Source organism: Camellia sinensis, chromosome 9, assembly GCF_055761805.1.
Source record: "Camellia sinensis isolate YWXY chromosome 9, ASM5576180v1, whole genome shotgun sequence".
Lineage (NCBI taxonomy): Eukaryota > Viridiplantae > Streptophyta > Magnoliopsida > Ericales > Theaceae > Camellia > Camellia sinensis.
Window position 1 is genome coordinate 121786070 of NC_138969.1, and position 72089 is coordinate 121858158.

Here is a 72089-nt window from a genome sequence, read left to right on the forward strand (position 1 = left end):
GCAAAATTAGGCACATGAAATGGCTTACAGCTATACAAAGCATGCATAATATGGACATGGAGCATGAAGACAGAAGCAAGGCAGCCCTGAGATAAGCCTTTTTACAGTTTATGGCATGGCCAAACAGCAAGCAAAGATGGGGCTAAAATGGCATACAAAAACGGCCCTAAACATGCGATTATGAAGCAACTCACAGCTGCTAACTCCAAATAGGTTAGGGCCCTTCAACAACATTGAAGAGGGACCCAAAATATGCACATTTACAGTTCATGGAAGCCCTGAAATCAGTATACAAACATGCTAGAAATGCAATGCAAAATGAGGCTCAAAGGTGGCTATAACATGAGGTATACAAAACATTCACCAAACAAGAAAATACCCTTAATAAAACATGTTCAGGAGGTCAAAATAAAGCCACGTTTAGTTCGGACCAAGGTCCAAAAACAGCAACATCAGGGGCTGCCAAGACATACAGAAATGGGACCAAAAAGAGGATATAAAGGGAAGTACAACATGGAAGTCCCAAACAGTGTTGAGCCCTTCTTCAATGTTGAAGAGGGGCTCAAAATAAGCCTATTTTCAGTTTACATCAGGCTCTAAAACAGATCACACGCAAGCCAAAAATTCTATGCAAGATTATGGCATTCAAGGAGGATATTGAAGCAAGTGCAAGCTACTGTCCTCAAACAGCAAGAGGTCCTCAATCAAACATGAAGAGGACCTCAAAATATGATGATTTGAAGTTTAGGTCGGAGCCCAAAGATGCAAGCAACTATGGCTTAGATATGATGCAAGAATAGGCTAGAAAAGTGAAGAAGAGGACTCACCTTTGTAGACCAATGAACCAGCACCTCTTGGACCAAGTTTAGGTGCTTCTAAGCTCTGGAGAACAGCCTCAAGCTGCTGGAATAGGCGTTGGATGCCTTGTGCTATGAGTTGATGAAGAAATGGCCCAAGAACAAGGGTGTTTGATCACTCTAACACACCCAAATGTAGAGAGAGAGGGAGATATAGAGAGAGAGGGTGATAGATATGTTATATGTATGTATTAGGTCTGGTTTTTGCTCCAAATCTCTAACCTAAACAAAGGAGGAGGAGAGGTGCTTATATAAGCAATGCTAAGCTTCTAAGACAAGTTTCAAAGGGGCCAAGGGGTTCAAGGGGGGTGCAAGGCTTCTAGAGGAAGCTAAAACAGCTGAAGCTTGGCCAAAAGGTTCAAGCTTCTAGAAGGTTAAGGGGTTCAAAGGCTCACAAGGTGCAAAACAAACACACATGCACGTGGGGGATCAATTCTGTGCATTCCAGCTGGCACAGCTGGAATCCACTCAATCTGCAGAATGCTCCGGAAGGTCGTCGGCTAGCAAAAATTGCCGGTCAGCAAAATAAAGTGCCGGTCGGCACAATAAATTGCCGGCCGGATAAATATAGTGCCGGTGGATGGCCGGTAAGGTCAAAAAATGGCCGGTTGGTGTCCAAATTGAAGCCCCGGAAGTTAGCTTTCCAGTGGCGCAAACCTTGCATTAAAATTCCTCCTGTGGAAAAAGTTATGCCCTTTTTCGTGAAGCCGCGCAGACTCGATCCAACCGGGATGATCCCCAACTTCAGCTGATCATATCTCCCCCACCCGGACTTGGCTTTAAGAGATTCTTGAGTGAAAAATGAAGCCCCGGAAGTAAGCTTTCCAACGGTGGTGGCTCCATAGCTAAAATCCAAGTGTACAGACAGATAAGCCCGATTCAGCGAGGGCTGCTCGACTCGCTTCTATCCGGATTCATGCCGAACTTCTCCGAAACTAGTTTTCTCCTCTCCTTTCCTCTTTTCTTCAACTCCAAAACCCTAAACAAAGTGTTTTGAAAGATTTGCCTCTCTTCTAGCCGAAGAAACTGATTCTTTGCCCTGCACATCTCTCAACACCGAGCAAACCATCAGTAGTGCCCAAGTCTTAAGGACGGTCAAAAATGGGGTGTCTACAGGTTATTTCACCAAAAACTTTATACACATTACATATTTGATTAATTGATTCAAAGAATTAATTTTCTCAACACAAACAGTCCTTGATTTGTGAGGTGGTGATGTGGTAAATGGTATGAAAGATAAGGGAGCAATAAGGAAATAATGGCTGGCTATTGTATTATATGTAAAAAGAAAGAAAATACAGTAAGGGGATGGAAACAAAGAAAGAGTAAAATTTGTATTTATACAACATTAACATCTGACATCAACACACACACACACACACACACACACAAAAAAAAAAAAAAAAAAAAAAAAAAAAAAAAAAAAATTGCTGGTTGACTTAACGGTCAACAAACATAGGGGGTAATTTGTAATGTGACTTTAAACCTCAAGGAGGGATTGTAATTTTCAAAATGTGATGAGAAAATCTGTATTAAGTATAAACCTTAAGGGTGTCAATGTAATTTACCCATAATTATATTATAATATTCTATGTTCTTATTTTATAGTATTTTGGGGTCATCCTTGTTAGGGCATTTCCAATGGTTTATCAGAAATTTCATCAAATCTGAGTAAAAAAAAAGACGAATTTCTCAATTTGATATCAGCTACTTCAATGGTGAATATTGTAACTTTCATCAAAACATACTGGATGTCCGAGAGGACGATTGGTTGGTTGACCGGAAAGAGGAAAATGAATTTCTTTTGCTGATCCATTTGCTTTACTCTTCATTATAGAGCTATTGTCATTGACTACCAAAGCTTCACTAAACTCATGCCCCTACTATGAGAGAGAGAGAGAGAGAGAGAGAGAGAGAGAGAAAAAAAAAAAAAAAAAAAGAGGGGGTTTGAAGAAGACTACCCACAAAATCAAAATCAACAATGGACACAACAATCTCTCCTTCATGAATCCCTCTGCTTTTGTTTGCCAGAGTCTCAAGTCTCATTGTTGCAATTCTTGTCCTCATTTGGGCTCTTGCCTTCAAGACTAGTTTCCTCTCTCACTCTCACTCCTAAGAAGACCCCATCTATGTTGTACCCTTCTTCTCTCTCCTTCTCTAAATACATGCATTTGTATTTGAGCAAAAGATTGTGGCATTATGTGTTGTTTTTATTTTCAACAAGTGCTTCATCCCTTGCTAATGGCGATTGGGTTCATACTCATCAATGGAGAAGGTAGTGAAGCAGAGTTTTTTTTTCTTGGTTTTTCAAGAATGGGTTGTTTTTATTGGAACAAGAAAGTGTTTTTGAGAAATAATTTTTGAATTTTTTTTTTCTTTGTTTTTGTTTTTACAGCAATTTTGGTGCACAGATGGTTACCAGGTTCAAGAAATTTGAAAAAATAAATGCATTTGTACCTGCAAGGAGTGGCTTTGGCCTGTGGGAATCTTGGGATCTGGACAAAGTTTCATGGACAAGATGGGATTGTGGCTTCAGTTTGCTCTTCATTTTGTCTGTTAGCCGGACGACCAGGGGACAATCGGTTGGATGTCTAGCCAGTCGTCTGATGGGTCCCACCCTCAATGTACATACACAGTAAATTATTGAAATCTAGTCCAGGTTCTCAATTTGGTGAAAATTTGGAGACATTCTCAGTTTGATACCGTTTTGATAAAATTGTTGAAGACAAAACAACAACAACAACAAAAAATTCATTTTCCACCAAATTCAAATGTAGTGACGAATTTGGTTAAACAATGGAGATGGCCTTACTCTCACTCAAAGATCACAGCTTTTACAACCTCAAGCAAGCAAAGCAAAATAGATCTACCTTCAATGCTACTCAGAAACTCATCAACGCCACTTGTTCAATCCCTCTTCTTAGACACTCCCACCACCACCACCACCATACTTTCCTCTGTCTACAGCGGACCTCATCATCCCCACCACATCTATCTCACCTCATTGTCTTGAAATTCATCACCAATCTATTCTGGTTCCTCAAATTTCAATCGAAAAACAAACAAACTTACCCACAAAGCTTTTCGAAGAGCTTGATCCGATGGTAATTTAGAAGGGCTAGCCTCAACTTCTTTTGGTCTACACGAGTTGTGTAATTCGAATAAGTCTTCAAAGTTGCAAGCTCCATCGTTCTCTATTTATGCTTCGAATGATGGGTCTAATGAAGAAAATGGTGATAAAGAAAGGTTAGAGATGAGTGAAGTGCTGGGTAGTAGTGAATGTTAAGGAAAATAGATGATTTCCCAACCAGTAAATCCATCAATGGGAATAAAAACTAATGCGAAAAAACTAAATCAATAACGCCACAAGAATTTTACGTGGTTCCTTCAATGTGAGGTACGTCCACGGAATCGAAATTCGATTCTACCATCAACCAAAAACTTTCCAAACGATTACAAACGAGGCACGAATAGTCTCACAAAATCACTTTTAGGTGAAATCCAAATAATCACAAATAAACAAGATGACAGACCTTACCAAATAGATGAACAAAACTCTTCGAAACAGAGTTGAAGAAAACCCAAATCAAACTTCACAATGCTTGCCAAAATACTCATCAAACAAACGAAGCCCTTGAATACCCAAGAATCACACAGCAAGCTTGATATTGGATTACCCAGGAAGCACTACCTCATGAAATAAATATGAATCAATACTTGGCAGCCAAAAACCCACCAAAACTCTGTCTCTCGTAGCCGCTATGCCTCATATCAATTAAATAATATTTCTTGGGCTTTTAATCCAAGCCCTACTTGTTACCACCCAGATTATTAAATATCTATTGGGCCTCCAAAAGTTAGGTATAATATATTAAAAATATATTATAACCAACACCAAACCAAATTAAATTCTTTTAATAAACCAATTGGGTCCCATATTCTAATAAGGAAGTATACCTAACAATTCTCCCCCTACCGACTTAGGTGGAGACATCAACTATACTCGCCAAAGTTTGACACTTCAAATGTTTGTCCCTCAACAAAGTATTAGTCAACATATCCAAAATATTATCATCTGTGTGAACCTTTTCGAGTTGCAACAATTTCAAATCTAACACATTATGAATCCAATGGTATCTCACATCAATGTATTTTGATCTCAAATAAAAAGTAGAATTTTTACTCAAATGAATAGCACTTTAACAATCACAATAAAGCACACACCTTTCTTGCTTCATACCCAACTCTTGCAAAAATTTCTTCAACCATAACTCTTCCTTGCAAGTTTTTGTAATGGCAATAAATTCAGTTTCGATAGTTGAGAGAGCAATACATTTTTGTAATTTAGATTTTCATGCCACAACTCCCACTGTAAATGTCATCACATATCCCGAGGTAGATTTCCTAGAATCAACATCACCGACCATGTCAGAATCCGTGAACCCATCAAGTATCGCCTTATCATATCCAAAACACAAACACACCTTCGAAATCCCTCGAAGATATCTTAAAATCCACTTCACCGCTGCCTAATGTTCTTTACTCAGATTAGAGAGAAATCGACTCACCACACCAACAGCGTAAGCAATATCCGGCATTGTACAAACCATAGTGTATATCAAAGAACCAACTGCTGAAGCATAAGGAATTTTAAGCATCTCTTCCTTGTCTTTCTCATTTGTAGGACATTGATTCGAACTAAGCTTGAAGTGACCCGCAAGTGAACAACCAGCCGACTTTGCTTTATCCATGTTGAACCTCTCAAGAACTTTTTCAATATAGCTTTCTTGAGACAACCAAATCGGTCCCTTTTTGCAATCACGAACAATTTTTATACCAAGTATTTGCTTTGCCGACCCCAAATCTTTCATAGAAAAAGACTTCCTCAACTCTAACTTCACTTGCTAATCATGGTAGAATCTTGACCCACAATTAACATGTTATCAACATAAAGCAAAAGAATAATAAATTTGCCATCTGAAATTTTTTTCACAAGCACACAATGGTCCGAAATGATTTTAAAAAAATCATTATTCATCATGAAAGAGTCAAATTTTTTATACCATTGTCGCGGGGCTTGCTTGAGGCCATACAAATTTTTCTTCAATTTATAAACAAATTTCTCTTTCCCTTTCTGTACAAAACCTTTCGGTTGCTCCATGTAAATTTCTTCTTCAAGGTTGCCATGAAGAAATGCGGTCTTCACATCAAGTTGCTGAACTTTAAGGTTCATACTTGCGGCCATGCCAAGTACAACCCGAATAGAATACATCTTCATAACTAGTGAGAAAATCTCATCAAAGTCAATGCCTTTCTTTTGCCCAAAGCCTTTCACAAGAAGACGTGTTTCGTACCTTAGATTCTTGCCATCATTCTTCAATTTGAAAACCTACTTATTTTTTAGAATTTTCCTCTCCTTAGGCAACTTCACTAAATCATAAGTGTGGTTTTTAAGCAAGGAATTCATCTCATCTTCCATGGCCTATTTCCAATCATCTTTCTTTGTATGATCAATTGCTTCATGGTAGCTCTCGGGCTCCCCTTTATCTGAAATCAACACAAATTCATTGGGAGGATACTTTCTCAAAGGTTGTCAGTCCCTTGTAGATTTCCTAAACTCAAGTTGTGGTGGCGGTTCTTGAGTTGGATGCTTCTCCTCAATTTCTGGCTTAACTTTATTTGGAGTAGCATCATCATCTTCATCTTCATGAGGTGGTTGCACATCTCCTCAATTTTCATCATCAACTGATGATGAAAGACATAGATCTATGTCAATGAGATCACTAGTTTTTGGCTCTGGTTAATTACCTTTGCCCAAGTCTTCAATTGTTTGGTCTTCAAGAAACACAACATCACCGCTTCGAATAACTTTCTCGTCGACCGGATCCCACAATCTACAACTAAATTCATCATGCCCATAGCAAAGAAAAATGCATTGTCTTGACTTGCTAACAAGCTTGGACCTCTCATCCTTTGGAATGTGAACAAAGGCTCAGAAACAAAACACTTTCAAGTGCTCATAAGACACATCTTTACCGATCCAAACTCTTTCAGGAACATCACCATTCAAAGGATAGGAAGGAGACAAATTGATCACATCAACCGCAATTCTTATTACCTTACCCCAGAAGGATCTTGACAATTTAGCATATGAAAGCAAATACCTTGTTCTTTCCACAATGGTACGGTTCATCCTCTCGGCAACGCCATTTTGTTGAGGGGTCTTCTTAACTGTCTTTTGATGTCGAATACCTTGGCTGCAACAATACTCATCAAATGGCCTAATGTATTCACTACCATTGTCTGTTCGGATGCACTTCAATTTATGCCCTGTTTCTCTTTCAACCATGGCCTGAAAATGCTTAAATACATCTAGAACTTAATCTTTAGTTTTTAGTATAAAAGTCTAAACTTTCCTTGAATAATCATCAATGAAAGTAACAAAAATTAAAGTGCACCACTATGTGTCCTAACTTTTAAAGCACCACAAACATCCGAATGAATCAACTCCAAAACATTTTCTTTTCTAGAAGCAACATTTTTATGAAAAGAAACTATGTTGTTTACCCGCCAAACAATGAACACAAATTTTAAGATGTGTACCTTTCAAACTAAGTAGAAGCTCTTTTTTGAACAAGACTTATGGCCCTTTTTCACTCATGTGCCTAAGCCATTTGTGCCACAATTCGGTAGAAGTATCGTCTTCAAGTGCATTGACAACACCTTTACAAATTTTTCCTTGTATCGAATAAAATGTGTGGGTCTTCTTGCACTTAGCCACCACCAAAGAACCCTTTGTGAGCTTCCATATTCCATCACCAAATTTGTTGTTGTAGCCTTCATCATCTAGCTTCCCAGTAGAGATCAAATTGAGGCGGATGTCAAGAACATGCCTGACATCTTTAAGTAACAACTTGTAGCCCAAATTTGTTTCCAAACAAACACTACCCATGCCAATAATCTTGGACAAACCTTCACCGCCCATTCAAACACAACCATAATCTCTTTTGGTGTAGGTAGTGAAGAAATCAACTCAAGAAGTCACATGAAAAGAAGCACCAAAATCAATCACCCAATTGTTGTCTTCGCCCACAAAATTGCTACAATCATCTTCACAAACAACCATGAGATCATCGATAGTAACTGCCATTGTGTCTTCCTACTTCTTATCCACACTTTCGCCATGCCTTTTCTCCTTGTTCTTGAGCTTTCGGCATTCCCGCTTCATATGCCCTTTCTCATGACAATAATGGCACTCAATGTCTTTCTTTGAAAAAGAACCATCTCTTGATTTGTCGCGGCTTTGATCACAACCATAAGGAGTCTTACTCCTCGCCCTTGTTTTGTTTCGGCCTCTCACAACAAATGCTTCCGAATGAGAGGAACCCGCTGATTTTCTTCTAATTTCTTCATTCAACAAGCTACTAGTGACTTTGTTTATTGTGACAATTCCATCGGCGCCAAATTACTAACTGTCACAACCAAAGTCTCCCAACTTTCAGGGCAAAGAACTAAGTAGCATCAAAGCCTGCAACTCATCATCAAAAATAATTTTCATAAAAGTAAGTTGGTTAACAATACTCTTTATTTCATTCAAATGTTCTAGAATAGGGCTGTCATCTTTATATTTTAAATTAACTAACTTTCGAAACAGAAAGACTTTATTTGTGGTTGATTTTCTATCATAAAGACCTAATTTTTTTTCCATAAATCATGTGCCGAAGTTTCATTAACAACATGATGAAACACACTGTCATCAATCCATTGACGGATAATACCAACGGCTTTTCGATAACGGCTTTTCCATTCATCATCTTTCATACCTTTGGGTTTGCCATTATCACCCTCAATGGGTCTATACAAATCTTTACAAAATAATAGGTCATCTATTTTAGTTTTCCAAGTTACCCAATTGCTTCCATTGAAGCTAGATATACAACCCACATTCCCCTTCATTGATTTAAACTAATAAATAAATCCAAATAAACCGTAAGCTCTGATACCAGTTGTTAGAAAAAATTAATGATTTCTCACCAGTAAATCAATCAATGGGAATAAAAACTAATGCGGAAAAACTAAATCAATAACACCACAAGAATTTTTACGTGGTTCCCTCAATGTGAGGTATATGTTCACGGGATCAAAATCTTATTCCACTATTAACCAAAAAGTTTCCAAACAATTACAAACGAGGCACGAATGGTCTTACAAAACCACCCTTAGGTAAATTTCAAATAATCACAAACAAATAAGAGTAAAGACCTCACCAAATAGATGAACAAAATTCATTGCAACAGAGTTGAAGAAAACTCAAATCAAACTTCACAATGTCTATCAAAATACTCAGCAAACAAACGAAGCCCTTGAATGCCCAAGAATCACACAAGAAGTTTGATATTGGATTACCTAGGAAGCACCATCTCATGAAGTAAATATGAATCACTACTTGGCAGCCAAAAACCCACCGAAACTCTGTCTCTCGTAGCCACTATACCTCATACCAATTAAAAAATATTTCTTGGGCTTTTAATCCAAGCCCTACTTGTTGCCATACAGATTATTAAATATCCATTAGGCCTCCAAAAGTTAAATATAATATTAAAAATATATTATAACCAACACCAAACCAAATTAAATTCTTTTAATAAACTAATTGGGTCCCATACTCCAATAAGGAGGTATACCCAACAGTGAATTCAGTTTTGGGAAAAAGGGTATGGGTTTGATTAAGGAGAATGACTATAGTGATCCCGATTTTCTTTTTTTTTTTGTTTAACAGTATCCCGGACTCAGTTTTGTAGTTGATGGTTGTTGTCCGTGTTGCATTTCCATCCTTCAACTCTTGATATTTGAGTTTAGAAATGTTTTGGTCGTGTTTTGAACAGGTTGGTTGAGCTTTGGTCTCAAGTGTTGTTGTCTAGGTTTTAGGTGATCCGCTCGAGCGGGTCCCTTTGCGCTCGAGCGGGGTTTGCATACTTTCAGTATCTTATGCGTCTGCAAAACTACTGCAGATGTGTTTTTCACGCTCGAACTGTTTTCCTTAGGATCGAGCGGGTCACGCTCGAGCGGGTCGTGCTCGAGCGGGTATTGGCGATCGAGCGGGTGTTCGAATTCTGTAAAAATGCTGGATGAGTGTAATCTACGCTCGAGCGGATCTTCTTTACGCTCCAGCGGGTGTGTTTTTTTTTTTTTTGTCTTGGAGCTCGAGCGGGTCTTTTTGCGCTCGAGCGGGTACAGTTTTTGTGTTTGACGCTCGAGCGTCATTTTCTCCGCTCGAGCGGGTCATACGTATATCAAATATGGACTGTGATATTTTAAATCACTTTTTACACTCTCTCTCTCTCTCTCTCTCTTACTTTTCAAAACCCTATTATTGAGAGTCTCTCTCTCTAAAATACAACTTCTCTCAAGGGATTAACCTAGTTCTTAGGTGTTTCTACCCTCATCCATTTGTAAGAAAGTTATAGAGTTGTGTGGACTTCGTTTTGATCTGAAAAACTTTGGGATTGGAGCACTTCCGAGTTTGGCTCTTCTTCCCCTTGGGTTCTCCATTTGAGATAGGGATTCTCCTTGTTCTTTTTCAATACTTCGTCTATAGATAGACATGTGGTAGTTTTGTATTGCATGAAAATCATATCTATGTTGGGTTTGTTTGAAAATCATGAGGGGGAAACCTAGGGTTGGTTGTTTGAAAATGGGTTTGTTATCATTGATTGTGGTTTGGACTAATTGGGGTGTAAATTAGTATATGATTATTGAAAGGAGAAAAAGCCCTAATTTATATTTGATTTGATAATTTAAAAGAGAGGTTTTGTTATTTGGGCCAATACATATGTTTTGGGTCTCAAATGTGGTTATTGTTGTTTGTTGTTGGTATTTGAGCCTTTTTGGTCAATATTGAGAAAGAGGGAGAAAAGCCCTAATTTACTGTTATGAATTAATTTGCATAATTGATTTGGAAAGTTATGAGAGGAATAATATTGGTTTTGTGAAATGGGAAAAATGTTTTTGGAGCAAGTGGTGGAACAAGTCGATTTTGAAAATGGAAGATGAATTCGGGAATTGGAATATTGTTTCTTGAGTATTGAATACACACATTTGGGGTTTTACCTTTACTTATCAGTCTGGCGTTGTTGTTGGGTTTAAGATCTCACAATAGTTGAGTCTTTTAATAGATGTACTGAATACAAGCATCTAGAAGTTTTGTCCTTGGTCATCGGTGGAGGATGACATTGTTGTTTTGAATTATTGTATATGCATTACATCTGTGTCAATTGAACATTTTATGTAATGAAGTGCTATGGTACATTATATATGTATAATTGTTAGGGAGGAGATAGCGGATGTACTCCAGTGTGTGGAAGGAGATAGGGGATGTACTCCACACATACCTATGTGTTTATATACTTTAACACATTGCTTAGGTATTTTGATAGTTTATCTGTATGTATTACACTTGTTGGTTATACTCTGTTGTATTGTGATTATTGGTGTTATACCTTGCGCTTATAATCAGAGGTACCGTTACCTTCCAGCTAGCGCCTGGAGAACTGACTGCGCTGAGAATCTAAGGTACCACACCCTTCCAGCTAGCGCCTGGTAAAATGGTATACCGTTGTGAGAGTTGTATCCTTGGCTTATTGTGCATATAGCCGGTAGAGCAGGGTTTTATTGTTTTTGTCTCTGTGTATCTGAGTATATCATGGATTGTGATGGTTATAGTTTTGGAGGGCCGAGTTGCCTCAATTGTTGATTATATACATGTTGATGATTTGTTATCTCCCTTCTATTGAAGGCATACATGTATAGTTATGAATGTATTGGAAACAAACCAAGATGTCATTGTGAGATTTTGGGAAAGTGTGAAAGAAAACTGGGTATCATAAAGTTTATTTGAAAAAGGGAAAATCTATTGTAAGTATGGAAAATGGGAAAAAGGTAATGGGCTTAGAGATAATTGATCTTTCTAAGAAGTTGTTAATGTTATGAAAGTTTGGGAACAAAGAGTAGTGAAAGGAAGAGAGAGATGAATCGCTCATAGCGTTGAATGAAATGGCTGTTTTCGAGAAAAGTTCATACTTATGTATATTTTGTATAAACTGCCACATTATTATTCTAGTATGAGATGGAGCATTCATGATCATAACTATCCGTAAGTTGTTATTGTTGAGGGCCATGTTGAGATCCCTACTGGACTATATGTTCATTCCACTTTGTTGAATCTTTTTCAGGTGTTAAGCAGGAGGTGATATTAGATGTGGATCTTCTTATTTGTTGGCCACGGGGCCTCTTTTGTGTTGGCGGGATGCCATATATGTAAAAGGGTTACACCTTTCTTCCTGATTCTTTAATGATGTAAGCCTTCGGGCATTTTATTCAGTATGCTCATGTTGTATTTAATTTACATTCGAAAGAGATAATTGTTATTTATTTCTACTCATGGGACTAAAGAGTTTATTTCCGCATGTTATCTCTGAACTTGAATTAAGTAAATGAATTTGGTAATGACTTCGGGTAATAAAAAGTGGGGCGTTACAATGATGGTGAAGAAGAAGGTGAAGAGGTTTTGAATGAATTTCAGGATTTCGGTATTGGAGAGGTTGTTAAAGCAGCTAGTCCTCCAATGTATCTTGCCACAGGTCTTGGGATTGGTCGCGCCGATGCCAGTGCTGACAGTGTTGAGGAGTATTACAAGAGTATGGTTGGTGAAGAACCTTCCAACCCTTTGTTCTTGAGGAATTATGCTCAACTTTTGCAAGTGAGTTATTTCTTTGTTATTTTTAGGCTATAAATGAATCGTGTCAAGTTAAGTAGTAATTGATTATTAATATTTTTTGAAGTTTTTTATTTGTTTGTTTGCCTTTGAGTAAATGTTGATAGGTTTTTAATCAAACTTGAATAATTTGGTTTTTATAATGAATATATCTTTATCGAACCAAGTTAAAAAATTAACAAGTTTCAAAATGGGTTCAAATTAGTCTCTTTATATGACTAGTTGACCTTAATGAGCCAAGCACTAGTCTAGCAACAGTAGCTTGATTTGTTTTACTATCCTACTTATTTTTGATCAGTTATGTTGCTTTTGTTCTTCTTTCAATTTCATATTAATTCTAGTTTTTTTTTTCCTTGTTTGTGTCTGCAATTTTAATAGAGTTTGTTACAGACATTTAATTTTTTAATGAATATCAATGATTGTATATGTATTTAATGGAATTAATGTTGAGCTCTAGGATCATCACTTTTCGCACTTGTCTTTGAATGATCATCTTTTGCCTATTTCTCATATAGGCCATGTTGGGAGAGTACTTCAAATTCAGAATTAAGGGATGTTCTAGATTTTACGCACTGTTTGTTTTGGCGAGAAACATTTTCAGAAGAAAACATCTTCATCTTCAAGCATCAACTTTTTATTTATAGGTTGAAATCATGCCTCAAAAGCAAAAGTCATACAAAATATCCAATCACCAACAACAGTTTAAAACAATTTGGATAGATGGTGCTTTCGTCTCATTATTTCCATTTTTGGGGATTGATAAGACCATGAATTGTAGATGAAGGTTAACAGGTATTTGCTTAATAAGATTAACGAGTGGTTATTCACATTAAGCTCTAGGAATACTATTTGCTTAATAAGATTACTGTGTAATGTAGTGGGAAGAAGCATTAAAATGATTTTCATGTTTAGGCTTGTAGATGAAGATCTTTTGCACTTCCATGTGTTTTGTTTAATAGAAGTGAGGATGATGTTTTCTTCTATTAAATGGAGTCCAATATCTAATGGCAGTCTAAGGGAGACCTTCATGGAGCCGAGGAATACTACTTCCGAGCTACATTAGCAGATCCCAAAGATGGTGAAATTTTGCTGTTATATGCAAAATTAGTGTGGAAGCACCATCAAGATCAAGACAGAGCCTTGAATTACTTTAAACGAGCTGCCCCTGAAGATAGGTCAGTACTTTCCTTCTTTCATCATAGCTTCTTTTTATTTATTTCTTTTATCTGGCTGTGTGCTTTGGAAGGTTGAAAATAGGTCTGCAATTTCTAGACTCAATTGGTAAGAAATTTAGTAGTATAGCTATTAGTAATGGGCGCCCATGTGGCATGACCATTTGAATTTGAATTTGAATCTTATCCAAATAGGTTTTGAAATTGAATTCAAACCTATTTAGGATAACCACTCTGGATATAGTTATTATCTCCATTAACTAATATGGATAGATAATAATATTATATTATATATCTGGTATATGGGTTATGGGTGATTAAGATGAGAGAAACAAGGTATGATCTAAACATTTTATTCCGCTGCATGTTTTATACTTTGATTTACATTGGTATCAGAGCCATTGATGGATATTTTCGGGTTTCCTTTAATCATGTGTATATTTTTACATGTGTATGTTTACATTATATACATGAATGTTTGTAAAGGAGAAAAAAATCTACTTTGATTAGATTAAGAGCATAAATATTTTTTTATGTTCATTAATGTCTTTTTTTCATACCATAAACGGTTTTATTTTGAAAAAAGGAGTCCGGCAGTACAAAAATCGGACCAGAAAACACCCGGGAAGGCGGCGCGTGTGATTCACGCGCTGTATGACGCCTCCCAGCAGCGCCACGCGCCACCACGCGCAGCCACGTGCTCCCACGCGCTGGATGCCCTGCTGACGCGCCTGCACGCGCCATCACGCGCGTGTCAGCGGCGCTGTCCACGCGCACGCCGTCCGCGCCTCGCACGCGTGCCGCGTGCTGGAGCCGAGCACCGAGCCGCGGGCTGAGCCGCGCTCCGAGCCGCGCCGAGCCGCTCCTTGAGTCGACTCACGCCGAGTTGTGCTGAGCGGCGGCGAGCCGAGCCGAGCCGTTTTTCCCGCCTGGCTTGGTTCTAAGGCTCTATTTGTTTGTTTTTAATTCTAAATTGCGTTAATTGGCCATAATTTATTTGTTATAGCTTTGTTTTAAGCATGGTTGGTACCGTTACACTCAGAATTAAATTTTATATCTTCTGTAAAATTTTGAAAATTTTACGAAAATAAAAAATATTTTTTCTGTGTTAATAATTCATTTTTTATGCTTTAAAATGATTCTGGTATTGCATAAATAATTTTCTGGGGTTGAAATTTTTATTGTGGACTTCTGAAATGTTTTACTATTTACTGGTATAGTTATAGCATTTTATCAGATTCTGGAATTTTTATTTCTGATTTTATGTGTGTTTATTAGTTATTTAAAATTCCAGAAAATACCAGAAAATTCCAAAAAATTTCAGTATGATATACTTTCTGTTATGGCATAATTTAAATATTAAATACAGCATATTTTTTGGGTTTGTAATATGTTGTAATTAGAGGAGCATGATTAGTTATTTATTTATTTATTTGAATTCCATTATTAAATGAATATAATATGAGTTATTTGTAAATTTACATTAAGATGCTATTGTATGGAATTTATCATGCTTTGTATATGCCATAGTCAGTGGGAGGTTATTCAGTTGAGAGAAATCTTTGTAGATTAACTCCCGAAAACCAATATTTTGCGCGTAAATTAAATTAAATTTTGGATAATTGTCACCTGTGGCGCAAGAGATGATTACGAGCATAGCGGATTTTCGATCTTGCGACTTGTGTAATATTGTCACTATTTAATTTAGATTTTTACGGCAAAATTATATTATGCTAATCAAAGTAACCCTAATGCGAATTTCTCTCTAAATTGATTTAGCTTATAGAAGTTAATTTGGTTGACCTAGACTTAGTAGAGATGTTCAAATGTGAACAAACTAATCCCATTTTTTAGATGAACAAAAGTCTTGGAGACTTTAGGTCAAACCTTAATTGCGCCAAAGTAAGGAAACATGACTCAAAGTCGCCGTGGTTTTGTTACCTTATTTGGCACAATAAAAACTAATGTGTACGCTATGGTTAGCGGCACGCTACATAGTTTTGGTTAGCGAGTTTTGGAGTTATGAAATTAGTAAGCCCTCAATAGATCTGTATATGATCTTGACTAATGAGCTGCGCGGATTGACTTTGTAATTTGACTTGTAAATAATGTTACATCATTGGATGAAGTAACATTCAAGAGTCACGTCATCTAAGAAATGCGAGCTTAAATAAATTAGTCATTAAGTGTAAGACGAGTAGCCAGTATGAGCAGCATTTTGCTCTCTACCCAATTATTGGGAGTGGATGGAGCAAAATTTCATGCACTATAATAGTGTACGTTGAAGTATCACTTGAAGATTAAAAGATTAGCGCTTAGTAGCAGCAAAATCTATTAACACTAAGTGAAAAGATTAGCGCCAAGTGGCTGCAAAATCTATTAGCATTGCTAACTTGTCTAAATCTGGACACTTTGTTTCCACACTTAAGTGTGAGACATGGATGAGGTGCTTCTTTGTGCGATTCCTTTACTAGGCTAACGTTTTGAATAACATTTACCACTAAGCGCAAACGTTGCAGCATAGTAATGAAAAGGTCAAGGCTGACAAGGTTGTTATGACTCTAAGAATTTGACGCATGGCTCGTGAGAGCAAGAGCATTGTGTTGAATTAGACTATTTAGCCTAATTCGCGCTTAAGTTACTTCAGGAGCTGTCATAGTTGATAGCTTATTCTCTCCTTCTTGTGGATAGTAGAATTAATTGCAAGTAACTATGAAGCGAGAAATAGAGATGGCAAGAGGAGTATCGTCATCTTTCAACTAGATGTATTAAAGTGTATGGAGAATAAAATTGACTTGAAGGTGCAGGGGATTAGCACTTACTAGTTAAATTTGCGACTTAGGCGCAGTTGATATCTCCATGACATCCTTTTATGATCTAGTGAATATTAATTAGTCCTGAGTCATTACCTAGTTGGGCCTAAACCTTTTAAACTTATCTTCGAGAACTCACACATTAAGATGATTGGAATTAGTTTATGACATTGGTCATGAACCGGTGGCTTATTATACTTAATCACATTAATGAGATGATGACACGATGGTTTGAGTAGGCCTTCTCGGGCCCACTCGCTTATGACATCCTGCTCTCATGTGAATGTGTAACTTTGTTCGCAATGGGTGCGCACAAGTAAGTAGGAAAGCCATAGAAGGTCATTTGTTTTGGCGCATTTAGTCCACTATGATATTTTGTGACTAGATATGTGTGAGGGTATGATAGCTAAGGCTCAATCTCGACACATTTATAGATTACGATACGCATCTGAGTCAAGACTATTTGATCTCCCATAAGTCAAAAGTTTTGAGATAATTTTTGACATTGCACATATGAGGTCAAGATCAATTAGATAGGAGTTTTTGTGCTTTTAGTTTTGACCAAGGTGGCGAGTATCTATTTGAGTTATTTTTCAGAAAAACTCTGTGAAGAGAGATGGATGCTTAGAAAATTGATTATTCATAGTACTCAACAACACAATGGTGTAGTAGAGATAAGGAATTAAATATTGTTAATGTTATGTGGATAATGGCGGAAAATATTTTCCAATTGGGAATTGCACTAGTTTGTTGCCTATATCCCTAACTAAGTGCCCTCCATATCAGATTTTACACTCCATTTGAGTAATAGGTTAGTGGAGAGACATCTATGGGCGATCTGTAACCGTTAAGCAGCTTATCTTTATTTTACTTCTCATAAGATTGTGAAGTTAAGACCTAGGGTTCTATAGCGCATTATTGTATGCTGTCTTGTAAACACAAAGGGTCGTGTGGCGCATTATTGTATGCGGTCATCCAAACCCTCCAGGTCATGTGCATATAGGTAAGCAGCTTTGTGGTAGTGTAACTAAGTCACATAAAGTTTTATTAGTAAAGGTGATGTGAATAGAGTGTTTGGAACTTTATAAGATAGAGAATTCTAAGCATAGCGCTCTATGTAGCCTAGTTGAGAATGGAAAGAAATTTCCAATATCTTAGGGACAGTGGGAGCGATGTGCCTACTAATGGATTACTCCATTAGAGAAGAATAATCTACATTCTTAGTTGCGTGGTAGCAAATGTGAAAATTTTCCACGTCATCACTAGGTGATTGAGAGGGAAACATTCATGATTGCTCCGCAAGATGATAAAGAGCCTAGGATAATGCCAAAGACTCTAGTCCCCTGTTTTTAAAAAGTGGATCAATGTTGCGTAGTTTAAAACAAAGTCTTTGAGGATTAACCATTTTTATAATTTGGTTGACTTTCCATTATGACGCAAAATTGTTCTAAATTTATGCGTAATTTGGATAGTCATTGTTGAGGCATAAGGCTCGCTAGATACCGAAAAGTCGCACCATTGAGGAAAGTGTAGACCATGAGAAGACTTCCTCCTGGGGAGTGAGGTTATTTTGACTTAGGCTATGATTGACATAAGTTCGGAACATTGATTTGTGGACATTGTGACCCGATTTCTCATTAGAGAATTGGATAAGTATATCCGTAGGGATTTACCTTTTGCTTTTATGATGAAAAGTTAGGAGCGCAAAAAGGTTGCTAGTTCCAATAAATCTTTTGCAGCCTAAAGCAGTTATCCAAACAGTGGTTCTTAGATTTCGTCAAGCCATGATAGGCCAATGATGATCGATGAAGACCACTGAGGCATGATCAATGGTCCAAAAGAAGTTTTTCCTTACTTAGTCATTATAAGCCAGGAATTTATAAGGTTGTCGCCACCTAGGGTGGGCAGTCCTCTATTTTAGATATGATGGACATGGGTGATGTAATTTATATGCTCGGATGTACGATCCTTAGGGATTGCTTTGGGAGAATTCATGTTTTGTCTTCGATGACTTACACAAGGAATATCCTAAAACGATTCTAGATGCAAAATTACAAACCCATTGACTTACCTATCGGTAAAAGCCAGAGCCTTAGCTATTAAGTGAATCCTCGGATTGTCTTTGGGAGAAACAGATGACCTATATTCCTCGATCTTTTCTTTGTTGTGGGAGCCTAAAGTACGCTATGTGGGCGTATTCGGCATGATAAGTGTTATCTTTGATAAATGGTCAACTGAGTTGTTTAGACATTGACCTTGCTCATTAGACTGTGAATAAAATGCTTTACTAGTAGTATATTAATTTGCTCATTGTAAGATTCAATGCGCTAGTTGGGCGCATCTGTGCTAGTTGGGTGCACTAAGAATGAACGCAAATTGGTCACCAAAATATCTTTAAAGAGGTTATTGCGCAAGAGGTAGTGATCTTAAATTACTTCATGTGAGGCGCACATGGTGGATTCCGTTGTATATACTTATCGCAAGAGGTGCTGATAAGGCTTATGTTTGGAATCTATAATTGCGCAAGCTGTGGTCAATTTTTTTTTTAAATCGATCACTTATTTTGAGATGATAGGATGTTGACACTATTATGGTTTGTGTCATAATGATTAGCAGATGATGATGTCAGCAGGCAAGATTGGCTCACTCACACGAGCAATCGCCCTTGGCGCTTGGGAGCGAGCAAGGATGAGACTGGTGGTTTATTTTTATTTGAAGCCAAGAGAGGCTTAAATAATCCACTATGCATGTCGCCTTGGTTACAACCAAGATGAGGTCGTGTTAAGGACCAAACATGGATATTAGTACCCACTTTCCATGTTGTGTCTGTTATGATTAGCCAGATACGAGATCTCATTTGGCGCCTAGAAGGCGAGCAAATAGAGAATTCGGGTTAGGCGCTAGAAAGCGACTAGACTAATATCTGTACGGTGTATCGAGTATGACGTCACTCTTTATGAAAGAGTTACTCCACCGTAGCATGTATTCATACTATATGTGCTTGGCGACTGAGTAATGAGGTGAGAGAATGGATCCCTGCTTCCTCACCGTGTGAGTCTTACGTGTCATTATTGATATGACTTTCATTTATGTACCCTTTTGTGACTTTTGACTATGTCATAAGGTAAGGGGTTGATGTTCTGCTACTTTGGTATGTTGCCTGCGGTCATGCATGATTCGGCCTTAAGGGACATTACTGGGAAAGCAGTCAATCCTAAACTAAATGGCATGAGTGCAAAGGGAAGATCATCTAGTATTACACCACTGTTGTATATTCACTGCCGGCAACTCACATCGCTCTGTATGAAAGGCGAATTGAGTGTGAATATATTGCAAGAATTAAGAGGGTCAAACATGCTCCTTTTGAGGGATTAGAGATGTTTTTTGGACCGGTGTAATTAGATGGGTCTGGGGTATATGAGACACTATTTCTATTCTTTTTGGGTTGATGTCTCTATGCTGGCTCATTTTGAGTTTCTAGTATAGAGCTCCCACATGCAGGTGTTCTCAGCAGTCGCACGGTGCAGTGGCTAGTATGAGATTGTTTATTTTTGGGAGATTGAGATAGAGATGTGGCAGTGTCATGCCAACTCATGTGCGAGTGGGAGATGTTAGTAATGGGCGCCCATGTGACATGACCATTTGAATTTGAATTTGAATCTTATCCAAATAGGTTTTGAAATTGAATTCAAACCTATTTAGGATAACCACTCTGGATATAGATATTATCTCCATTAACTAATATGGATAGATAATAATATTATATTATATATCTGGTATATGGGTTATGGGTGATTAAGATGAGAGAAACAAGGTATAATCTAAACATTTTATTCCGCTGCATGTTTTATACTTTGATTTACAATAGCAAACCCCACTTGGGAATAGGCTAGTTAATTAATACTTACTAAAATTAACATTTCATTTCTTGTTTCCAGTCACGTTTTGGCAGACTATGCTTGTTTTCTCTGGGAAATAAAGGAAGACAAAGAAGATTGTTCTGTGAATGATCATACTCAGGTGCTTCTCTACATAACAGTTTTGGATTTACTAGACTCATATTTTTTTTTGGAATGAGACTAATGCCCCTTTGATATATGACAGATTGAAGAAGATGATAAAGTTCTCGTTGAAGTTCAGAAGACACCTTTCGAAGAAGAAAAAGAGCCAGTTAGCCCTTCATTACATCTTGCGATAGGGGTGGGGATTGACGTAGCTCTTGTTGGAGGCATTGATGGTGTTGCTTGTAATGCAGCAGATTTTGGCAAAGGTGGAAACACGGTGGATTATTACATGAGGATGGTAGAGGAAAACCCTAGCAACCGTTTGTTCCTGAGAAATTATGCTCAGTTCCTTTATCAGGTGAGATCTCTCTCTCTCTCTCTCTCTCTCTCTCTCTCTCTCTCTCTCTCTCTCTCCATTTAGCTTCTCATGTTTAAAAGCCATATTTTAAAATACATGAGCCACAGTAAACAAAGTGAACATCTCAGGCAGCGAGCATTTGCAGTTCTAAGAGTGAGCTGCCAAAGAATGAAGTATGATGGATAAACTCGGACTATTTTCTAACTTTCAAAAAAAAATATATATATATATATATACGTATATAGAAAAGTCTCGCAGAATTTCTTCATGTGTTTAGCAATGGTTCTCTACGCAGAACTTCGAAGTAAAGCATTGATTATAACTCTACTGTGTGCAGAGTAGAAGAGTTCCATTATGACGTCCTAATATTTCATACAGATGTCAAATCTCAGGATTTCACTGTGGTTTGGATGAAATTGAAAATTAATATTGAAATGATAATATCTATGCCTTTACATTACTGATACTTCAAAAGGGCGTCAAGTGAAGGCCTTCAATATGGTTTGACAGGGTTTGTGATCTTGAAATGATATTTTGAACCTCAATCCTGTAATAGTAAATTTTGTTACATAATGCATTGTATAAGTCTCGAAATCACCCCAAACCACATGGGAACAAGCATTGGGAAGATGAATAAATACTATATGTTTCTATACATTGCACATCTCTCGGTAAAATTCTTTCGTAATTGAAGATATGGACTTGGATCTTATTTTTTACTGCATGATAGAGCATAATGACCTAATCATATGAATCTGTATAAAACTATGCTTAGTTGTTTGTTTCTTCTTGTGCAATAACTTATTTGTTCGGTTAACAGTCCAAGCGAGACCTTCAAGGAACTGAGCAATACTACTCGAGTGCAGTACTTGCTGATCCTGCTGATGGAGAAATAATTTCGCAATATGCTAAGGTGGTGTGGGAACTTCATCATGACCAAGATAAAGCCATGTCTTACTTTGAGAGAGCAGTTCAAGCTACAGCAGAGGACAGGTTAGAATCAATTGCCTGTCACAATTGTATTGTTCACACTGTGTAATGAAGTTTTAGCCCTGTAATGTAAAATATACATTGGATGGTGCTTCAGGACCCATGTCCATTGAAGCTATACGTTACATGGTCTCTTCTAAATTTCTAAAGTACGGTGCAAGACACCTGACACTAAGATATGTTGAATATTGGCTACAGATTCTGACCATGTGATGGAAAGTGGCAGCCAGCTATATGGTGGGGAAGCCATGAGGCCATGTGAGTTGGCCATGAGGTCATGAGAAGCCATGTGAAGCATCAATCTGGAAAGCCACCGAAAGCACAACAATGGGCTGGCAGCCAGCTCATTTCAAAGACTTTCTCTTGCATTTGTAATCTCTATATATAGAGAAGCTAAGGAGAGTTGAGATGTATAGCTGTGTGAGCTTAGAGAGCAAAGAGAGAGAGAAAATTACAGAGAGTGTTGTAATTCTTACCATTTTGTTCAATATAGTGAATCCGCTGCCCGTGGACGTAGGCGACTTGCCGAACCACGTTAAATCTTGTGTGCTATTGCTTGTTTGAGTTCCCTGGTGTGCCCCCGATCCGTAACAATTGGTATCAGAGCTCGGGTTGCGAAAAATTGAATTTTTCCTGAAAGTGCCCAGATTTCGAAGTGCTCAAAATCCACTTTTGACCATACCAGGAGGAAGAACTCCCCGAGAGGAGTCCAGAACAGCAAAAACAGAGCCCAGAGGAGCTTCGACGCGCCGTCACGCGCCAGGAGAAGATTGCGCGTGAAACCCACGCGCCACACGCGCCCCACGCGCCGCTCAGTGAAGAAGACGACCTAGTCAGCCGACACGTCAGCCACGTGTCAGCCACGTGTCGGACACGTGCCCTACCCAGTCAGCCTGAGCCGCTGACCAAGCTGCATTGACCAGCCGTCAAGCCGAGTTGACTGCGCCGTCAAGCCGAGTTGACCAGCCGTCAAGCAGCGTTGACCGCGCCGCCGATCCTCCGTTGACCGCGCCGCCTGCGCCGTTGACCGAGCCGTTGACCGAAGAAATTATCCGGTGCATCTCAGCGCACAAGATTCTATAGATCTGACCCGTCCAAAGTGTTTTTTGCCAGATCGGAGCCATTCGGAGTCCGTTTTTGACGATCCAATAGTGCTTCCCAACTATTTGGCGTATTCCGGACATATCTGTATGGTCAGTTTTTTGAATTGAAGTTTCTAAAAAATGGCAGAATCTAGATCAACTGAGTCCGTAAGTAATTCAGCCAGTACAAGCACTTCTAGGCATTGGACCCCGGTGTCCCATGCCAAGTTCGAGGTAGAGAAGTTCGATGGAAGCAGCAACTTCGGCATGTGGAGATGCGAAGTTAAGGATATGCTTGTCCAAATGAACCTGCACTTCACTCTGGGAGACAAACCAGATGACCTGGACGAGATAGAATGGGAGAGGGTGAATCTCCTGGCCTGCAGTTCCATCCGACTTTGCCTTGCAAAAGAGGAGAAGTATGCCTTTACAGAATATGATACTGCGAAGAAGCTTTGGAAGGCGCTGGAAGATAAGTTCATGACAAAGAGTATTGAGAACCGGCTCTACTTGAGGAAGAGGTTGTTTCGTTTCGACTACATTAAAGGTATTTCGATGAACGAACACCTAAATAACTTCAACAAAATTATTACGGATTTGAAGAATTTGGATGATCAAGTTGGTGATGAAAACAAAGCACTGTTATTGTTAAATTCCTTGCCTGACTCGTATGATCATCTCACTACTACTTTACTGTACGGTAAAGAGAAGATCAAGTATATTGATGTTGCAAACGCCTTGGTGAACAATGAGTTCAGAAGGAAAGATAAGTCTGCAAACAGGGACTCAACATCCGAGGCATTAACAGTCAGAGGCAGAACAAATAACAGAAGAAATACAGGGCGAGGAAAGTCTCACTCAAAATCCAAGGGGAAACCTTCAGACAAAAGACGTCTTGCAAAAGACGAGTGTGCAGCTTGTCGCCAGAAGGGGCATTGGGCAAAAGATTGTCCAAATAAAGACAAGACAGAAGAGAAGGTGAATATTGCACAAGATGGAAATAATGATGAAGGAGGAGCCTTCACAGTTTCATCATATGGCCAGTCTGATGAATGGATAATAGATTCCGGATGTTCATTCCATATGTGTCCTAACAAGCAGTGGTTCTCGAGCTTACGAGAGTTCGATGGAGGAGTTGTGCTGATGGGCAACGACCAAGCTTGCCAGACAAAGGGGATTGGAACAATTAAACTGAAGATCCATGATGGAACAATCAGAATTCTTGAAGATGTACGGTATGTACCAGATCTAACCAAAAATCTCATCTCAGTGGGAGTTTTAGACTCCAAAGGTTACAGAGTAACCATGGAAGGTGGAGTCCTTAAAGTTGTTCGAGGAGCATTGGTTGCAATGAAGGGTACTCGACAGGGAAATTTATATTTCCTAGATGGCTCTACAGTCACAGGGAGAGTGGCTGTCTCCACCAGTTCCAGCTCAGAAGATGATGCATCAGACACTTCCAAACTTTGGCACATGCGCCTAGGGCATATCGGTGAGAAGGCTTTACAAGGGTTGGTAAAGCAAGGCCTGTTGAAAGGCGCCAAGACGGGGAAGCTTGAGTTCTGCGAGCATTGTGTATTGGGCAAGCAAACAAGAATCAAGTTTGGTACTGCAATTCACCGTACCAAAGGGATTCTAGCCTACGTCCACACCGACGTATGGGGTCCTTCCAAGAATGCTTCGTTGGGAGGTAAACACTACTTTGTGTCGTTCATTGATGATTTCTCTAGAAGAGTTTGGATTTATACAATGAAACACAAAGATGAAGTCTTAGACATCTTTCTTACGTGGAAGAAGATGATTGAGACCCAGACAGGCAGACGGATCAAGAAGCTCAGATCTGACAATGGTGGAGAATATATATCAGATCCCTTCTTTGAGGTTTGCCAGAATGCAGGGATAGTGAGACATTTCACAGTTCCTGGAACACCGCAGCAGAATGGAGTTGCAGAACGCATGAACCGCACTTTAGTGGAGAAAGTCCGGTGTATGCTGTCACAGTCTGGATTGAGCAAGGCATTTTGGGGCGAGGCATTGAACTATGCTCGTCATCTTGTCAACAGACTACCTACGGCAGCATTAGATGGGAAGACTCCCATGGAGGTATGGTCAGGAGTCCCAGTTACTGATTATGATCAGTTACGTATCTTTGGATGTCCAGCATATTTTCATGTTACAGAATCTAAGTTGGATCCAAGAGCCAAGAAAGCCATCTTCTTGGGCTTCGGTGACGGTGTCAAGGGATACAGACTGTGGTGCCCTGAATCAAAGAAAGTTCTCATCAGAAGAGACGTTACCTTTTGATGAGTCTGCAATGCTGAAGCAACCAGATCCTCAACAGAATGAGGAAGCATTGAAGAAGTCAGTGCATGTGGAGTTTGAGACTCCAGCAAAGACTAGTCAGCCAATCAATCATCCTGAAGAAGTCTCAGAGGATAGCTCTGAAGAGAGTTCAGATGAAAATGAAGATCCAGAGGCTCCGCAACAATCAGAACCCATTGCAATCAGGAAAGGAAAAAGGGTTACTAAGCAACCCAGTTGGATGACCGATATGGTAGCCTATGCACTTCCAATCATTGAAGAAAATGTTCCTTGCACTTTCAAAGAAGCCGTGCATAATGCAGAAAGTGTCAAATGGAAGGAGGCTATGGATGAAGAGATTGGGTCACTTCATAAGAACCAGACTTGGGAGTTGGTGCAACTTCCAAAAGGCAAGAAAGCAATTGGGTGTAAGTGGGTTTACACCAAGAAGGAAGGCATTCCAGGCAGAGACAACATCAGATTCAAAGCTAGATTGGTAGCTAAAGGCTATGCTCAGAAGGAAGGAATAGACTACAATGAGGTATTCTCACCTGTTGTGAAGCACACGTCTATTCGCATCTTGTTAGCTTTGGTTGCACAGTTTGATCTCGAGCTCGCCCAACTCGACGTCAAAACTGCCTTCTTACATGGAGATCTTGAAGAGGAGATATACATGTCCCAGCCAGATGGTTTCAAAATTGCTGGAAAAGAGAATTGGGCCTGTAAGTTGAACAAATCGTTGTACGGATTGAAGCAATCCCCGAGACAGTGGTACAAGCGATTTGATCGGTTCATGATGGAGACAGAATACACAAGAAGTCAATTTGATCATTGTGTATATTTCCGTAAGCTTCCTGACGGTTCCTTCATCTATTTGCTCTTATATGTAGATGATATGCTGATTGCATCTACGAGCAAGGTGGAGATTGACAAACTCAAGGCACAGTTAGCAAGGGAGTTTGAAATGAAGGATTTGGGAGAAGCAAAGAAAGTTCTTGGCATGGAGATCAAGAGAGACAGGAAGAAGGGCACGGTTTGTCTGACACAAACCCAGTATCTAAAAAAGGTGTTAGACAGATTTGGCATCAATGGAAAAACCAAATCTGTAAGTACACCATTGGCCCCTCATTTCAAGCTTAGTGCTTCGTTGTCTCCATGCACAGAAGAAGAACGGAAGCATATGGCACAGGTTCCATATGCAAATGCAGTTGGTGCATTAATGTATGCTATGGTTTGTACACGGCCTGACATCTCGCATGCTGTGAGTATGGTAAGCAGGTATATGCATGATCCAGGAAAAGATCACTGGCAGGCAGTGAAATGGATCCTAAGGTACATACATGGCACGGTCAATCTGGGATTGAAGTTCGAGAGAGATAACCGACTCGGGCAGAATTTGGAAGGATATGTGGACTCAGATTATGCTGGTGACTTAGACAAACGCCGGTCAACAACAGGGTATTTATTTACGCTTGCTAAAGGGCCGGTAAGTTGAAGGTCAACGCTTCAGTCAACGGTGGCTTTGTCTACTACAGAGGCAGAGTACATGGCAGTGACGGAAGCCTTTAAGGAAGCTATTTGGCTACATGGGTTGATTGAAGACTTGGGAATTGTTCAGAAGCACGTTGAGGTGTTTTGTGACAGTCAGAGTGCCATTTGTTTGGCAAAGAACCAGGTTCATCATGCCCGCACCAAGCACATTGATGTCCGTTTCCATTTCATCCGAGAAATTGTGAATGAAGGGGATATTCTGCTTCAAAAGATTAGTACTGCAGATAATCCGGCCGATATGCTCACAAAGGTAGTTTCTGGGATCAAGTTCCAACATTGTTTGGACTTGGTCAACATCTCTCGGAACTGAGCCCCTTCGGGTGCATGGCAGTGTTGATCGATCACTATGTTGGATAAGAGAATCCTCGCCAAGGTGGAGATTTGTTGAATATTGGCTATAGATTCTGGCCATGTGATGGAAAGTGGCAGCCAGCTACATGGTGGGGGAGCCATGAGGCCATGTGAGTTGGCCATGAGGCCATGAGAAGCCATGTGAAGCATCAATCTGGAAAGCCACCAAAAGCACAACAATGGGCTGGCAGCCAGCTCATTTCAAAGACTTTCTCTTGCATTTGTAATCTCTATATATAGAGAAGCTAAGGAGAGTTGAGATGTACAGCTGAGATAACAGAGAGGTGTGAGCTTAGAGAGCAAAGAGAGAGCGAGAATTACAGAGAGTGTTGTAATTCTTACCATTTTGTTCAATATAGTGAATCCGCTGCCCGTGGACGTAGGTGACTTGCCGAACCACGTTAAATCTTGTGTGTTATTGCTTGTTTGAGTTCCCTGGTGTGCCCCCGATCCGCAACAAGATATACTTAGTTGAACACTCTGATATAGATTCCAAAAAACAAAAACTAGAAACAGCTCCAATTAGCTGTGCCAAACAGGGAGAATATCATAGTTTCTTCATGTCATCCTGTGTTTAGTTTTTGTTCTGATATACAGTTTTGGTCAATTTGTTTCCTTGCTTTCAGCCACATTCTTACTGCATTGCTAATTTCCTCTGGCAAACAGAAGAGGACGAGGAGGAAGATGGTGCAGCACAAGATCACATTCAAGCACCACTTTTTCTGGGAGCAATGACTGCTGCAAATGTCTAACTCTTACATCGCAGACAGATTAACAGCTCAGTCACCAATGTAATGTTTCTTTAGTATGCAAATTTTCCTAGAAATAAGCGCAAATTTTCCTAGAAACAAGCATAATGTACAAATTTTCCTAGCGATTTCGTCAATTATGAGGTAATAAAAATTTTCCCAGTAGGTGTTCTGATCTGTTTTCACATTTGTTGGACAAAACCGTTGATGAGTTATTAGAAGCTGAAATCCTATTAAAATATATCATATTTCTGACTTCATACATTTTGTGGGGAATTCTTGAAATATTTGAGATGGTATCTATATGATGAGATTTACAATTCATCTTGTGTTTCTTCTTGGCAAATGAAAACTGATAGTGAGTTGGAACATGGGTTCAAGATATTTCAACGACTTCATGACGCTGATGAAGTGATACATTCGTGTTTGTGTTATTCGTGAATGTTATTGTGCTTAGATAACGGTCACTATTTTATGTAAAATTTGTGTACACATCCCGCCTACGAGGATGAGCTACATGGCAAAAACTTTTTTGTTGGGACAAAGGCATTCTGAGGAAAAGCAATTCTTTCTGTTGTTGGCCCCAATACTTCATCTACAACAGGTTGAAGCAATCTGGGTTCAGACCAGTAGCATATGTACTGTACATGTGTATACCATTTGCAACATTTGTAGTTAAGTGCTCAGTTTGTTTCGGCTAAAAAACAAAATAAATAAATAAATAATAGAATAATAAAAATATCAGGGGAAAAAAAAATTGGCAAAAAGAATTTCGACAAAGAAATTTTGCAAAAACTGTTTATCTTATGTTTTGTTGCATCCTTGAATACTAATTGACTTGTTATTGTATTAGTGGTGGGAATGGTGAGGAGGTGGAGGTGGTGGGGTTGGTTATGGTGGTTGTAGTAGTGTTCTAGCATTGATAGGACTTCAATTTAGAAAATATTTTTTGTCTAAGTAAACTTGTTTTTTGTTAATTTTTATTTTTGTTGTATCAAACATCACAAAATGTTAAAAATAAAGGATGGGTAATAAGATCAAAAATGATATTATACCTTTAAAGTTTATATAATGCTCAAAATATTATCCCGCCCCCACCACCAAAAAAAAAAAAAAAAAATTGACATAAAGCCTTCAAAGCTTTCTGTTGAAAAAAACACTACACACAACTGGGAAGATTGAATATATTATAATCAGGAAAAGCAATAAAAACATTAAAAAAATCAATTTATATAAAGCTCAAAATACCCCAAACCAGACAAAAGTTTAATTTATATAGCGCTCAAAATTGCAAATTGTTACATTTCAAATTACTAAGTCCACAAAAGAAAGAAAAAAATGAGATTCCAAAACTTTCGCCCAAACAAATTGCTATGCATCTTCCTAGAGCATCTATTTGAAATGCCTACTTGAAATATATGGAGGACTTAAGACCCATAAAGACGAATTAGTTGAACCCAAATAATTTAGCGCAAAACTTTCATTCCCATGTTTTTGGTAAATAAAATAAAATATATGTTATGCTTAATATCTTTAGTTTGATTTGTATCTGTACTAATTCTGTTATTTATTCGAGTAGTTTTTTCTTTGCTAAATTGCCGGGGCATATACTTTTTTGAATCCAATTGTAAATGTTATGCCAATCGTAACATTTTTATTTAATCGTATTTGTCTCTAAAAAAATAAATGATCTATTTTCATAAATATATTTACCATCCATTTTCTTAGAGAAATGCGATAAAGATAAAAGAGTTATGACTAAATTTTTTTTTATATAAATGATACACATTGAGTGCTTACAAAATGAACGGTTCAAATAATTGAAACAAGACTCATGGTGGGCTCCACAAGTCGTGGCGGAACTAAGATTTTAACTTAGAAGGGGCACTATTGAATTAAAATCTTAACAAAAATCACAATCTAACTTAACTTAATTTTTATTGATGGTAAGACTAAAAATTAATAAGATTGCAAAGGTATATTTAAATATAAGTTAAAGTTAACTGATCATATATAATCTGTATTATTATTAATTTTATTTTGTGTATGGTAATCATCACAGTTTAAAAAATAATCATATACCTTCACAATGTATGAGAGCAAAATTATTTAAGATACACACAAAAAAAAATATAGAGAGAGATAGAGAAAGAAAAGAAAGAAATGTGAATAAATAATACACATGGCCTATTATAATCGCTCTTCTTCAGTGACAAAGTCAGGAGCCAAATTGAAAAATCCAATGCCATTGTGTGGTACTTCTCCAACAGTGAAATCTAGGCCATCGATGCCTGAGAGACCAATTTCAGCCTCTTAGAGCGTTTGTTTTGAGGAAGTATTTTATGAGATTGAATTATTAGTCTATTTGGATTAATAGTCTATGGTTTTTTTACTCTAGATTAATAGTCTCTCCGGACTATTAGTCCTTCATATGAGGAATTATTGTATCCTAAGAGGAGGGGTGTAATTATTTCTAAGGAATTGGTATCTCATGGAACTAATGTGTGAAATGTCTATTTTACCTTCATGCTATTACTTAATAAACAGTTGGAAAATGATAAAATAGTCTTTTAAACATTTATAAATTATTTTTTTAGTGTTGTTAATTTAAAATTATATATCAAATAAAAAATATAAATTATAAATTTAAATTAATTACAATAATAATTTAAAAATTATGGCCTTATATTTTTTTTAGTGTTGTTAAAAAATTAAATTTATATATTAAATAAAATTATTTTTTTAGTGTTGTTAATTTAAAATTATATATTAAATAAAAAAATATAAATTATAAATTAAATTTAATTAAAAATAATAAATTTTAAATTATGGTCTTATAAATTAATTTTTTTTAGTGTTGTTAACTTAAAATTATATATTAAATAAAAAATATAAATTATAAATTTAATTTAATTGAAAATAATAAATTAAAATTTTTTAGTGTTGTTAAATTATAAATTATAAATTATAGGTTACGAATTTAAAATTATATATTAAATAAAAATTATAAATTACAAAGGTAAAATAGTCTTTTGAACATTTATTCTTATCCAGTTCGTCCAACCAAATATTGGATTTATTAAAAATAGTTCAATCTAAACATCCAATCCCATGACTAAACAAACATAGAATATAAATCTAGTCCAACCAAATAATCCAGGGACAGTGTATCCCAAGACTAACAGTCCGATGAATTATAATCTCCCCTTATCCAGTCTGTCCAAATAAACACACCCTAAGGGTAGACCAGAGGCACCTAGTGCTTGATCCTCTTCTATTGAGACTTGTTCTAATGGAAGACCAAAACAGTAGTCGTGTTCTCCTTCAAGAGGCGAGAGAAGATGCGGGAAAAGATGACGGCGGAGGGAGGAGATGCAGTGGTAGGGAAGAGCTATCGACGGCGGTTATGGAGGTGGAGTTCATCACACATTTACTTTCAAGTTAAGATTTGGAGTAAAATTTCATAATCCATAGTGTTTTTATTAGGTTAAATGAGTAAATGAGTAAAGAAGAAAATGATTTTGTTGAATGGATTATAATTTATCAAAATAAAGCAAAGATACAGCCCACATGCATGCAAGAGAGAGGTACACTATCCTAGATTATCCGATACACAAAATACCTTCTTGTCACAAAGGTCACACTAGAACGATTCTATAATTTTTGTGTAGAGTCACAACTTTGTTCAGAATTTCGTGATCTTGACAACATTATAATTTATGCAACGAGTATGTCGTATAGCCACCGACATGATGTACCTTTCATTTATTGATATTCATGTGATGAAAAAAGATTCAAGAAATCTCTTCATGTGTGGCCCGAAATGCTAAATGTTCGATCACATTAAACTCGGGTCCTACTTTTTATCACATGAGTATTTTGAAAGAAATAATACATCACATCAACTAATCACGTAATGAATCCCATTTCACAAAATACTTTCTTTAGCTTCCATTTGCTATAAAATTGAACATAACAAACTGCAATCACAAATAAAATAACATGAAGGTGAAAATCTACTGCCACAAATGGTTTTAATCTTTTTGTTTGGTTTCACACTAATAGAGCTTGCTTGGTTGTTTGACAAAACTCCATAGTTTATCTTTTTGTCAGGTTAACCTTTTAATTTTATATAAAAATTTGTTATATAAACTTTCATACCCATGTTTTTGAATCTCATCTTTCTCGGATCCATTCACTTTAGATTTTAGTTTATTACATATAATTTCTTATTTTTGTTATTATTTTTTCACTGTAAGGAAACCTTTAAGAAAGATATAGGTAAAACTTTTGGGATAATTTTAGATCGCTAAATTTACTAGCTTTTGAACGAAAGTGTAACCAGGTTTTGAAACATTTGTTTCAATATGTAACATTGATTTAAATAAACAAACAAACAAATGAAAGACCAAAGGAAACCATGAGAGATATGCATATTCACATTAACTGACCATAATGAATCCTTTAAATACTTCCGCAGAGAGAATGCAGTGCAATCAAAATACAAATGCTCTAATATCAATGCATATAAGTCTTTCATTTTTTTTCAACATACAATGTGTGGCACAAATATAGTGAACCAGGCATTACTGAATCAAAATAAAATGAACTATGGAGTGCTAATCATGAGGTATAGTACCCAGCAGTCATAAAATTCAAAATCCAAATTGAAGAAAACAAATGGGCATGGCAATGAATTATAAAATGTAGAGGCAATGTTATGATTACTTGCATGAGAAGGTTAGGTAGGAGGCGCTGATTGATCCCGGTGGAAGCCAAGGGTGAAGCTGTAAGATTTAATAATACATATAACCATAATAATCAGCCATTGAATTAGAAAAGTTAAGAAAATACCCTTATAGTTGAATCTTTAATTTTTGGCTCAATTTCTTCTCCCTGTCCCTCTTAATTAGGATGACTATAAGACTTAGAGTGATGAAAAAATACTCATGATATGAAAGGGGAGTCGCCCATCCTTATATAGAGAAGAGAAGAGGGCCAAATAAACTCTATCAAAAGAATTCATATCCATCAAGGTTTCTTTCTTATTAATTACATTAAAATTCTAATTACTAAACTTTATATCAAATATTGGCTTTATCTAATTGTGAAGTCCAAATAAATTAAAACATGTAGAGATATGTAGGTTATTGGGCCACACTAGAAAATAAATCCAACATTTTCCCACTTGGCCCATTAAGTAGATTATGATGCAATTATGAGTTTTTTCAAAAAAATATGCAATTTATAAAATTTTTGACTCATTGGATTCCACACTAAAAACTTTGACACATGATCACGAATTTTAAAAATAACCAATAAGTTCAGATATATTAGAAACTACAATACTGTGATTACTTCAGATCACCAATGTGAGTCATATCGGTTATATAACATTTATGTCATATTTCCTTCTATGCACTACACCCTCGATAACCTTCACCAATCCAGTCCATTATTGGAATATGTAATTATTTGCCTGAAAGGCCCCTGTAATTTGTCTTGTTAAAACATTTTATGTTTATCAATATTCAAATTAATGTGTACACACACTTTTAGGAACAGGAAAAATATAAACAAAATTATTATTGCGCAAATAGTGTCAAATAAAAATAAACACTCATGATTAACCATACACATCAAGGGTTGCTTAAAAAATCCATCCTAATAACATGCTCTTTGTATGTCTTTGTGAATGGATCAGCAATCATAACAGATGTGCTTAAGTTTTCAATTAACACTCCTTGTTTCTGGACTCTTTCTCTAACAGCTAAGTACTTTGCTTCCATGTGTTTGGAACCACTGGAGTACTTTCCATTCTTAGAGAAGAAAACTACTACGGTATTATCACAATATATCTTCAGTGGCCTAGCAATTGAGTTAACAACACCAAGTCCTGAGATGAAATTTCGCAACCATAAAGCATGATTTGTAGCCTCAAAGCATGCCACAAACTCAGCTTCCATAATAGATGAAGCAATAGTGGACTGCTTCACACTCTTCCATGAAATTGCTCCACTAGTTAGTAGAAAAACAAAACTTGATGTAGATTTTCTACTATCAAGGCAACCAGCAAAATCTGAGTTTGAGTATCCGATCACTTCCAACTGTTCTAATCTCCTATGGGTGAGCATATAGTCGTTTGTTCCCTGAAGATATCTAATAACCTTCTTCACTACTTTCCAATGTTCCATTCTAGGATTACTTTGGAATCTTCCCAACATTCCAACTACAAAACTAATATCTGGCCTGGTACATGTATGGGCATACATCAAGCTCCCTACTGTTGATGCATATGGAATGTCCTTCATTTGTTTTCTTTTCAAGTCATTCCTTGGACACTGTTTTTCACTTAATTTACCACCCTTCATAATGGGTGCATCACCGGCTGAACAAAACTACATATTGAATCTCTCCAAGACACGATCGATATATCATTTCTAAGATAGTCATAGCAATCCTCGAGATCGATCCCTAAAGATCTCTATGCCAATAACATAGTTTGCCTCACCCATATCGACCATTTTAAAGTTCTTGAAGAGATATTCCTTGGTTTCATGCAATAAGCCAAGGTCATTACTAGCTAACAAAATGTCATCGACATATAGCACCAAAATAATGAACTTACTCCCACTAACCTTTAGATATATGCACTGATCAACTGCATTTTCCTTAAATCTGAAGGAGGTAATGGTATCATTAAACCTTAAATACCATTGCTTGGAAGCTTGTTCAAGGCCATATATGGATTTCTTTAATTTGCAAGCTAAATGTTCTTTACCTTTCTTTGTAAATCATTCTGATTGCTCCATATAAATTTCTTCATCCAAATTCCCATTCAGAAAAGCAGTTTTCACATCCATTTGATGCAACTCCAAGTCATAATGAGCTACCAATGCTAGGATGATTCTAAACGAGTTCTTCTTAGATGCTGGAGAGAAGATCACTGTATAGTCTATGCCTTCTTTTTGAGTAAAACCCTTGGCAACAAGTCTGGCTTTAAATCATTCGATATTGCCTTTTGCGTCGCGCTTGGTCTTGAAGATCCATTTACACCCGACCTTTTTACAATTATTAGGCAATTTGATGAGATCCCAAACACCATTCTGTTCCATAGATTTTAACTCTTCATTTATAGCATTGACCCATTTAGTAGAATCATCACTATTCATGGCCTGTGAAAATGAAACTGGATCTTTGTTAATCCCAACATCAAAATTAGATTCCTGTAGATATACCATGTAATCATCTAGAATAACAAGCTTTCTTTCCCTCCAAGATCTTCTCAGAACTACCAGTTGTGATGGTTCTACAATATTTTCAATGATAGTATCTTCATGAAGTGGTGAAACATAAGGTGGTAAAGGATTTTCATCATGTTGTTCGTTTCCCTCAACCTGTGGAATAGTTCGAGGAACAATAATTTTTCAATAAGGGTCAAATGTTGGCACATCCACTCTAATTTCCTTGAAGTTCACCACTCATGTTTTCTCACTTCCACTAATTTCACCATTCTCTAGGAATCTAGCATTACCAGTCTCCACTATCGTCGTACTGTGATTAGGACAATAAAATTTGTACCCTTTAAACTTATCTGGATAACCAATGAAATATCCAGATATTGTTCTTGAGTCCAACTTTTTCTCTTGTGGGTTGAAGATTTTTGTCTCTGCTGGACAACCCCAAATATGTAAGTGTCTCAAACTAGGTTTTCTACCAGTCCACAACTCGAAAGGTGTTGTTGGGACCGCCTTACTAAGAACCCTATTTAAGATATACATTGTAGTCTTTAAAGCTTCATCCCACAGTGAAATGGGTACAATTGAGTAACTTAACATACTCCTAATCATATCTTTAAGTGTGCGATTACGCCTTTCAGCAACTCCATTTTTTTGTGACATACCAAGCATTGTATATTGAACACGAATGCCTTTCTTTTCTAAGAATTTGGCAAATGGGCCAGGATTTTGGCCTACCTCATCATATTTACCATAATACTCACCACTCCTGTCTGATCTCACTTATTTAACATTTCTATCCAATTGTCTCTCGACTTCAGTTATGTACACCTCAAGGATGTCAACGACTTGAGGCTTTTCATGAATTAAATACACATATCCATAACGTGAGAAGTCATCTATAAATGTGATAAAATATTTTTCACTACTAAGACATGGGATGTTGAGTGGCCCGCAAATATCTGTATGAATTATCTCAAGAAACTCATTACTTCTTGTGGCACCTTTCTTGTTCTGTTTGATTTGCTTTCCTTTAATGCAATCCACACATATCTCAAAATTAGTGAAGTCTAGGTTTTCCAAAATCTCATTCTTCACCAATTTTTTAATTCTATTTCTAGAGATATGCCCCAATCGTCTATACTACAAGATTGAGGATTTATTATTAATTAGACCACGTTTTAAACCAATATTCGAATGCATAGTTACTAATGATTGTGCAAACTCATGATTTAAGGTAATTTTATATAAACCATCACATAAATTACCAAAACCAATTATTATTGAATTGAACATTAAATTGAGTTTTCCACAACTAAATAAAACTGAATATCCAACACTATCTAATTTGGATAACGAAACTAAATTCCTAGAAATTGAAGAAACATAAAAAGTGTCTTCTAGATCCATCTGATGACCCATCTCTAAGATCAGTCGGTAAGTTCCTACAGCTATGACTTCAGCTTGAGACGGTTCCCCATATAGACAAATCTTTCACTTTCCTTTGGTTTCCTGGTTGAGAGGTATCCCTGCATGTCATTTGTAATATGAGTCGTGGCCCCAGAGTTAATCCGCCAAGTATTAGAAGGTACTTCAGCAAGATTTGATTCATAACAAACAAAAGCAAATTTCTTACCTTTCTTTTCGAACCAAGCCTTTCACTTGCTGCAGTCTTTCTTCACATGTCCCTTCTTGCCACAAAAGTAGCACTTGACAGTGAAACCATTCTGAGCCTAATTTTCTTCCCCAGGTTCATTCTTTTTCTTGGGTGGATTTTTCTTTGATTTTACAAACCTACCATTCTTTTTCTTTATAGCTCCATGAGTTACAACCAATGCAGTTTGAGGTCCTTCCTCCCTCAACCTCACTTCCTCTTAAACACACATATTAGTCAGCTCATTCAATCTCCACTTATCTTTATTGGTGTTATAGTGAATTTTGAATGCGCCGAACTGTGATGGAAGTGAGTTCAGAATAAACTGCACGAGGAAAGTTTTATCAACTTGCATCCCTAAAGGTTTAAACTTTGCAGCTTTGTCAGCCATATTGAGGATGTGATCCTGAACTCCTCAGTTGCCATCATATTTCATTGTTGTTAATTCAGCCGTAATAGTGCCAGCAAGTGACTTGTCAGTAGATCTAAATCAATCTTCAACAGCCTTTAAGTATTCCAATGCATTAACAGTTTGAGGTAAGGAGGTCTTGATGTTATTTGCAATGGTCATCTTCATGAACATCAAATTGAGTCTATTAGACCTTTTTCAAGATTTAGAAAGGGCAACATGTTCTGCGGTACTATATTCATTAATGTCTGCAAGTTTTATCTTCAAACAATGCCATATCGAGGTCCAACACACTCAGTGTAAACTAAACATGTTCGAATTTAAATCATGAAAATATATAAATATCAACAATAATAGACAATAAGTGTATATAATCAGATGAGGTAAAATCATAATTTTTTAATTGACCGATTGATTCAACAAATTGCTTTTAATCTATGTCCCAACCGTCTATTTAAATAATAATTTTATAATCATTCAATTCTGTGGCATACATGAGGAAGTAATATTCTTCACTAATATTATAATGATTATAAAATAATAAACCAAAGCATGCAATAAACCGAAGCATGCATATTACTTATTGCAAAAGGATATGAACAGCATGTTAATAGCATAACAAAATCAAAAGGTGTATTACACGTTTGATCAATTCAAACAAATTGAGATAATATTTTAAAGTCAATAAGGTACCGTTTATTAAAAATAGTATAATAAATATATTATTATTCCAAGGTGTATTGATTCACAAAACGAAAGCTCTGATACCACATGTAAGATTTAATAATATATGTAACTATAATAATAATGCGGAATTAAACTTTATAAGATCTTGAATTCAATACAACTCAATAATAAAACGAACATACCTTTATCAGCCATTGAATTAGAGAAGTTGAGAAAATACCCTTAATAGTTGAACCTTTAATTCTTAGCTCACCTTCTTCTCTCTGTGTCTCTTAATTAGGATGACTATAAGACTTAGAGTGATGGAAAAATACTCATGATATGAAAGGGGAGTCATCCATCCTTATATAGATGAGAGAAGAGGGTTATATAAACCCTATCAAAAGAATTCTTATCCATCAAGGTTTCCTTCTTATCTTAGAAAAATAATTATATTAAAATTCTAATTACTGAACTTTATATCAAATATTGGCTTTATCTAATTGTAAAGTCCAAATAAATTAAAACATGTAGATATATGTAGGCTATTGAACCACACTCGAAAATAAATCCAACAAAAGCCAGATACTGCAACCCGACGAACTGGAACCAGTGAGCCATGACGGCGTCACCGGCACTAGAACCTGCATTGTGCAGGGATCTGCTGTAAGGCCCTAGTGTCCCACATCGGGAATGGTGGGGGAGTTCCTGGGCTATAAAAGTAAAAACCTGGACCCTTATATAGCATCAAGGCCTTTTCCCAAGTGGTGAAATCCCTATTAGAACTTCCCAGTTAAGTGTGCTTAGGCTGGAGTAGTTCTAGGATGGGTGATCCACTGGGAAGAACAAATCCGTGCGAGCGTGGCCCAAAGCGGATAATATCGATGACGTGTAAAGAGTCGGGGCGTTACATCTGTCGTCGCCAGGGTGATCATACAGAGCAGCTGCAACAACATTGCTCTGTTGCATCTGACCACCCATGTGGCACTGTAATCAGCGTTGAGGAGCCAATTTTCAAGATCTAATAATCAATGCTCTACAAACAAACAATTCAAAAACAGATCATGAAATTCGACAAAAGGAAATTAAACCAAATCTACTAATCCAAGTGAAATGTACTCACATGGAATGGAAAACTAGAATTCAAATCAACCACCCATGTCCTTGAATGCAATTCAAATCCAGATTTCAATCGGCTTGGATTTAAATCCAATTTTTGCCCTACAAACACAATGGGCTTGTTTGGTTTGTATCTCAAGATACAATTTTTAAGAAAAAATTTTAAAATTTTATTTCGTTTAAATTTTTTCAAAAAAATTTCCAAAATCACTTTCTTTCTGTTATACATTAATCAATCACTTTTCCTCTCACATACATCTACGTAACTATAACAAAATATCAAATCATCTCAAACTTCCAAACTTCAAAATTATTTTCAAAATATACAACCAAACAAACAAACAAATTTCTAAATCTCTCTAATTTTTTTTTTAAAATTTATCTCAAAATAAAAACCAAACATACATTTCAAAAAGATAGAGAGAGAATCAGATTAAGGAGATAATGAACGATAATTTGAGGGGATCGTGATGAATTGCACGAGGATTGTGATTTGATCTGAAGCAAAATGGATAAAGAAAAACCCTAATTTTCGAATTCAACGCCAAAAAAAAAAAAAAAAACAAAAAAACAAACAAACAAACAAACAAACAAACCAGGAAGGAATGTATCGAAAATATCTCTTTTTCTCTCTCTCTCTCAAATTTCTTACGAATTCATAGAGAGGTTGTTTGGGATATCAATTTCGGTTAAAATAGTCATATAAGATAAAATATGTTATTTTAATTAAATAAGATAAAATGTCACATCCAATCCATAATCATTTCATTTTTTCTCTAAAAAAATATAATTAAAAAAAACAAAAAAACCTATCCTAAATATGACTTTTTAGCCCCAAGTTAAAATAACCAAAAAATCAAATAGTCAACGCACATTCCAAACAAACTCATCATATACTTTGTGACAGAGATTTAATGGTAGATTTTAGATTTGATTTAATTTAATTTTTTTTTCTAAGAATATTAAACCGTCCAGTGAAAAATAAATAAATATACAAATATTAAACAGCTATTTTAAAATTTTGCTTTGAGTCCTCCTATTTGTTAAAATCACTTCTCTCCTATTTGGATTGAAATTAAAGTTTAATTTAATAATTATAATGATATAATCGATATTCCATTTTTCTAAAAGTTATATTTTTTTTAATCTATTTTTGAAAATAAATATAATGAAACCATCCTATTATAATTATTAGATTGATACAACCTTTTTCGTGAACTGACCAAAAAAAAAAAAAGAAGCATATTTATAGTAATTATTACTAACCGAGAGGGTAAAAAAATGTAGGGGTATAAAATAAAAAACTGCTAGTTTGCTTTAATTTTTATTAGTTTCAATTTTGATTTTGATTTTAAAATGGTGGAACCGTTCAATTTCTCCATTCTAAGACTTTGGTTGTGATTATAAAACTTGAACACTAATCTTCATTGTAAAATTGATAGACTCTAACTAACTTAACCAAATTAATTATTGTTAGTTTATTTGTTAACATAAAATATATATCATATTTATTGTTATATAAAATTTATAGAATTGTAAAACCAAACCAAACTAAATTGGTTTCTATGATTCGGTTCCACAAGTTTAATGGTTCAATTACGGTTCTAATTTTTTTAGAACGGTAGGTTCCTTATTTACTCTAAATTCCTTATTTACTCTAAAATCGAATCAATTTTAACCATGTACACTCCTAAAAAATGAGTTCAGATTCTCTCAAGTTGGTCATCTCAACTTGAAAGAATGTTTGGGATTGGTAGGCTCATTTTGGGGTCAACTTTGGTGATCTGAACCATTCACCTTCTAATTTTCATTGAGTAGAATATTCATATAAAAAATTAAGATAATCGGATATTAGTAGCTATATGTTTTAATCTCATTTGTATTACAAAATTATATAACTACTCTTGAAATTATAATTGTTGTCTATTTTTTTAAAACAAATGTGATTAATCAAATATATAGTTATCGATATCCAATCATCTCATTTTTATTTATTTATATTTTTTTTTTGTGAATATAATACTTAATGAGTTCTAAAAAGTGAACGGTTCAAATCACTAATGTCAATCCCAAAATAGGCCCACCAAACCTAAACGCTTTTTAAAATTTGATGGTCAACTTAAGAGAATTCAATCCTAAAAAAGTATTTACAATTTGAATGGATAGCACAGATACATGTGGGAATAAATAAATAAATAAAAAATAATCCATATGTATAGTGAATTCGAATTGTTTATACTGTGGAGACAAGTATTTTGAATTTTATATTCATTTTTATTATTAAATGTGTTTTGCTTATCAATAAACTGTTTATATGTACAAAATTTAGGATTGCCATTGCTCATAAATCATTTTTTTTTTTTAATGAAATGACATTGGTAGAAGCCACACAAAACTAATTGGTTGTTTGCGTGATCATTGACAGCGTACATGGTTGGTACATTTATTTATTTATTTATTTATTTTGAAGAAATTACAGCTCACTGCATGTTTTTAAAATAAATTTTAAATCAATGATCAAATTTACCGACTTTAATAATTAAAGCGATAAATTTTTTCTTGACTTTTTTTTTGTCTTACAACTGATTTGTAATTTTTCTTTATTTTTTTACAAATAAAAATTTGATTAGAGTAAAAAATATGATTAAAAGGGTTAAGCAAATTTTATTGTCTTGTATTAATTTGATTAAGAGGAAATTTTTGCAAGAAAGTTACCAAAAAAGAAATTGAAAGCGAGATAATAATTATGAGGAAATAAATCATATTTTTTTATAAAAAAAAATGAAAGATAAGTTATAATGTTAAGAAATTTTGTTAGCTTTATCATTATTGTACAGTTAGCTTTATCATTATTAGTTAGACTAGACTAGCTTTAGCTTTATATTATTCATTGTATAGCTTTTCTTTATCTTTTGCTTTCGGTGGAAATGGTGGTATCCAATGCCCATCTTCTCTCTATAAAGAGAGACTTCATTCTCTTTGAATATACAATCAACAATACAAAACATTTCAGAGTCTCTCTCTCGCTCTATAGCTTCTCTCACTCTCTCAAAATAATCTTTCATGGTATCAGAGCCCAGTGTTACATTTCTGGCAATTTTCGATTTTGGTGTTTAGTCCCGTACACAGTGGCATACATCAAATCGCTCGGAATTTTCTCACGATTCCAACGGCACCTAGCCCGTTCTCAGAACACCCTCCACGCGCCCACACGCGCCGCCTTTACCTTCTGCGCGTCACCAGCTCCGCCACCACTCTCACACGCGCCCGCACGCGCCATCTGTTGCCACTCACCTCCGCCACGCGCCTCCACGCGCCCACACAACCGCGGCTGACGTCAGCCCTGCCACTCCCGTACGCCGCGCCTGCTATTGTGCGCCTTTCGTGCGCCGCTTGACTACAGTGCACCCGCGTGCGCCAAAACGGCTATTGTGCGCCGCGCCTGCGCCTGTTCGCTACCGTGCGCCGCCGCCTTTCTGCTAACGTGCTCCTCCCTGCACTCTGCTAACGTGCGCCGCTGACATCATCGCTGACATCATCTCTGTCCAGCAGCCTTTTCTGGCTATTTTCGACCTTCCGGACTCACTGGTACACTCTGTTTTACCAAATTTTGATCCTACAGGTCTCTTCTTGTTACTTTAATCCTACTTAACAAGTATTATGGATCGTCTTGACACCTCCCATCCCATTTCCGTTATTCTGAATGGTTCAAACTATGTTCTGTGGGCCCAAGCCATGTCTTCCTTTCTTAAAGGCAAGAAGCTCTAGCGAATTGTCACCGGGGATGTGACTAAACCAGTCAAAGACAGTGCCACTACTGAAACTCCTGTTCATACTGCTACATATGAAGACCGACTTGAGGAATGGGACAGTAAAAATTACCAAATCATTACCTGGTTTCGTAATACCTCTGTTACCTCTATCAGTCTTCAATTTGGCCGGTTTCAGCTTGACTTTGTAACTACTCCTGCGAAAGACATCTGGGATTTTTTAAAAGAACGATACCAGACTACTGGTCTTGCCCATCAATATCAACTTCAGAACCAACTTCACCGCATGCGCCAAGAATCCACTCAGTCCATTAATGACTTCCTTTCTCAAATATACTCTGTTTGGGATCAGCTTGCTCTTTCAGAACCAACCTGGCATGACCCCGAAGATGCAGTTTTATTTACTAACCATCGCAACCAGCAAAGGTTGGTGCAATTTCTCATGGCTCTTACCCCCTCTTTTGAGCCCGTACGTGCCTCTCTGCTTCATCGCCATCCCTTGCCCACTCTTGAACAAGCCATTTCTGAGTTGTTATCAGAGGAGACCCGTCTAGGTACTCTTCAAACTCATCATGTGGACTCTGTTCTTGCCACTCCTCTGTCCCGGCCATCATTTACCCAGCGACCAACTGCTTGCCTCTATTGTCAGAATCGGGGCCTTCCTTCAACCCATCTCCTGGTCAATTGCCCCGTCAGATCCTGCCGCTACTGCAACAAACTTGGTCCTGGTCATCTGCAACAGGATTGTTTTCGCAATCCATCCCGCTCATCCTCCAATAGCCACTCCTCTCGCGGTGGCTCTTCCCGGGGAAGTTTTCATCGTTCCGGCAACCAGTCTCATCACACTGCTACTTCTGCTTCCGGAAATCAGTCTTATCACACTGCTGCTGCTGCTTCCGGGAATCAGTCTCATCACACTGACACTGCCCCCTCTGCAGGGTTCTCTGAGTCACCTGCTCCATCTACCCCTCACTTTTCTCCAACGGATGTAGAGGCCATGCTCAAACAACTTCTCTCCTCATCTGGTACACCTCCTCCTACTGCTTTGTCTGTAATCCCAGGTAACTCTTCTTGGTATTTTGACTCTGCCTGTTGTAATCATATGACCTCCAGTTCTACTATCTTTTCTTCCTTATCTTCATCTCCTCATATTCCCTCAATACATACTGCTGATGGTTCCCTCATGTCTGTTCGTCATGTTGGTACTGTTTCCACCTCTTCTTTATCTCTACCTCACGTTTATCATATCCCTGCTCTTACCTTAAACCTTATTTCCATTGGTCAATTATGTGAACTTGGTCTAACTGTCACCTTTTCTGCTACTGCTTGTTTGGTACAGGACCCTCAGACAGGGCAGACTATTGGGATCGGCCGTAAGCGTGGACGTCTCTATGAACTCATTCACCTTCATGTTCCTGCCTCTCCTCAGATTGCTGCTCCTACATCTACTTCCTTATTATCTCCCTTTCATCTTTGGCATTGTCGCTTAGGGCATATTTCTGTTACTCGTTTAAGGTCTTTGGTTTCTAGTGGACAGTTGGGTCATGTAATTCCCGATAATTTCGATTGTATACCCTGTCAACTTGCCAAACAACCTGCTTTATCATTTAATAAAAGTACTTCTGTTTCTCTTGCCCCTTTTGATCTTATACATTCGGATATTTGGGGGCCTTCCCCTACTACTACTATGGGGGGATCCCGCTATTTTGTTGTTTTTATAGATGATTTTCCCGGTTTACTTGTGTCGCGACCCAAACCCGGCCCTATGGGTTTAGCACCGTAACCGGCCAGTAATCCGAGATTACCGAAGGCCTGCTGAACAGTAATACAGTGAAACAGAGTACAGGGCCTGGCGGAAGCCAATACAGTAAATAAATAGTGTCCATTGAGCTGTGACAGTCTGTATGCAAAAAGGCTTTTCATACATTATACAAAAACAGTACAGAACAGTATACACAATATTCACATCAATTTAAACTAGGGACTCAACCCCACATAACAGTACAGAAAACATTCCGTCTGTACAACACAGTATACAAAATTAACAGTCACACAGTACAGGGACCTAATCCCTGTATAACAATACAGTAAACAGTCAGTCTATACAAAACAGTTAGACAGTACAGAAGACAGGCGGGGGAAAACCACCAAAACACCCCCAAGCCATAGCATGGCAACTCGGAACCTCGCAGTGAGGCACCAAGGCTGGCTTGACAAAACTGGAGTTACCCTGACGCTCCTAGCTCCGTTCTGGTGCCTGTACACCTACATATATATACGAGCAGTGAGCTAAAGCCCAGTGAATAACATAAAGCGTAAAGGGGTTTAGAATGAATGTCCTTACAGTAATGAAAACAGTTCATTTCAATCAGTAATTCAGTTGCTCAGTACAGTAAACAGTCATATGTGGTACATCCATTAGCATAACAGTAACAGTAGGTCTTGAAAGACCGAACAGTAATGATGGCCATCAGTCAGTAAACAGTAGTGGTTCCACGAGGGAACCGACAGAGAATTCTGTCGCAGTAATAGTAACAGTAAACAGTAAGTACTAAGGATGCCACAGTACAGTTCAGAAATAAAGGACATACATTCATTCAGTAAATAATACCAGTTCAGTAAACAGTTCAGTTCAGTATTCGAAAGATATCAGTTGAACATATCTTTACACAATTGTTACTCACTGGGTTCTGGGCTACAGTATGCTAGAGCGTGTCTCCCTAGTCGCCAACCCTACACAGTTAACAGATTGAACACACACTAAGCTACACAGTTGGGAAATCTCATAACTCAATCCCTAATTTGCCTTGGTGTGTTCTACAATGATATCCTCATCAAGATGCCTTAAACTAGGCCTAAGAATGCCTAGGATGGGATGAGGATGCAAAAATACACTTAGAAAACATTTCATAAAGTTTGCTGAAAATAGGAGCCTCGCTCGAGCGAGACTTTCTACGCTCGAGCGTAAGTCCAAAATCAAAGGCTTCGCTCGAGCGAGTAATCCTTCGCTCGAGCGGTCTGCAAAACAGTAAAAGTACTGGATGCTGAAATTTTACGCGCGATGGTCGCTCGATGGTCGCTCGAGCGGAGCCCTGGACAAAGGTGCTCGCTCGAGCGGGGAATCCTTCGCTCGAGCGAGGAAGCCAAATCTGGAATTTCCAGATCTGCCTCCCAAGCTCAAACCAAGCATTCTACCACTCCAAACTCGACCTCTTGGGCCCAAATTCTGGAAAACATAACTAAATTCAATGTATAACAAGTTTCAAAGCTCAATTTATGAATTCAAGCCCCAAAGGTGAGTCAATTAGAACCATATTCAAACCCATTTTCAAGAATATGAAGAACATGCAAACATGCAAGGATTTAAACCAAATCAAAGCTTCAAAGCTTGTTCAAATGAGCTCATTCTTTTCAAAACAAGATGAAAACATGGTCTACTCTTACAACATGGACATGCATGTAACCATTTACCATGAATTCAACTCAAAACTCATTAATTCAACCATGCATGCAAGAAATGAGCTTCAATTCACCATTAATGACCCAAATCATGACTTAGTTCTACAATGAAGCATGAACCATGCAAGAACTAGTTCAATAGCATCAATAAGAAGATAAGATCCTTACCTAGAGCTTGAATTAGAAGACTAGGAGCTCAAATATGCAATCTATACTTCAATTCCTTCAATTCTCCAAGCAAAACCCAAGGTAGAATTCAATTCCTCTCACTCTCTCTCCTCTCTTCCCTCTTGGTCGGCAATGAGAAGGAAAATGGCTGAGGAAATGTTGTTCTTGGCTCAAGTATGTGTGTGAGATAGTGGCCCACTCAATGGCAAAACGGTAATTAAGTCCAACTCTTCAATTGGCTTATTTTAATCTAATTTAATCACACCTAATCAGTTTTCCGATAATTATACCATAAAATCATATTAATTATGAGGGTCACGGAACATCAATCGGTTTCTAGTTCGGCCGCCGATAAGGCCTTCAATTAGCAGTTTAAACATATAAGCATGAACAGATAATCAGACAATCAAACAGATAGAATGCAATTAACTAACATATACTCAGTCAATTCAGTTTCAATTTCAGTCAGTCGGTTCAGTATTTCATTCAGTTCGATTATCAGTTAGTTATCAGTCATTATCAGTTTCGTTTAACAGTAATCGGTGATTAACGGTAATCAATCAGTCATAAATCAGTAAACAGTACAAGGGTTGTTACAACTTGGCTTTTTCTCATGAAAAATAGGTCTGAACTTAAACACATTTATTATCGATTTGCACAAATGGTTCACACCCAATTCTCCAAAACCATCAAAATTTTTCGCTCTGACAATGCTATGGAATATCGGGATTCAGATTTCCTTTCCTTTCTTCAGCATCATGGTACACTGCCTCATCGTTCCTGTGCTGGCACGTCCCAGCAAAATGGTCGCGCTGAACGGAAACATAGGCATATTCTTGACACTACTCGCGCTCTCCTTCTCTCTTCTTCCTGTCCTGAAAACTTTTGGGGAGAAGCTGCCCTCACTGCTGTTTACACTATCAACTGTGCTCCTACCCCTGTCATCCATAATCAAACTCCCTTTGAACGTCTGCATGGCACTCCTCCTCCTTACGCCAATCTCCGGGTTTTTGGCTCTGCTTGTTTTGTTCTACTTCAATCCCATGAACACACCAAGCTTGAACCTCGCTCTCGTCTTTGTTGCTTTCTTGGGTATGGCATTGAACATAAAGGCTTTCGCTGTTGGGATCCTCTCTCTAAACGTCTTCGTATCTCCCGCCATGTCGTTTTCTGGGAACACCAAATGTTTTCCTCGCTATCCTCCTTTCACTTACCCGGACTTTCTACTACTGCACTGTTTACTAATCCTTCCATCGATCTTTTCTCTACTGATTTTGATACAGGTTCCTCCTCCATCGAGACGCCCTTGCTCACTCCTGATCCTGTCCAGCCTGCTCTACCTGAAGGTCTACCTCTTGTTGCCACACCTCCTTCTTCACCGACTCTTCCTCCCACCGATCCTCCTACGGGTCGACCCCGCCGGGTAACTCAACCTCCTATCCATCTTCGTGATTATATTGTTGGATCTACTGCCTTCTCTACTTATGAACCTACCTCCTATCGTGAGGCTTGTACTAATCCTCTTTGGCAGCAAGCTATGACTGATGAACTCCATGCCTTGGACAAAGCTCACACTTGGGATCTTGTTGATCTTCCTCCTGGCAAGACTGCAATTGGCTGCAAATGGGTTTACAAAATCAAAACACATTCTGATGGCTCTATTGAACGCTACAAAGCTCGTCTTGTTGCCAAGGGTTTCAACCAAGAATATGGCATTGATTATGAGGAGACATTCTCTCCTGTTGCTCGGCTTACCTCTGTTCGCAGTTTACTTGCTGTTGCTACTGCTCGCCACTGGGGGCTATTTCAGATGGATGTCAAAAATGCTTTCCTCAATGGTCATCTTCTTGAAGAGGTCTACATGCAACCTCCACCTGGGTCCACTTTTCAACCTCATCAGGTTTGCAAACTATAGCGTGCTCTTTATGGTCTCAAGCAAGCGCCTCGTGCTTGGTTTGCTAAGTTCAGTTCTACCATTCATGACTTCGGATTCACCTCTAGCTCCTATGACTCTGCTCTTTTTATACGGACTACTTCTCATGGTACTACTCTTCTTCTTCTGTATGTGGATGATATGATTATCACTGGTGATGATCAAGCTGGTATTCTCCACCTCAAACAATTTCTCCACCAACAGTTTGAGATGAAGGACCTTGGTACCCTTAACTACTTCTTAGGCCTTGAAGTCTCTCATGATTCTACTGGTTCCTATTTGTCCCAGGCCAAATATGCATCTGATCTTCTGGCTCGAGCTGGTCTTACTGATTGCAAAACTGCCTCTACTCCGGTTGATCCTCAGACTCGTCTCACTCCTCTCGATGGGACTCTTCTCTCTGATGCTACTCTTTATCGCCAGCTCGTCGGCAGTCTTGTCTATCTCACAGTCACTCGTCCTGACATTGCCTATGCTGTTCACATTGTCAGTCAGTACATGTCGGCTCCTCGCACTCCCCACTATACTGCTCTACTCCGTATCCTTCGCTACCTCAAAGGCACTATGTTCCATGGTCTTCACTTCTCGGCTTCTTCCTCTCTTGACCTACGTGCCTTTTCCGATGCTGATTGGGCTGGGGATCCTACAGATCGACGCTCCACCACGGGATTCTGTTTCTTCTTAGGGGATTCTCTTCTTGCCTGGCGTAGCAAAAAACAATCCCTCACTGCCCGCTCTAGCACCGAAGCTGAATACCGAGCTCTTGCTGATACTACTCAGGAACTTCTCTGGCTTCGCTGGCTCCTTGCTGATATGGGTGTTTCTTCATCTGCTCCTACCCCTCTCTACTGTGATAATCAGAGTGCCATTCAGATTGCTCACAATGATGTTTTTCATGATCGCACAAAACATATTGAGATTGATTGTCATTTTATTCGCCAGCATGTCACCTGTGGAACTGTTCATCTTCTTCCTATTGCTTCCGTCGATCAACCCGCTGATATCTTCACTAAGGCTCATCCTCCTGGCCGCTTCAATGATCTTGTTTCCAAACTCAACTTGGTTGATGCTTTCCCTCCTTGAGTTTGCGGGGGGCTGTTAGCTTTATCATTATTGTACAGTTAGCTTTATCATTATTAGTTAGACTAGACTAGCTTTAGCTTTATATTATTCATTGTATAGCTTTTCTTTATCTTTTGCTTTCGGTGGAAATGGTGGTATCCAATGCCCATCTTCTCTCTATAAAGAGAGACTTCATTCTCTTTGAATATACAATCAACAATACAAAACATTTCAGAGTCTCTCTCTCGCTCTATAGCTTCTCTCACTCTCTCAAAATAATCTTACAAATTTAACTCTCTTGTACATTTCACCATTGCTATAATTTACCAATGGTGTTTGTTAAAATAGCATTGCTATTGTTATTAATTTGGCAATGAATAATACTATTTTATCAAATCTCAATCAATTTTTCTTTAAAATTTGTACGTTTTGTTTGAATATAAATTTTTTAATGATTTTTACTCGATTTATACATACTTTGATGCCAACCACGCACATTTTGATGCATAAATATAGCGCGCCGTATGAGGCGTAGTTTGTTAACCCCCTTCGGGAAGCATGATGATGGCAATGTGTGATAAAATACTATTATTCATTTTGACCTTTGTAGTGTGGACTCAGCCAAATACAGTACAAACTGATGATAAGCTCCTTTCTTCTTCGGGTTGAAATATTTCATAATTTATTCTTAGGGTTGATATATTTCATGAAGTAAAATTACGTTGTATTTTTTTGTCATTTTAATTACCAAATTTTGTCTACAGATAATAAATTTCATCAAAGGAAATGTCTCTTTTTAAAATTGTAGAGCACAAATTTGTCTTTAGTTTGTATTTTTGGTATTCATGTGGAATCAATTTTTTAGACTCTTTAAAAAAAATAAAAATTATAATAATAATAAAAAAAGAGTAGTACTTGTTGCTTTTTTGTTTTTAGTTATATGGGTGCCCTTTTTTATTTGGACAAATTATTTGGACAAATGATCCACACCACAACCAATCGACGGAGACAGAGAATTAATTTCGTGAATAAAGCAAAAACCACACCATCTGTCACAACTCTTGTGATTGCTGAAATTTACTATTTTTTTTTTTTTTGGGTAATGGTATCAAAATATTACTAATAAAAATTGTTTTGGCTCGTTTTGTTTAGTTTTAAAATAAAAAAATATTAAGAATTTCAAATGTTTTATTAATATTTTTATCCAATATCTTAAATAAATATGGGACCAACATTTGAGTCCTGCACCTATGTGAGATATTTGATAAAAATATCGGTAAAACATTTGGGATCCCTATAATTATTCTTAGAATAATGATTTGAGTATGAAATTGAGTTTTGAAAGATTAGTTTTTGAAATAAGTTTTGGAAAGAGAAAATTTCTTTAATTATATATTTTAAAAAAAGTTTTGAGTTGTATTTTGAAATTGTTATAGGTTTATTTTTTAAAAAATATTGAAAAGTTTTCTTAATTTTATTTTTTTAGTGTAAATATTTTTTAAAGTAAATATTTATTTATTTATTTTTAATGTACACTGTATTTATTACATTTGTGCATTGCATTTTTTCTAAAATATTTGAAAATTTTATTTTTATTTTAAATATTTTATTTTTTATTTTAATTTCTTTTAAAAATTAAATATATTTTTTTATTTTTTAAAAAAATTAAATATATATATTTATTTTTTTCAATTTTTAAAATATGTAAAAAAAATAACGGAAAATATTTTTCTTCAAAAATAAAAATAAAAAATATTTTCGGAAAAAATTATTTTTTGAAAAAATAGTTTTTTTTTTTTTTAATTTTGTTTTTTTGTTTTAAAAATAAAGTTTTCAAAAGAGTGTTTGGATATAAGTTTTGAGAAAAACTTTGAAATTGTTTTATTAGAATTATGATTCCAAAATAAAATCAAATGCTACCTCTGTTTTCGGTAATGATACCAAAGTATCCTTTTTTTCTTTTTGATATCCTCTTATTATAAATATATATATTTTTAAGGTAATCTATCTATGCTATATATATCTATCTATCTATCTATATCTATACTATCTATCTATCTATACTATATATATAAGTAAATGTAGTGATCTCTTAAAAAATTCAAAACTCTCAATCTTAACATCTCATGAATCTCTTTCTTACGTGGCACATCCATTCTTCTCTCATTCTATTTTCCTATTTTTTCTTATCTTTTTTTTTATATTTTTTATTTCACTTTTTAATTACTTATGGCATGGATGTAAAAGATTTTCAAAATATTTAAAGATAAAAGATTTTCAAAATATTTAAAAATAGAAGATGAGTTTGACTCTAATTCAAATTTCTTCATCAAAACAAAACTCTCAATCCTAACATCTCATGAACCTTTTTCCTACGTGGCACATCTATTCTTCTCTCATTCTATTTTCCTATTTGTTCTTATCTTTTTTTATATTTTTTATTTCACTTTTTAATTACTTATGGCATGGATATAAAAGATTTTCAAAATATTTAAAGAAAAAAGATTTTCAAAATATTTAAAAATAAAAGATGAGTTTGACTCTAATTCAAATTTCTTCATCAATTTATGTCTTACCCAAGGATATTTGAAATAAATAAATAAATAAATTTATAAATCTCAAAACCTAACTTCTATGACAATATGAAATTAGGCAAAAAGATTGGAGAACAAAAATAACATTCTAAAGAAATTAAACGGGTAATTTAACCAATTATGCAAAAATTTTAGCATCTTATGTGAAAAGAAGCACATGTTTTAAATCTCATATTATGTTTTTTGCTCTCTTTTACTTTTGCAATTTATCTAAGTTTCTCTTTCTATATTCGTATAATTTATCTTCAAATTGGCATTTGATTTTTTTTTAATCTTTATCTTATATTTACAGGATCGATTCTTGCTTTTGATTTTTAATTAAGTTTATTCTATTTTTATCTGATTTTCACTTTCTATATTCTTATAATTTTTTATTCTTTCTTATTTCAATTAAGTAGCTTTAGAAGACAAAATTTGATTAAATTATAGGTAGTAGACACAAAATAGAGTTAAAATTTGTATAATAAGATAACATAATTGCTTATTTTTTAACCACACAAAATTTAAATTTTAAAAAATTATAAGTGGCACTTAAATCTTATATGACTTTTAACATACTACCTCGATTTTATTTTAGTTTTTTTTTTACAAATTTTAAAAAATTATAAGTGGCATTTCACTCTTATCTAATTTTTTAATTATTACCCTCTCCATTTCTTCTGTTATTAGAGTTATATTAGATTTTATTTTTCTTTTCAAGTTTGTCTTGTCTTATTTTTTAATTTTAAATTTCAACTTTGTTTTTTTTTTTTTTTCCAATTCCTGAATTTCTCTCTACCTCATTTTTCTAGGATTTGTCTAATTTTCTTATATATATATATATATATATATATATATATATATATATTTATAGTTTATCTTCAAATTTAAACTTAATTTGTTTTTATCTATATCTTATATTTACAGAATCCACTCTTACTCTTAATTTTCAGTTCAACTTTTTTTTCTTCTAAAATTTATTTAATTAAATATAGTAAGATCACTAAATATATTATTTCAATATCCATCTTAATAAATATCATAGTATTTAATTGTTAATTTTTAGCATGTTCAACATTATTTACCATTTTTTGTTACTTGCCCGTGCATAGCACGAGTTACCGCTAGTATATATATAAGTAAATGTAGTTATTATGTCAAAAGTTTTCAAATATTTGTTTTTAAATTCTCATAATTTTGGAATAAATAAATAGATATGTAGCACCTCCCTTCACCTCTCTTCTCATAATTCAGATATTCTCAATCTCTTTCCCAATTGTTATATAAAAGATAATAATTAAAAAATCAAATAATATTTTTTCTTAGAGTTTTAGGTGTAGATATGTATATAGAAATCCACATGTCTATCACTATATTAGGTAAATTTAAATTTAAAAAAAAAAAAAGAACTCACAAATCCCACAACTCTTATTCCTAACTGTTATATATATTTAAAAAAAAAAGAAAATCAGATAATATCTTTGTGGGTGTTTATCTAAAATCTCAATCCAAAATTTTTAAGTTTTTACATTTAAAAAAAATTACAAAATGCCATACTCAATTTCTATTGGATTGTACTTCATTTTACAAAACAGGAAAAAAAAAAAAAAAAAAAAAAAAAAGAAGAAGAAGAAGAAGAAGATGAAAAAGGTCAAAAAAATAATAAATAAACAATCATAGAAGTGTTAGCATTTACCAGATAAAAATGCTTGCTTTAAAAATAATAATAATAATAATTGATTTGTATTTAAAAAAAATGTGATGTTAGAATTTTAAATTTAAATTTCTTATGATATCTTTAGCTCCTTATCTTTATCCAAAAATTAAACTTAAATTTAAACACTAACAAACCCCAACAAAACCCAACATTGAAAACAAACCCCCCAACAACATCCTTTTTTTTTTTTTTTCTTCCTCCTCTTAATGCAGTGGTGATCATAAAAATTCTTTAAGATGTTAATATTTTATATCTCCTAACTCCAATCATTTATTTATTTTTCCTCTCTAGGGAAGATTATAATATACATGGAGCTTTACAAGCAATCCTTTGAGGTTAATCATTTTTTTTAATTGAAATCTATTTGAAGTCATAAAATTTAATGTAATTTTTTTTCATCTTTATTCTATTGTATATTTTAATAATAGATCTTTTCAAGCAACATGTTCAAATTCATTACATACGGTCTATGTAGTTTTACAAAAAATCTACTTAGGTCTGTAAATTTTTTTATGCAATTGCTCTAGATTTATAAATCTTTGCATGGAATTTGTGATAGTACTTGAAAAGAATTTTTATTGAATAATTCATGCATATTACAATTATTAATCACTTCATTTTAACTCACTATAATATATATATATATATATATATATATATATATATATATATATGTATATATTATGCATGTTTCTCAAATATATCATTTGTCTTACAATATTTGGCATAACTACTACTATACATTTTGTCTCTATTGATCTAATTATTAGTTATATATGATATCTTAAAAATTCATTTAAATGATTGATTGCAATTGTTAAATTGATATGTGGTTTTTTTTCTATTCTTTTATTTTATTTTATTTTTTGTATTGTTTTTATTCTCACTTTTGTCTATTCTATTGTTTATGTGAGAACTTTATTAATAAATTGTGTGGTATAAAAATTATCAATATTTAGTTTGAATAATTATTCATATACATATATATACTTATATATTTAGCTCGGTGAAAGTCAGTTGTTAGATATTATTCATATTGTTTAACTTAAGTACGAGATATTATGGCTCGTTTTGTTAAATGATTAGTTTTATATTAAGATATTTTTCTTCTTAATCTTATTTCCTTTCCAAAAAAAAAAAAAACTTGAGACTCTTTATGAGAAAAAACTGATTAACTAATAGTATCAATTTGGTTTCTATTGACTCATCCTCTAATAATGTTTGCTAAATTTAAAAATTAAAAACAACTAGCTTATTGATATAAGTAACACAATTTAATGGGATTAGACATGCCTACAATTCAATTATATCTATTGACTAAATTTAAAAAATTAAAATTAAAAACATCTATTACATGGGATATAATCCAATTGGGTTAAACATTTTGACTGTAACTTAATCATAACTATTTATTATAGGGAAATTTATTAGAAAATCTTTTTTCAAGTGTTTGTATCTCAATTAGTCCATAATATATTCTTATATTTTAACGAGTCCTATTATTTGGATATTTGATCTATCAAATCCTAATTATCATATTTAATGTATTTTATAGACATTTCTACTCTTACAAATATTTTTTTAACGGTTAGCAATTTGGTGATGTGAACATTCATATTTTACAATGTAAATATTCACATTGATGTATGAATATTCACATTGACATGTCAACATTCACATTAATGATGCGAACATTTACATTGATAGTGTGAACATTTACATCAAGGAACATTTACACTGTAAATATGAATATTATTAGAGATATTTTGGTAATTATGTCACCCATAAGACTTATTGAAGTATAAGAAAATAATATAGACTAAATAGAACATAAAATAGGTGAAAAGGGATTTATGAAAAAATGTCCCTTTATTAAACTTGAAAATAAAAAAAAAATTAAAAAACTAAACCACTCATGATATGGACCCCCACCCTCACAAGCACCAACATACAATCACCAACGTAAATTCATAAACGAGCAATGATTGAAACCCTCACCCTCAAAAGCCTCCCACAAATCTGAACCACTCATGATATGGATCCCGCAGATATGTAAGTGAATCCCACACATACATAGAGAGTTATAATCACTTTAAAAATATGGAGTCATCCCCAAAAAAAGTCTTAAATATTATCCATTCGTAAACCTCACCCACTGCCAATCACAACACTATTGAAGCAATTTCCCTGAACAACCAACAACTTCTCAAATACTTGATGTTCAAACAATCAGAAAACATAGAAACGCCTATGGGGCATTTTGGGAAGACTGGGTTTTTTAACTTTTTATTTTAAGTTTTTTAGTTTTTTTAGGTCATACCATCTCTTTACTATTTTTTAATAAAAAAATCAAAAAACGAAAAGAAAAAAAAAAACCAAAAAATTAACTTTTTACCATCTTTTCAAAACATCAAAACATATATATATATATATATATATATATATATATATATATATATATATATCTATATAATAAGGGAGAGTGGTTTTTGAATTTTGATGGGACCGTTGTCCCTATGTCAAAATGTGAACCGTTAGGTTGAATCAATCCAACAGCTGAGAAATGTCCAAGAGACATTATATTTCAATGGTGGATTTACAATGGTGATTCAATCCTATGGTGTTCAAGAGAAGAGTTTCCTTGTTTTGATTCAAGAGGAGATCTCATTCAAGAGCAAATCTCTTCTTCCCTTCCATCCATCTCTCTCTCTCTCTCTCTCTCTCCCTCTCAGTCAAGAGCAGATCAGCGACTTCGTAGATGGAGAGTTTGTTAGGTGCTAGCCTTGCTAGATCGGTAGGTCCAAATCAGCATCATCGCGGTAACAAATCAGTGAGGTTCACTATATTTGTTCATCTCGAATTTTTTTTGGCGCTTCACATACCATCCCTTTGTTTTCTTTGTGTGTATATATATCGAAGTCACAGAGATCATCCCTTTGTGTATATATATTGAAGAGTTTGTTGAATACTTGAATTTGTTGAATACTTGAACGAGAATGGCATCATTCAAAAAGGTCAGTTGAATGACTGGAGCCAGAAATGCTGATGTTGTGGCGTATGATATGATGAAGTGTGTCCGATTTAGTATGATTCTGAGTTGTTTTACCCCATGATTGAATCTCTTTTATGTTCAAACCAAAAGAGGGATTATTGATTTTGATTATATGAATTTTCTGATGAAATAAATGCTAGGGTACATGCTGCTCTGTTTGGTGCAGTTTATGGGGTTAATTATAAACTGAAAAAATATATATATATTGAGAAAGAAAGGGATACTTTATTTTAGTCTATGTTTTCATCCCTTTGTTTTTTTTCTTTGAAGCCACAGAGATCATCAATTGAAGAGTTGGTTGCACTTTTTACCAATTTTTTTACAGATTTTTACCAATTTTTTTCTTTGTTTGTTTGTTTGTTTGTTTTTTTTTCTTTCTTTTTTCTATGAGTATTGTTTTTCTTTAATTTTGGGTGCACTTTTATGGGTTTTTGTTTATTTTTCTTATATAGATAATATATACACACATATATGAAGAGTTGATTGGTTTTTTTAGTATTGTTTATTTTTATTTTTCTTACTTTGATTTATTAGGAATTTGTGGGTTTTCTAAGTTTAGGCTTAAGCTACAATGATGTTGGTATAGAATTGTTGGTTTTCTAAATTCTATACCTTTCAGATTCTATATGGCATAGAATTGTTAGCAAAATTCTAGAATAGTTGGTTTTCAAATTATATATTATTCTATACGGCATAGAATTATAATTTCAAACTGTATTAATTTCAAATTTTAGAAAACCAACAATTCTATATTATTCTTTTTTTTTTTTTTGGACAAATAAACAAACTTTATTAATATGATGTGCATCCTTTTAAGAGTGGACATTATTAATGTAACGCCCCACTTTTTATTTCTCGAAGTCATTACCAAATTCATTAACTTAATTTAAGTTCAGAGATAACATACGGAAATAAACTCTTTAGTCCCATGAGTAGAAATAAATAACAATTCTCTCATCCGAATGCAAATTAAATACAACATGAGCATACTGAATAAAATGCCCGAAGGCTTACATCATTAAAGAATCAAGAAGAATGGTGTAACCTTTTTACATATATGGCATTCCTCCAACACAAAAGAGGCCCCGTGGCCAACAAATAAGAAGATCCACATCTTGTAGCACATTTTGCTTAACATCTGAAAAAGATTCAACAACGTGGGATGAACATATAGTCTAGTAGGGATCTCAACATGGCCCTCAACAATAACAACTTACAGATAGCTATGATCATAAATGCTCAATATCATACTAGAATAATAATGTGGCAGTTTATACAAAATATACATAAGTAAGAACTTTTCTCGAAAATAGCCATTTCATTCAACGCTATAAGCGATTCATCTTTCTTTTTTTTTTCACTACCCTTTGTTCTTAAACTTTCATAACAATAACAACTTCTTAGAAAATCAATTTCTCCAAGCCCATTGCCTTTCTCCCATTTTCCATACTTATAATAGATTTTCCCTTTTTCAAAACATACTTTCAAATGCCCAATTTTCCTTCACACTTTCCCAAAATCTCACAATGGCATTTTGGTTTGTTCCCAATACATTCATATCTATACATGCATGCCTTCAATAAAAGGGAGATAAAAAATCAACAACATGTATATAATCAACAAATGAGGCAACTTGGCCCTCCAAAACTTTAACCATCACAATCCATGATATACTTAGATACACTGAGACAAAAATAATAAAACTCTGCTCTACCGGCTATATGCACAGTAAGCCAAGGATATAGCTCTCACAATGGTATGCCATTTTACCAGGCGCTAGCTGGAAGGGTGTGGTACCTTAGATTCTCAGCGCAGTCAGTTCTCCAGGCGCTAGCTGGAAAGTAACGGTACCTCTGATTATAAGCGCAAGGTATAACACCAATAATCACAATACAACAGAGTATAACCAACAAGTGTAATACATACACATAAACTATCAAGATACCTAAGCAATGTGTTAAAGTATATGAACACATAGGTATGTGTGGAGTGCATCCCCTATCTCCTCCCACACACGGGAGTACATCTCCTATCTCCTCCCTAACAATTATACATAAGTAATATATCATAGCACTTCATTACATACAATGTTCAATCAACACAGGTGTAATGCATACACGACAATTCAACACAACCATGTCATCCTCCACCGATGACCAAGGACAAAACCTCTAGATGCATGATTTTAATACATCTATTATAAAGACTCAACTTTCATGAGATCTTAAACCCAACAACAACACTAGTACAATAGGTAAGGGTAAAACCCCCAAATGTGTGTATTCAACACTCATGATACAACAATTCAATTCTCATATTTATTTTCTAAAACCCACATAGAGTTAACATTTCATTTCCCATTTCCAAGATCAACTTCCAGGATTTTCCAATTCCAAAACCCCTTTTTCATTCCACAAAACCAATTCCATTCATTATAAAGCCATAACCTGACTCGATTCAATACATTCATATCAAAACAACCCCAAAGTCATAGTTAATCCCTTAGGCATTAACACCTTCACCCAACTCATATTAACAATAGAGGCTTATAAACATTAATCAACCACCCCCATTTTAATTTACCAATTCAAAACATAATTAAGGGCTTTTTCTTTTTTCCACATTAACATGCTAATTTATACTCCAATTAGCCCAAAGAACTATCAAAGATAAAATAATCATCAAAGCTAAAATAATCATTCTCAAACAACCAACCTTAGGTTCCCTCACATGGTTTTCAAAGAAATTCAACATGATATGATTTTCATGCAATACAAAACTACCATATGTCTATCTATAGACGGAGTATTGAAAAAGAACAAGGAGAATCCTTACCTCAAATGGAGAACCCAAGGGGAAGAAGAGCCAAACTCGGAAGTGGTCCAACCCCAAAGTTTTTCGGATCAAAACGAAGTCCTCAACAAGCTCCACACTATTTACAAAGGCCCAAGGATATAAGATCACTTCTACTAGATCAAACCCTAGAGAGAAATTGGAGTTTTAGAGTGAGGTGATCTCCAATGGAGGTTTTGAAAAGTAAGAGAGAGAAAGAGAGTGTGAAAAGTGATTTAAAATCACCCAGCTGCCGTCTGATATACGACTGGTCCGCTCGAGCGGAGAATAGAACGCTCGAGCGTCAAGCACAAAAACTGGACCCGCTCGAGCGCAAGAACACCAGCTCAAGCGCCAAGACACAACTGCAAAACACACCCGCTCGAGCGCAAAGGGAAACCCGCTCGAGCGTAGATTACCTTCTTCTAGTATATTTACAGACATTGAACACCCGCTCGAGCGTAAAAGGGCCCGCTCGAGCGTGAAAAGCAAACCCCTGCAGTACTTTTGCAGACGCACAAAATGCTGAAAGGATGCAAACTCCGCTCGAGCGTGAATGGATCCGCTAGAACGGATCACTAAAAACCTGGGCAACAAGAATTGGGACAATAGCTCAACCAACCTGTTCGAAACACGCCCAAGACAATTCTAAACTCAAATACAAAGAGTTAAGGGAAGGAAATGAAATACAGACAACAACAGCTATTAACGGAACCGAGTCCGGAAAACAGTAAACATGAGAGAAAAAAAAAAAAAATCGGGATTGCTATAATTAATTTCCCATAATATATGAGAATCCCTTTGTGTATATATATTGAAGAGTTTGTTGAATACTTGAATTTGTTGAATACTTGAATGAGAATGGCATCATTCAAAAAGGTCAGTTGAATGACTGGAGCCATAAATGATGTTGTTGTGGTGTATGATATGATGAAGTGTGTCCGATTTAGTATGATTCTGAGTTGTTTTACCCCATGATTGAATCTCTTTTATGTTCAAACCAGAAATATGTTGAAATACAAAAGAGGGACAAAAGAGGGATTATTGATTTTGATTATATGAATTTTCTAATGAAATAAATGCTAGGGTACATGCTGCTCTGTTTGGTGCAGTTTATGGGGTTAATTATAAACTGAAAAAAATATATATATTGAGAAAGAAAGGGATACTTTATTTTAGTCTATGTTTTCATCCCTTTGTTTTCTTTCTTTGAAGCCATAGAGATCATCAATTGAAGAGTTAGTTGCACTTTTTTCCAATTTTTTACAGATTTTTACCAATTTTTTTCTTTGTTTTTGTTTTTGTTTTTTTTTTTTCTATGAGTATTGTTTTTCTTTAATTTTTGGTGCACTTTTATGGGTTTTTGTTTATTTTTCTTATACAAATAATATATACCCACATATATGAAGAGTTGGTTGGGTTTTTGAGTATTGTTTGTTTTTATTTTTCTTACTTTGATTTAGTAGGAATTTGTGGGTTTTCTAAGTTTAGGCTTAAGCTACAATGATGTTGGTATAGAATTGTTAGTTTTTTAAATTCTATACCTTTCAGATTCTATACGACATAGAATTGTTAGCAAAATTCTAGAATTGTTGGTTTTCAAATTATATATTATTCTATACGGCATAGAATTATAATTTCAAATATTATTAATTTCAAATTTTAGAAAACCAACAATTCTATATTATTCTTTTTTTTTTTTGGACAAATAAACAAACTTTATTAATATGATGTGCATCCTTTAAAGAGTGGACATTATTAATTTCCCCTAATATATGAGAAATCAATACATGATAAATCAATATTTAGCCAAGAGAATGCAATAAATATATATATATATATATATATATATATATATATATATATATATATATATATATATTCAAAGAACAAGATTGAAACCTTAAACAAATAAACTATGGGTTTGTTGGCTGCTCTGTTCTGCAAAGTAAAAGTAATACTCTCATCTCTTTCTTAATAGATTATTGTGTGTACATATATTAATTACAATTTTTTTTTTGTTTTTTTTTTCTTTGAAGGCATAGAGACCATCAATTGATCATTAGTGGAATAGAGAAAGAACGATTCCCAAAATCAAACTGTAAGTATTGTTTTTCCTTAATTTTCTATATGCATGTAGAATTTTGGGTATACTTTTGTGGGTTTTGTGTTTTTTCTTATACATATATATATTATCTATGCATATATATACACATTGGGTTCCACGAAACCCATTTACTTTGATTTAGTAGGAATTTGTGGGGCTATTGTATTGATTTACTCTATTGAATGTTTGTTGTGCCATTACTATTGTTTGGTTGTTACTAAAATGTTCGATAACCATTCTATCTTCCTTGCTTATTAAGTGTTTGATAAAATGTTTCAATGGAATTTACACACACACAAATTGACTTTAACGCACACCACAAACATTGGCAATCTTCATCATAAAAATTCATAACTATCTTATGATGTGCATCCTTTTCTTTTTTTCTTTTTTCTTTTTGGCAAATAAACAAACTTTATTAATGTGATGTGCATCCTTTTAAGAGTCGACATTATTAATTTTCCCTAATATATGAGAAACCCAAATGAAAGTGATGATCAAGGTAATAATAACATTCTAATGATTTGACTAATAAAGGTAATAACAACATTCTGAGAAACTTGCATCCTTGTGGGCAGTTTGGAAGTTGATTTCAATAATTTTTGACTTCCATGATTCTTTGATTTTGAAGACCAACACATGCTCTCTATAGTTGATTTGTGGTGATTCTCTCTCTCTCTCTCTCTCTCTCTCAAGATTAATGGGTTCAATAACGTTTTCATGGTGAGCACCCAAACTTAGATTTTTAGATATATTTTTCAAGTGAATGGGTTATTGTTTCGTGCTTTTATTGGTATATTAGTACGGGATTTGGGGGGGGGGTTTAGTATGTTGTTGTTGCATTATTGTACAAAGAGGTTTTCATTTGAACCTTTCTCACCTTTGTTTCCCCCCCCCCAATATTTAATGTACACTTGTAATCTCATCATACACCACCAGTTGAGCCCACGTGTGTTTGGATTTTGTTTTAGGCTAAAGATTCATAATGGAATGATTCCCACTCACTCCCACCCCCGATCTCAGTTATATCTACATACAATTTTGTTTTTTTTAATTGGTACGGATGTATTCAATTTCCATAGAATTCGAAACTTACCAACGGAAGCAATTTTAAGTTGAGGCATGAGTTATAGATATAAAAGGTAAATTCATGACTTAATTTGTTTTATACTTATAGAAGTTGAGTTGGAGTTTTTATTTACTAAGATTTCAAATTCATGATAAATGATTAATTTCAAGTTTTTATTCAAATTCAAATTCAAATTGATGACTTAATTTCAAGTTTTTATTTACTTATAGAAGTTGTGTTAATGATTAATATTTGAATTTGTTTTTCTAGTTAATTGGTTTTGAATTTTATAACTTAATTATTTGGATTTGTAATATCATCCAGTTCAATTTTTTATTAATCTCATTAACAAAAGTCTTCTTATTTACATAGAATCCTCTAATTGGTTGTTTAAAATTTCATCATTATTAGTTGGTTTAACAGAGAAGCCTTCTATTTGTTAGCCTGCTTTCAATTTGATTTGCAAATTCTATTTTAACTATGTTCATTGTGGAATCTAATCTCTATTTGTTCTTAGTATTATTGACTGGTAGGTTATTGATATTGACATAAAACAGTGCATCTTTAGCTTAAATTTTATATTATTAGTTTGGCATCTGCATATGTGTGCGGTTTTGATTGATTGCTTGAATTAGATGGTTTGATTCTTGGTCTAAAGAAACTAACAAAATGCATAAAAAAACAAAGTGCAATAGCTCATATCTTTGTCAAATTGATTCAATTCAGTTAAATTAATAGTATTGGGTAATAGTAAAATGAATATATACTGTCTTTTGGGTATAAATAGGACAGTTTCATGATTTCATTGTAAATTTTATCATTTTTACTTGAATAATCAAATGAAATTGGAAAGTTTGAACTAAATTTTTTTGTGGATGGGGCTGTTTTGTTGAGTATTGCTCATTTGGGACATTTAATTTTGTTTTTGCATGTAACCTTTATTATTAAGTGATTTTGAATAGAGCTTCAATAGAATTGTTAATAGTTGTTGATTCACTTCCTCCCTGTCTCAACTAAATCTGAATTTGCTTTTTAATTTTTAATTTTTATACTGGTTTGGTTTTGGATTCAGTTTGTGTGGAATTCAAAATAGAAAATTGTTATTTTTTTAAGTTGAATTGAAGGTGTGAGATGTTGTGGTGATGACTGAAATTTGGTTTTGGAGTACTTGTCACCATTGACTGAATTTCATTATAACTTTTCTAGCATTTTCTACTATTGATCTGGTTTCATTTGTGGGTTTTTGATTAGATCACGTTTTTTATTAGATCACCATTTGTGGATTGTTGAATGGTGAAGTCTGAGCACATTATCTTTCATGTCTTTTATTCTTTTTCTCTGGCCAATATTTAGTGTCTTGGGTCTTAAGAAAAAGAACCTAAAGATTTTAAATGCTCAGATTTTTCCATATTTGAGCATTTAATAGGCCTCTGTAGAAATACCTGCAATTAGCATTGATGTGTCATTATTGGGGGCTAATTAAAAATACTGTTTTCATGTTTATTATCTCAGTAACACACATAAATTGCTATACTATTTTGTTTAACTTGACTATCAATATCATTCATACATTGATCTTTCCCTGATTAGTGGTTAATTATACCCATTATGACATGGATGAGTTTTGTAAATTGTTGCTAAAATTTACCCACAAATAGGTGTTATGCATGGATTTTTGAATTGGTGCTAACATTCTCTTTCTTTAGGATTTTTGAATTGGTGTTAATTATGCACTAGGATTGTGTTATGACATTTACCCACAAACAGGTTATGTAAATTGGTGCTAACATTTACCCACAAACAGGTTATCTTTTCCTAACATGTTATGTTTCACTAGGATTGTGTTATGCATGGATTTTTGAATGGTGAAGTTTGAGCACATTCTCTTTCATGTCTTTTATTCTTTTTCCCTAGCCAAGGAAGCTCTATTTTTTATTCTTGATGGGACTTTTGTTTAAATTTACAATATTTATTCTTGATGGAACTTTTTTTATTATTACTTAAATTTACAATATGTATTATTCTAATCAGGTTATGTACATATACACATATGTATAATATATTTATTCCATAGTGGCAATCTTGGGAAGTCACCTGATTTTGTGGCAGACCAAACTAACTTATCAGCTTGAAGTGTAAGGAATAACCATTTCATTTTATCTCATCTCATTCCAGTGAACCAAATAAAGCATAAATGAGATTGAAGTCACCTGATTACTATTTTGATAAATGATTTGGGTGATTTTGATAAATGTGTGAATTGGGTTTCCTTTTTTAACATGAAAAGTAATGTTCTGTGATCTTATGTTTTTATTTGATTGTTAAAAATTAGAATTATAGTGAGAAAGAAATAGCCCATTGTACTTAACTTATGGCACAATTAAGTAATCAAATAGTCATTGTACAACCCATTGTTATTTAAACCCAGTCTATTTATAGCACTATTAAATGAGTTATTTCTTCACTACAGGTCTGTGGTGTTTCAATCTTTGATTAATCTCATTAACAAAAGTCTTCTTTTTTTTTTTTTGGTGAATAAATTTGCATAACACAATTTGCATAACAAAAGTCTTCTTATTTACATAGAATCCTCTAATTGGTTGTTTATAATTTCATCATTATCAATTGGTTTAACAGAGAAGTATTCTATTTGTTAGTCTACTTTAAAATTCTATTTTTTTCATAGTGTAATTATTTAACTATGTTTATTGTGGAATCTAATCTCTTTTTGTTCTTGGTATTATTGATTGGCAGGTTATTGATATTGATATAAAACAGTGCATCTTTAGCTTAAATTCTATATTATTGATATTGGCAGGTTTAGAATTTTATATTATTTTGTGTGTGGTTTTGATTGATTGTTTGAATTAGATTGTTGGATTCTTGGTCTAAAGAAACTAACAAAATGCATAATGTGTAATAACTCAGGTCTTTGTCAGATTGATTCAATTCAGTTAAATTGATAGTGTTGGGCAATAGGAAAATCAACTTATATTGTCTTTTGGGTATAAATATGATAGTTTCATGATTTCATTGTAAAAGAACAACATTTCATCGTAAAAGAACCACCTGTGCCTATGAGTTTATAAATAAAATAAAAAAAACCACATTCAAGTTTTTTTAGGGAATGTTTTAGATCACAACTTTGAGCACTCAAGTACGATCTCACCAATCGTTCCAGTTTTTTATCTTATTGAGGTGGTGGTAATTTTCACTTTATGGTTAAGCCTTCTAATTGTTGAAATTAAAAAAGCCTTCTAATCGTTTCATTAGGCACTACCTAAATATAAAACTTTATTACACATAAATTGTTCGATCTCTTCTCATCACTAACATAAATTGTTTTTTTTTTTTTTTTTTTGGTGAATCCTTGGGACTCAATTAGAGTGATATATTTTGAATTTGACTTTTAAATTTGTTTTTTCCTTCAAATTTCAGGTGTATAAAAGTGGCAATTGTCCATGATATTGCAGAAGATAACATCTTTGTATTTAAATTTTTTTATTGGTTTTTTCATTATGCCTTCTTTTGCTGTGATGAGTATATTGAAGAAAAATAGTGATAGTGAGAATTTTGAGTAAATTGTTGTATAATAATTAATTGAGCAAAGCTTTTTGTCATGAGCCTACCTGTAATGGGATTCCAAATTAGATGTAATTATTTATTTTTATTTGTTTTCATGTATTATCATTCTTTATTTTCATTTGTAATGGGATTCTAAATTGTTAAATTCTTCATGTTCAATTGGAAAAGGAAAAGGAAAAGAAAGAAGAGTTATACTTAGCAATTCATATTCATTTAAGCAGCAACAGGTGAACTCACAAGTTATGATATATACTAATCAAGAGACTTGGGAACTAAATTGAAAGGTGCTTGATCATATGTTTAATTCCTGTTAATTCATTGTTATTGGTTTATTTGTTTTTCAAAGGTATTTTGATATGATTGTACCTATTATGATTTCTTTTAATTGATTTTTTAAAGTGAATTTTTGTTGCAGGTGACTAATCCACCTTACAAATGTTGGGATTGTGTTGTTTTTCTATGCGTGTTGATGGTTGGCTTTTTCATTCTAATTGGATGATTAATTTTTCTTCTTTTTTATTTTTTTAAAGTTAGGATGGTTACTCTTTTGTACCAAAATGTTCACTCAGTTATAATACTAATTTAGACATATTCTTTTATTGAAGGTTGCCTCATTTTAATTCACTGTACATGTGTTATTTTGGTGTAAATATCTTTGTTTATGTTGTACACAACATTTTTATATTATAAATTTTCTATTTAAAGTTTAATTATGAAGTTTGTCAAAACTTTAATTTTCTATTTCGACTTATGTGTAAAGTTTTATATTGCAATGAAATTGTTGTCATTTTGAATTAATTTATTATAGTTGATTTATGTAGCAGTGAAATTGTTACCATTTTGAATTGATTTATTTTAATTAATTTTTGTAAAGTATGTGATACCAACATTATTTACACCGTGTCTTCAGGCACGGGCATGCACTAGTATATATATAAGGGATACCCCATCTGTCCAATGGCAGTCTCATGTGTGGGCCAACACAGTAACTGTGAGACTTTTTTCTACACTTGTAAATTAAATTATTAATTATTTTAACTAGTAATATTGCCCAACGGTTACTCAAAAGTTCAAATTCAAATGCAAGAGGGAAACCTAACTGAAGGAATGACGTAGTGGAAGTTGATTGTGTGAAGCCATAACCAAAGATCGTGGAAGTGTATTTTGATGGTTGGAAGCCCATTTCGACGGTTACGACTAAAGATGAAGTGACAACTAGAATTCTCTTAGGTGATAAAAGGGCAGTCAGGATTATAGGAGAAGTAAAATGACATGAGATGAAAGATAGATGGGCAGATATGGAGTTAAGCCCAAGCATAAGGAATGTGGGATGCTTTGCTTCAAAAAGGAAGGCATGGAGAGTATAGAGCTGGGAAATGGAAGCACAATCTGAATGGGCTCTATACTCGTTGGCACTTCAGTATGAGACTTCCTTATTCCTTTTTAGGCTGAAGAAGCCAATGTCGAAAGAAGAATGACTGCTGCTGCTGCATTTCAGAAAATAGAAAGGAAATGTTAACTTTTTGTTATGTCTTGGAGATGGAATCAAAAGGAATTAAGGAAAACATTACCAGCTTCAGAGGTTGTGATGATGATGATTAAAGAGCTATGAAGGGCACTCAGCAGTTTGTTTCTTCCTTGCAACCTCCTTTTGTATTGCTTTAGCAGTAGCAGCCTCTTCTCTTTGCATTTGTTGCTATCTTCTTTTCTCAGACCTCTGGAAAACGATAATTTCTTTGGAATGCTCTTACTCCACTTCCCTGGCAGCTACCTCATGAGTAAGGTCCTGGGAAAAATCAGAAGGAGAAACTGTCATTTTCTTCTTCCTCTTAAGTGGAGTTTCTTTTTCCTTTGCTGCTTCATCCTCTTCTGTAGGAGTTTCAGGCACCTCTTCTTCAGGATCAAGCAAAAGTTTCCTTTTCCTCTGTTGTTGCTGCTTGCACTTAAAAATGCTCAAAGCTTGAGTTCTCTGAGGAGAGTTTTCCTGTAGAGCTCCTACACCAAGAATAGAAGCTACAAGTAAACGAGCAAGGCATCAGAAAAGAAAGAGAAAGGGAAAATTGAGATGCATACGTTTCTTTGAAGTAGCCCTGGTGATTCTTGGAGGATGAGGTGAGGCAATAAGAGTAGATACAGAGACAACAGGAGTAAGAGTTGGGATGACGGGGGTAATGAAGGCAATAGTAGTGGTCCCAATCTCTTTGGACTTAGCTTGAGAGGACACGTCTAGCCCTACCAACAGATCCCGATGAGAGATAGCCAGGAGCACCTCGATATTGGTTGTCTACCAATTCTGGTACCTCCTCAATGCAGTGCCGTGTAGGATGAAGGGAGTGAACTTGAATTCGACCATGTCTTGTATCAACTCGGAAGTTACCTTATCCATCCTGGTTCTTGGCACCTTTAGGTCTCTGGTTGCAAGATTGGGGTTAGTTTGGCTATGGAGATGGAAAAGAATTCTTTGAGTAATCCCAAATTGCCTAGCAAATTGGGCAAGGCAGTAGGGTTCAACAATACACTTATAAGCTCGAAAGTTCAAAGTACCAATGTAGAACTCCCTTGGAATCAAAATCAAGGCCACATATCCCTGTAAATGGGGTTGGTGTAGGCATTGTCAGCTAGGAAAGTCCTCAGCCATGTTGGCCTTGTGTTAGCTGCAAAGAGGCACAAGAAGGTGGAAAGGAGGGAAACTGGAAGTTGATAGAAGAAAGTAAGGTAATAAGAAAAGTTAGAAGGGTAGAGTGAAACTATGGCATACTTTATTCCATAAGTGGTAGGGTCTTTCACCAAGAATCTCAAGAACCTGGAATGTAAGTCAGTGAAGTAAGTGAAAAGCCAGAGTTGCAACATCCAGAGTGGTCCTCCTTGGTTGGCATCGAGGGGTTTCTCATAAAACTAAGAGCAAGCTCTATATACATGACCCAATACATAAGGAGCTAATGAAATCTTCTTAGCCGAAGCAAAAGCCTTGGCAATATGGGCGAATTCAGGCATAATCCTTTGTGAGGAGGTATAGAATAAAAATTTGCAAAGCCAATATAAGAGAAAAGAAAAGAACTCCCGATCAGTCACAGGGCCTTCCTTTTTATTGTCAGACTTCAGAAAATCACTAAAGGAAGAAGTCAAAGGAGGGGAACAGAGAAGGGAACATTAAGATCAGGATAATCAAGGCCGAAAGGAGTACCAGCGGATGATAACCCTAGAAGATGGCACAAGTCAAGGACAGTGGAGGCCATCATGCCACACCGAAATTGAAAGAAATTGAAAGTTGGGTTCCAAAAACAAAAAGCAGCAGGTATGAGAAAAGGGTCTTCATGAATGAAAAACCTGGCTAGTCGAAGGGTGTCAAAGAAACAGAGTTCCTAGAGGTCCATCATCCTAGTAGGAACAACTCGGCCTTACCATTCCTCTCATTTTGGCCTCAATACGGGCTAGCAGCGATGGGAACGGTTCATCTTCCAGCTTCTCCAATCAAGGCCACCCTCGTAAATGAGGCATTGATCCTCTAAGCGCGAGAAGATGGGGTTTTAAACCTTGCTGTCGAAAGTTACCCATTTAATATAACTGGTTAAATGGACCCAAGTTCTAACCCATGTGTTGTTAAGGCTTTTATTTTAAAATCCCTGAGAACACAAGGAAGAAAACTATCTCCGAGCCAGTATGTGGATACCTTATGAAAGGGGGAAATGCATTTCAAACATTTAGTTTGGCTTTGAAAATGGTTAATTGGCTTCGAAGCCAGTTTTCAAGTACTTAGCGTAGCTTCAAAAATAGGTAGTTGGCTTCGAAGCCAATCTTGTACCTTACATTCAAGCATAGTTGAGATTTATCCACTTCAGGAATCTTGAAGGTCTACTTTTAGACTTTCCAACGACGGAGATTTCTTTCGAAGGATCTTTGAAATGACCTATGATTAGAATATAGTTCTTGCCTATTCTTTTAGCATAAATAAGCACTATGAAACCAGTTCTTGGTTGAGCAATATAGAAAGTCCAAGAGCCAAAGGACTTATCCTGCACTTTTGCTTAGGTAAGACCCTGCGAAGGTAAAAGTGGTCGTTCTTAAAGAGAAATTTCATACTTCGAAACACCTAAGCCAGGCCTCGAAGCAAGATTGGCCGGTTCGAAGTTGTCATTTTATGCAGGCTATGTTAGCCATATGCTTGGAGTGTGAAAACCCAAGGCAAATATGGACACTCCTATGAGAAAGTCCATGTTTCGAAGCACTTAAAACCAGGCATCAAAGCAAGTTGGTTGCTTTGAAACTGTTATTCACGGATTACATAGAAAAAGTAAGGAGTGAAGTTATATTCTTCATGGAATCAATCATGCAATTGGAATATAAAGCCAGATCATGACAAATGAGATTTGAAGAACTCAGTTTTATTGATATACAATGTTTACATTGGGAAAACCTACTTGGTTACATTCTCAATTTCATAAAAATAAGAAATGGAAAAAGTCACATGATCATGAAACTTTGTCCAGCAAAATTCAATAAATACATACTATTTTCCTGACCTATCTTCTATCCTATCTAAATTTGGTTTATCTAACTGATGAGCCCTTGTTGAAAGAAGAGTTGTTGGGCCTTCATTTCAAATTTTGTTTGTCTAAGAGCCTTCTCTATTTCATCCACTCCTCCTTTCTCATGTGCATCGCCCCATAATGGCATCTTCTCCATACTCTAAATCTTGGTTCTTAAAGCCTTCATATTCTTTAAGAACATTCTCTGCTTTGTATTGAATTTGAATACGAGCAGCAAAGGTGTTCTCCAATAACTCACTAGTAATAAAAGTGTTTGTGTTCCAGTTGAGTAGAAGAGGAAGTTGATCCAAGAAAGCATGAAGCTCTACCTGGGCTAGAGGGTTAAGGATGTGGCTTCAAGAGATAATATCACAGGACCACAATAAGTTCTTGTGAGGAATGTCATCTCGAAGGACTTCAAAGGATAAATGAGAAAAAACGGCAAGCAAAGTTTAGGCTCTATACTATTGTTAAGCAGTATGAAGAACTGCGGCTTGGTAGGGAGCAAAATACTGGCTCTCGAAGATGGTGAGTTTTAGTTCTTCAACCTAGTTAGGATTGGAGAGCAAGGAAGAAACAGTTGGGTCCTCTCCAAATGAAGGTGGGACCTCAAGCTTGTTCACGCATTCTAGCCAATCAGAGGAGCAGAGTTTTGGTTTTTGGGCTAGGAGTGCAGGACTGATTCCCAAGGCCTCAACAAGATGTGGAGTCGTTTGCACTATTCTGGATGGCAAGGTGGAAGTATACCAAGCTGAAAAAAAGTTGTCTTCAAGGCTGTGAAGACGGTTAAGGGGGATGTATGGATGTATAACAGAACTGCGCATGGAGGGATGAATTGCAGTGGGATCATCAAATTCAGAGAATCGATGGTGGATTCGTTCCCTTGTTTGAGGTTAAGTAAGTGTGAGCCAAGCATCCCAGCCAGTATTTCCAGAGGACAATGAAGCAGCTTCATCCCATACAAAGTGTTTTAGAGCGGATGGAGAGCTTCTAAGATCCATTTTTGCAAATGCTTGGTCCAGAGGTTCATATGGTGCAAAAGCTTCCATAACTTGTATAAATGGGGGTGGATAAATGTGGCCAATAAATGCATAAGGCTCTTTTGAGGTCAGTCATCATTGTCAAATACCTCATCGTATGCTCGATTAA

At 35.4% G+C, this 72089-nt stretch overlaps 1 protein-coding gene and 1 pseudogene across 1 annotated transcript; one reads left to right on the forward strand and one right to left on the reverse strand.

Moving 5' to 3' along the window:
• The first annotated feature begins 4069 nt into the window (after positions 1 to 4069).
• Positions 4070 to 28244, forward strand: LOC114282651 (uncharacterized). Its single transcript, XM_082889349.1, has 7 exons — positions 4070 to 4103; positions 12383 to 12615; positions 13642 to 13805; positions 20554 to 20635; positions 20720 to 20977; positions 21798 to 21970; positions 27919 to 28244. Exons 1-7 carry the CDS (start codon positions 4070 to 4072, stop codon positions 28025 to 28027), a joined length of 1053 nt encoding a protein of 350 aa, XP_082745475.1. The 3' UTR covers positions 28028 to 28244.
• A 5396-nt stretch (positions 28245 to 33640) lies between these two features.
• Positions 33641 to 34312, reverse strand: LOC145799716 (secreted RxLR effector protein 161 pseudogene; annotated as a pseudogene).
• Positions 34313 to 72089: the final 37777 nt, after the last annotated feature.

What these genes read in the sequence shown, in the direction of transcription:
- LOC114282651 (XM_082889349.1), top strand. Translation starts at nt 4,070, where the DNA reads ATGGGTCTAATGAAGAAAATGGTGATAAAGAAAG. An exon ending in GAAAATGGTGATAAAGAAAG is followed by an intron (nt 4,104 to 12,382) that starts GTTAGAGATGAG and finishes GGTAATAAAAAG; the next exon opens with TGGGGCGTTACAATGATGGT. An exon ending in CGAGCTGCCCCTGAAGATAG is followed by an intron (nt 13,806 to 20,553) that starts GTCAGTACTTTC and finishes TCTTGTTTCCAG; the next exon opens with TCACGTTTTGGCAGACTATG.